This window comes from Theropithecus gelada, chromosome 3, assembly GCF_003255815.1.
Source record: "Theropithecus gelada isolate Dixy chromosome 3, Tgel_1.0, whole genome shotgun sequence".
NCBI lineage: Eukaryota > Metazoa > Chordata > Mammalia > Primates > Cercopithecidae > Theropithecus > Theropithecus gelada.
In genome coordinates this window covers 9270146-9338111 of record NC_037670.1, presented here as the reverse complement: position 1 = coordinate 9338111, position 67966 = coordinate 9270146, and the positions used below count along the sequence as shown (strand labels likewise).

At 54.3% G+C, this 67966-nt stretch overlaps 4 protein-coding genes across 6 annotated transcripts; 2 read left to right on the top strand and 2 right to left on the bottom strand.

Annotated features, from left to right (window-relative positions):
• Positions 1-7622: 7622 nt before the first annotated feature.
• Positions 7623-11866, top strand: VPS37D (VPS37D, ESCRT-I subunit). Its single transcript, XM_025380124.1, has 4 exons — positions 7623-7864; positions 9171-9342; positions 9765-9847; positions 10763-11866. The coding sequence occupies exons 1-4, from the start codon at positions 7727-7729 to the stop codon at positions 11123-11125; spliced, it is 756 nt and encodes a 251-aa protein (XP_025235909.1). The 5' UTR covers positions 7623-7726; the 3' UTR covers positions 11126-11866.
• Positions 11867-21618: 9752 nt separating this feature from the next.
• On the bottom strand, positions 21619-22800 carry DNAJC30 (DnaJ heat shock protein family (Hsp40) member C30). The gene has a single exon (XM_025380679.1). The coding sequence runs from the start codon at positions 22772-22774 to the stop codon at positions 22094-22096; it is 681 nt and encodes a 226-aa protein (XP_025236464.1). The 5' UTR covers positions 22775-22800; the 3' UTR covers positions 21619-22093.
• A 112-nt stretch (positions 22801-22912) lies between these two features.
• Positions 22913-37106, top strand: BUD23 (BUD23, rRNA methyltransferase and ribosome maturation factor). Its single transcript, XM_025380678.1, has 12 exons — positions 22913-23018; positions 23118-23155; positions 25622-25717; positions 25804-25886; positions 25986-26082; positions 29534-29630; positions 31215-31265; positions 31845-31930; positions 32136-32181; positions 32503-32561; positions 36503-36592; positions 36711-37106. The coding sequence occupies exons 1-12, from the start codon at positions 22971-22973 to the stop codon at positions 36763-36765; spliced, it is 846 nt and encodes a 281-aa protein (XP_025236463.1). The 5' UTR covers positions 22913-22970; the 3' UTR covers positions 36766-37106.
• A 996-nt stretch (positions 37107-38102) lies between these two features.
• On the bottom strand, positions 38103-58851 carry STX1A (syntaxin 1A). 3 transcript variants are annotated; one of them, XM_025380144.1, is made up of 10 exons: positions 58753-58851; positions 47468-47545; positions 47014-47113; positions 43987-44061; positions 43187-43260; positions 42986-43094; positions 42627-42700; positions 41712-41849; positions 39621-39731; positions 38103-39376 (listed from the first exon to the last, which is right to left on the bottom strand). In XM_025380144.1, exons 1-10 carry the CDS (start codon positions 58780-58782, stop codon positions 39299-39301), a joined length of 867 nt encoding a protein of 288 aa, XP_025235929.1. In that variant the 5' UTR covers positions 58783-58851; the 3' UTR covers positions 38103-39298. The 3 variants fall into 3 exon arrangements, with proteins under 3 accessions (XP_025235929.1, XP_025235930.1, XP_025235928.1); XM_025380145.1 differs by having other exon boundaries at positions 39621-39685; XM_025380143.1 differs by having other exon boundaries at positions 39296-39731.
• Positions 58852-67966: the final 9115 nt, after the last annotated feature.

Sequence of the window (67966 nt, the reverse complement as noted above, 5' to 3'; positions counted from 1 at the left end):
TCTTTCTTTCCTTCTTAGATGGAGTCTGACACTCTGTCACTCAGGCTGGAGTGCAGTGGCGCAATCTCGGCTCACTGCAACCTCCGCCTCTCGGGTTCAAGCAATTCTCCTGCCTCAGCCTCCCGAGTAGCTGGGATGACGGGCACGTGCCACCACACCTGGCTAATGTTTTGTATTTTTAGTAGAAACGGGGTTTCACCTTGTTAGTCAGGCTGGTCTTGAACTCTTGACCTCGTGATCCGCCCGCCTTGGCCTCCCAAAGTATTGGGATTACAGGCGTGAGCCACCACGCCTGGCCAATTTTGCCTGTTCCTAAGCTTTATGTAAACAGTAGTATAATGAATATATTTTTCTGCTGCTTCCCTTTTTCACTCAGTGTTGTTTGAGAGTCATTCAAATTCACATGCGTGGATGTGTTTTCTCATTTTTGTTGCTGTGTAGTATGAAGTACTCCACTGTATGAAGACACGCTGATGCCTTTGCCATTCTCCTATGGTTGGACATTTGGATTGTTTCCAGGTTTTGTGGTTACTACAAATAATACAGGCAGAGCGCGCTGGCTCACACCTGTAATTCCAGCACTGGGGGAGGCTGAGGTGAGCGGATCCCCTTAGGTCAGGAGTTGGAAACCAGCCTGGCCAACATGGGAAAACCCTGTCTCTACTAAAAATACAAAAATTAGCTGGGCGTGGTGGTGGGTGCCTGTAATCCCAGCTACTTAGAAGGCCGAGGCACGAGAATCGCTTGAACCCGGGAGGTGGAGGTTGTAATGAGCCAAGATCGTGCCACCACACACTCAGCCTGGGTGACAGAGCAAAACTCTGTCTCAAAAATAAAAGACAAATAATAATAATAATAATAATTCTTCCTGTCCCTGCCTCCTAGTCCAAGAGGGAAAGATTTTGTGGAAGTTCATATTAATTTCCTATAGCCACTGTAACAAATTCACACAAAATCAGCGGCTTTAGACAATTCAAATGTGTCATCTTATAGTTCTGGATGTCAGGAGCCCAAAATGGTTGTTTATTTGTTTTGAGACAGAGTCTCACTCTGCCGCCCAGGCTGGAGTGCAGTGGCGCAATCTCGGCTCACTGCAACCTCCACCTCCCGGGTTCAAGCCATTCTTGTGCCTCAGCCTTTTGAGTAGCTGGATTATGGGTGGGTGCCACCACACCCAGCTAATTTTTGTATTTTTAGTAGAGATGGAGTCTCACCACGTTGGCCAGGCTGGTCTCAAACTCCTAAGCTCAAGTGATCTGCCCGCCTCCGCCTCCCAAAGTGCTGGGATTACAGATGTGAACCACCATGCCCTGCCCCAAATGGGCTTTATTCGGCTAAAATCAAGGTGTCCTCCTGGAGTCCCCAAGGGCCGAGTCCATTCCCTTACCTTTTTCTGCTTCCAGAGGTTGCCTGCATTCCTTGGCTTATGGCTTCTTCCTTCATCTTCAAAGCCACCAAGGTAGTGTCTTCCAGTTTCTCTCTGACTCTGGCCCTCTGCTTCCACTATCAGATTTCCTTCTTGGATTCTGACCCTCCTTCCTCCCTCTTATAAGAACCCTTGTGATTACATTGGGTCCAACTTGGTGATCTAGGATGCTCACTGCATCTCAAGAATCTTGTTTTTTTTTTTTTTTTTTTTTTTTTTTGAGTCAGGGTCTTGCTCTGTTGCCCAGGCTGGAGTGCAGTGGTACTATCATAGCTCACGGTAGCATCTAACTCCTGAAACCAAGTGATCCTTCTGCCTCAGCCTCCTGAGTAGCTGGGACTACAGGCATGCACCACCATACCCGGCTACTTAAAAAAAATTTTGTTTGTAGAGATGGGGGTTTCACTATGTTGTCCAGGCTGGTCTTGAACTCTTGGGGTCAAGTGATCCTTCTGCCTTAGCCTCCCAAAGTGCTGGGATTACACGCGTGAGCCACCAAGCCTGGCCCACCTCAAGATTCTTTTTTTTTTTTTTTTTTTTTGAGACGGAGTCTTGCTCTGTCACCCAGGCTGGAGTGCAGTGGCACGATCTCGGCTCACTGCAAGCTCCCCCTCTTGGGTTCATGCCCTCCTCCTGCCTCAGCCTCCTGAGTAGCTGGGACTACAGGCGCCTGCCACCATGCCCAGCTATTTTGTTTTTTTTTGTATTTTTAGTAGAGATGGGGTTTCACCATGTTAGCCAGGATGGTCTCGATCTCCTGACCTCGTGATCCGCCTGCCTTGGCCTCCCAAAGTGCTGGGATTACAGGCGTGAGCCACCGTGACCAGGATTTTTTTTTTTTTTAATTTTAGAGATGGAGACTTGCTCTGTCGCCCAGGCTGGAGTGAGTGGTGCCATCTCGGCTCACTGAAGCTCTGCCTCCCAGGTTCAAGCGATTCTCCTGCCTCAGCCTCCCAACCATCTCAAAATTCTTTTTTTCTTTTCTTCTCCCCCTTTTTTTCTTTATTTCTTGAGATGGAGTTTCGCTTTTGTTGCCCAAGCTGGAGTGCAATGGCATGATCTCGGCTAGCTGCAACCTCCGCCTCCCAGGTTCAAGCGAGCCTCCTGCCTCAGCCTCCCAAGTAGCTGGGATTACAAGCATGCACCACCACGCCTGGGTAATTTTGTATTTTTAGTAGAGACGAGGTTTCTCCATGTTGGTCAGGTTGGTCTCAAACTCCCAACCTCAGGTGATCCGCCGGCTTCGGCCTCCCAAAGTGCTGGGATTATAGATGTGAGTCACCATGCCTGGCCAAGATTCTTAACTCAACTGCATTTGTAGAGTCCCTGTTGCCATGTAAGGTAACATATTTACAGGTTCCAGGGTTACCATGGGGACATCTTCTGGGACAAGGGGGAATTACTGGATCTACCACAGAGGGAAACAAATAAGTAGGTGTGACATGAGCATCTTTGAATTACCCAGTTGGTTAAAGTGTTCTCCAAACGGAACCAATTCTGTCTTCCACTAACATTACATAAGAGTTCCTGGTTCTCCCTTTCCTCACCAACACTTGATGTTACTGGACTTTTTAATTTGTGCCAACCTAACAGCTATGAAATGTCTGAGCTCTGAATTCTATGTGATCAAAAAGAGAAGGGTGGCCCATGGTATTGAACGTGAAAAAGCAGAGCCCTAGCAGTAAGAAGGTGGTTGGTAACCTTGGCTAGAGGGATGCACTTGAAATGATGGGAGGGAGTGAAATTAGACTGAGCCACAGATCAAGGGGGAGTGGTGAGAAAAATGGACAGAGGAAGTGCAGGGTGTAGAGGGTACTTTCAAAATGTTGGGTGGGGAGAGAAAGGGAAGTCTAAAGGCAGAAATTACTGGTAAAAGAGACAGAGAGAGAGAGAGAAAGAGAGAGAGAGACAGACAGACAGACATTCATTACTAGTGTAGTGGAACAAGGCATTTTTTTTTTTTTTTTTTTTAAGATGGACTCTTGCTCTGTCATCCAGGCTGAAATGTGATGGCACAGTCTTGGCTCACTGCAGCCTCCACCTGCTGAGTTCGAGCAATTCTCTTGCCTCAGCCTCCCAAGTAGCTGGGACTACAGGTGTGAGCCACCACGCCCAGCTAATTTTTGTAGTTTTAGTAGAGACAGTGTTTCACCATGTTGGCCAGGCTGGTCTTGAACTCCTGACCTCAGGTGATTCGCTTCCCTTTGGCCTCCCAAAGTGCTGAAATTATAGGCGTGAGCCACGGTGCCCCTCCCAAGGCATCTTAAAGGAGTGAAGGAGACAGGTGAAAGTGACACCCACAGCAAGGGTACCTGGGTTGGCTTTGGTATGAAGACAGGTTGCCCTTCCTGGAGGTAGTAGGGAAGGAAGGGCTCTGGACAGAGACAAAGAACATGCAGCCAGGCGTGGTGGCTCATACCTGTAATCCCAGCACTTTGGGAGACCATGGTGCGAGGATCACTTGAGTCCAGGAGTTCAAGACCAGCCTGGATAATATAGCAAGTTCATATTGCTACAAAAAAAAAATATATATATATATATATATTAGCTGGGCACAGTGGTGCAGGCCCGTAGTCCCAGCTACTGGGGAGGTTGAGGTGGGAGGATGCTTTGAGCCCAGGAGTTCGAGGCTACACTGAGCTATGAACGAGCCACTGCATTCTTGCCTGGACAACACAATGAGACTATGTCTCAAAAAAAAAAAAAAAAAAAAAAGCAAAGATGTGGCGACGGGAACTGCCAGGAGAGTTATCTGCTGAGGGGCAGGAGTGAGCTTGGGTGTCTGAGGAGTATGGGGAAGGTTTACAGGGGGAATTGTTGTGGGATATTGAGGCTGAACAAAGGGAGATCAGCGAGAAAGAGGGGGAAGCTGAGGTAGGAGCCTCCCGTTAGAGCTGAGGCTTGTAACACAAAGTGGGAGGGGCCGAGGGAGGGCTGGATAGAGGGAGTATCTAGGGGACCCCTGAACCCTTAGTGAACACAATGGGCCCTGAGGTGGCAGAGCAAACTGGGGAGCTCAGAAAGGCTTACCAGAGGACGTGACTTTTGAGCTGGGCTTCAAAGGTTCAATAGGAGTTCTGAAATTGAAGGAGAAAATAATGGAACCAAAGAGAAGTCCACAGGCAAGGTAAGGGCTGAAAGAAATGGTGAAGGGGGCCAGGCATGGTTGCTCACGCCTGTAATCCCAACACTTTGGGACACCGAGGTGGGTGGATCACTTGAGGTCAGGAGTTCAAGACCAACCTGGCCATCATGGTGAAAACCCCGTCTCTACTAAAAACACACACAAAAAGGCCGTGCGCGGTAGCTCAAGCCTATAATCCCAGCACTTTGGGAGGCCGAGGTGGGTGGATCACGAGGTCAGGAGATCGAGACCACCCTGGCTAACATGGTGAAACCCTGTCTCTACTAAAAATACGAAAAATTAGCCGGGCATGGTGGCAGGTGCCTGTAGTCCCAGCTACTCGGGAGGCTGAGGCAGGAGAATGGCGTGAACCTGGGAGGCAGAGCTTGTAGTGAGCTGAGATCGTGCCACTGTACTCCAGCCTGGGTGACAGAGTGAGACTCCGTCTCAAAAAAAAAAAAAATTACCCGGGCATGGTGGTGCATGCCTGTGATCCCAGCTACTCCGGAGGCTTAGACAGGAGAATTGTTTGAACCTGGGCGGCAGAGGTTGCAGTGAGCTGAGATCACGCCACTGACTCCAGCCTGGGTGACAGAGGGAGACTGTCTAAAAAGAAACAGTGAAGGGACTGTGTGAGTCCAGAGGAAAAGAAATAACCCCCTAGCCTGGGAAGGTGGAGAGGGTTTCCTGGAAGTGGTGATATTCCAGATGAGTCTTGAAGGGGAAAACCAATTTTAGTTATCATAAAAATGTAGAAATGTTTAAAAAAATATGTAGACTTTTATGGTCTGTCAACAAGCCTGTCCTGCCGTTTTCCCCAGACATTGGCACCATGCCTGCCCACCGTGCTATGGCTAGATGGAGACAGTCCTTGCTCAGCTCTTCCCGCCCCTATGCCTTGGCGTATGGATTTCTGTTTGCTTTCATTATTTTCTCCTTCAACTTCAGAACTCCTATTCAACCTCTGAAACCCAGCTCAAATGCCACCTCCTCTGGTAAGCCTTCCTAATCGCCCTTTGGACTTCTGTAGCAGTGTATTAAGGTGGAACAAGCTCAGTTGTCGTTTTTGTTTTTTGAGACGAGTCTCACTCTGTTTCCCAGGCTGGAGTGCAGTGGCAAAATCATAGGTCACTGCAGCCCCAACCTCCTGGGCTCAAGTGGTCTTCCAGCCTCAGCCTCCTGAGGAGCTGGGGCTACAGGCATGAGCCACCACGGCCAGCTAATTTATTTATTTTTTGGCAGAGACCGAGGTCTTACTATGTTGCCCAGACTGGGTCACTCATTGTCTCACTTAATTTCTGAGTGTCTATTTCCTGAAATGGGGACAATGGCTAAGCCTATTTGTAAAGACAAGGTACAGGACATATCGGGGATCACATGGGAATCACAAAGCTATCACGGGGTGACACCTGCCATTTGTCTTATACTAGAGTTATCTGAGTGGGAATGGGACTCTGTCTTAATCCATGAACTCCCTGAGGGCAGGGACAATGTCCCCACAGGGCCTAGCCCAGTGTTCAGCGCAGAGCAGCATCGTATGCTCTGTGGACACTGTACAAATGAGAAGAAATGGGACTGTATCATTTACCAGTAATGTGACTTTGGGGAGACGACATCATCTCTTTTTTTTCTTTTTTTTCTTTGAGACGGAGCATGGAGTCTCACTCGGTTGCCCAGGCTGGAGTGCAGTGGTGTGATCTCAGCTTACTGCAACCTCCGCCTCTCACCTTCAAGCGATTCTCCTGCCTCAGCCACCCGAGTAGCTGGAATTACAGGCGCCCGACACCATGCCTGGCTAATTTTTGTTGGTCAGGCTGGTCTCAAACTTCTGACCTCAAATGATCCACCCGCCTCGGACTCCTAAAGTGCTGCGATTACAGGCGTGAGCTGTAATCTGTGATGTTTCTGTATCTCTAAAATAACGCATAGTGGCTATTGACCTACTATGTGTATTCATTATAACATTGCTAGCCATATCACTATCCCTCAGCATTTAAATTTTATTTTTATAGAGATGGGGCCTTGCTGTCTTGCCCAGGCTGGTCTCAAAACTGAGCTCAAGCAATCTCCCACCTCTGCCTCCCGAGTAGCTAGGACTACAGACCCATGCCACCATGTCCGGATACTTTTTAAAAACATTTTAGTACTTTTTTTTTTTTTTTTTTTTTTTTTTGAGAGGGAGTCTGGCTCTGTCGCCCAGGCTGGAGTGCAGTGGCTGGATCTCAGCTCACTGCAAGCTCCGCCTCCCGGGTTTACGCCATTCTCCTGCCTCAGCCTCCCGAGTGGCTGGGACTACAGGCGCCCGCCACCTCGCCCGGCTAGTTTTTTTTGTATTTTTTAGTAGAGATGGGGTTTCACCGTGTTCGCCAGGATGGTCTTGATCTCCTGACCTCGTGATCCGCTCGTCTCGGCCTCCCAAAGTGCTGGGATTACAGGCTTGAGCCACCGCGCCCGGCCTTTAGTACTTTTTAAAACTGTTCTTTTCACTCTTTTGACAATTTTAAAAAATTTTTTTTTTTTTTTTAAATAGAGACGGGGATCTTGTTATGTTGCCCAGGCTGGTCTCAAACTCGTGGCCTCAAGCGATCCTCCCTTCTCGGTCTCCCAAATCGCTGGAATTCCAGGAGAGAGCCACCGCGCCCAGCCAGCAGTCAGCGCTCACCATCAAAAATCCCACTTTACAGAAGAGAAAACTGAGGCTTGGGGAGGGCTGCAAGGCAGGAGCTCCTGGCGCCCGGCCAAAGTCAGAAAATTGTTGTTGCCATCGGAGGGGAAAATGTGCACGGGATCTGCAAATTGTATCAGTCCGGGGTGGGAGAGTCCGTGCCTGGGGGCGTGGTGAGCCAGAGCCAGGTGCTGGGGCGCAGAGTAGGGCGGCTCAGATTCCGGGAGGGGCGGGGAGATCCGGCTGCGGGGAGATCCTGGGGTGCGGGAAACGCGGCCCGGCGTGGCGCGGCCGGGGCGGGGAGGGGTGCGGCCCGCCCCCTCCCTGCCCCACCCCCAGCCCCGGCGCCGCGGCTCCTTTAAGAGCGGGCGGGGCGCCCCCTGGCGGCGGAGCGGCGCGTGCGACCGGAGCCGGAGCGGATCCCGGAGCCGGAGCGGAGCGGAGCGGAGCCGGGGCGGAGCGGGCCGAGCGGGCCGAGCCAGCAGCCGAGCTGGGGGCGCGGGCGGGCGGCATGTACCGGGCCCGGGCGGCGCGGGCGGGGCCGGAGCCCGGCAGCCCGGGGCGCTTTGGGATCCTCAGCACCGGGCAGCTCCGGGACCTGCTTCAGGATGAGCCCAAGCTGGACCGGATCGTGCGGCTCAGCAGGAAGGTAGCGCGGGGGGCGCGGGCGGGGGTCGCGGGGGACGGGCAGCGGCCTGCAGGACCTGCCGCCCGAGCGAAGGGCCGCGCGGGCCGGGCCGCGGGGCCGCCCGTGGGCGCGGAGCTTGGCACGTACGAGTGGGCCCCGCGGAGCCCCCCCCCGGGGGAGGGGGCGCTTCGAGCTGGCCTGGGGCGGGTGGGGCGCCGGGGACCGGGGGGGGCACCTGTGCACCCCCGGGATGGCCGCGAGGCGTGTCCTACAGCGGATGCTCCGGGGAGGTGTGTTCCGGGGGGCTGTGTTGTGGGGGGCCCTGGCTCGCACACCCACGTTCTGTAAGGGCCAGAAAGAGAAGGCGCCTTCCACTGGGAGAACTAGGGGCCTGTTTGATACCTGGAGGGGCTGTTGGGGGGTCTACGCATTCTGGGGGCGCAAGAGGGGGCTTTGTGCCTGGCGCTGGGGAGGGGTGGTGGAAGCTGCCGTGTGTATTGCATAGGCCACCGTAAGAGAAAGTTGTATATTTCACGGGAGATAGGCCCGGGCTGGTTGTCTGTGGGGGCAGAAAGGGAAAGTGTGTGTTGAAAGCAGGCGGGCGAGGAGGGGCTTGTGCATCCCACAGGGGACAGATGGAGGGGAGTGCATTCTCCAGGGGCAGGGAGGGGAGGCTGGGCCCTGCTAGAGACAAGGAAAAAGCCGTCTCCAGGGCCAGGGGCTGCTGTAAGCCCGGAGCAGGGAGGAAAAGGGGGTGTGTATTCCTTGGGGTGTGAGGATTCCACTGGAGGCAGAGGAGGGGGTGGGAAGGGAAGAGAGGGTGACCCGAGGGGGTGCTGTGAGGGGACGGGGTGCAGACACCCCTCTGGAGAGGATGAGCAGGGGGTGGGAGTGTTTTCGGTGCAAACACCTGAGGAGGAAGCAGACAAAGGCCTGGAGTGAGAGGGAAGCTGTCCATGCATGGAAAATGGGGCAGAGGAGGGAGGGGCACTCCTCCGGGACCTGAGCAGACATATTAATTGAAAAATTAAAAATTAACTAACATTTGTAGAGGCCTTTATAGTTTTCCTCACTTAAGTCTCGCAACAACCCTTAAGGTGGATGTTTTTAACTCGATTTGTAAAAGAGGAAACTGAGGCCAGAGAGGGAGCTCAGGGCAGAGCCAGGTCTGGTCCTGGCCTGTCGCCGTCCCTTCACCTGTTGGGTTCGCCACCCTGAAGGCTGGGGCCTGACAGGTGCCTTTGGCCTGGCCCGCAGGCACGGTCACCCAGTAGGGTGGACAGGGCAGATCCCCGGAGCAGGCCTCTTAGCTCCTCTCTGCCCGCAGTTCCAGGGCCTGCAGCTGGAGCGTGAGGCCTGCCTGGCCTCCAACTACGCACTGGCCAAGGAGAACCTGGCCTTGCGGCCCCGCCTGGAGATGGGCCGAGCTGCCCTGGCCATCAAATACCAGGAGCTTCGCGAGGTGGCCGAGAACTGCGCTGACAAGCTGCAACGACTGGGTGAGGGCATGTCTGGGAGAACCACCTGGGGCTGGTGGGGGCAGCTGGCCATCCGGTGGGTTGGCCTTGGGAAGTGCCAGGCTCTGATGGATGAGACTTGGGCGGACCTGCTCCTGGCCTCCTGGGCAATAGAGTTGAAGTGAGAAGAAACTGGGAGGGTGGGGGGGGAGAGAGGGGACCCAATACCCAGGGTCCCCCTGAGGTGCTGTGGGGGACAAAGCCTCCCCTGTCTCTTTTGCACTAGGATGAGGGGCAGAACTTTGGTAGGGGCCGTATCCACAAAGCGGTCACATGGGCATGGTACAGATGAGGAAACTGAGGCTCTAGACCAGAGGAAAGGGGAATATAGAATCACATGGGGTCAACGGGAGAGTGCAAGCTTGGGGCCCTGGCCTGTCACTCTGTCCCTCTGTGGCCCTCAGAGGAGAGCATGCATCGCTGGAGTCCCCACTGCGCGCTGGGCTGGCTGCAGGCTGAGCTAGAAGAGGCGGAGCAGGAGGCAGAGGTGAGGGGAGGGGTGGCTGGGGGTGGGGGCCAAGAGGGAGATCCATTCTCCGCCACCCCCCAGCTCATTCTTACACCTCAGGCTGGGGAGCCCCTCCTCTGGGAAGCCCACCCTGAATGCCTGGCCCATAGGAGAGCCTAGCATTGCTGTCCGCGAGCACTGGACAGCCAGCAGGGCTCACTTTCCTACCTGTGAATTATTTTTTGGGCTCCCCTGTGACTGGGCCAGGGCAGCATGGATCTGGGGCTGCAGAGGAGCTGGGGCAGACTTTGTGCTGGGTTGGGAGTGTACCGCTCAGTGAGCTGAAGGTGGCGGGCCCCCGAAGGACATGTTAAGTCTATACTTCACATGTGTCCCTGCCTCTGCTCCTGCCTCATTGCTGACCCAGGTTTGGTGATGGCATCCTTATTTTTGAAGTTAGGGCTGGGCGCGGTGGCTCACGCCTGTAATCCCAGCACTTTGGGAGACTGAGGTAGGCGGATCACTTAAGGTCAGGAGTTCGAGACCAGCCTGAGCAACATGGCAAAACTCCGTCTCTACTAAAAATACAAAAAAAATTAGCTGGGGGTGGTGGTGCATGCCTGTCATCTCAGCTACTTAGGAGGCTGAGGCAGGAGAATTGCTTGAACCCGGGAGGCGGAGGTTGCAGTGAGCCTTGATCACACCACTGCACTCCGGCCTGGGCCACAGTGAGACTGTCTCAGGAAAAAAAAAAAAAAGAAGTAGTTAGGAGGACATTTGTCTGCAGTTCACTCAGCAAGTGGTCAGAGGCAGGCCCAGGCTAGAACGCAGGTGCCCTGTCCCCCAGCTGAGGGGTGGTCTCCATGGAGAGGGCCTCAGGGTGGGAAGGAGTAAGGACCAGTCTCCAGTCTGTGGTCGTGCCCCTCCCAAGTCCTCCCTTCCCTCCCGGCCCAGGAGCAGATGGAGCAGCTGCTGCTGGGGGAGCAAAGCCTGGAGGCCTTCCTGCCTGCCTTCCAGCGTGGCCGCGCCCTGGCCCACCTGAGGCGGACGCAGGCGGAGAAGCTGCAGGAGCTGCTGCGGCGTCGGGAGCGCTCTGCACAGCCGGCCCCCACCTCGGCTGCTGATCCCCCCAAATCCTTCCCGGCTGCAGCTGTCCTGCCCACTGGGGCCGCCCGGGGGCCACCAGCAGTACCCCGGAGCCTGCCCCCCTTGGACTCCCGCCCAGTACCCCCATTGAAGGGCTCCCCGGGGTGCCCCCTCGGCCCGGCGCCTCTGCTGAGCCCTCGGCCCTCGCAGCCAGAGCCCCCCCACCGGTAGGATCCAGGGTGTGGCCCCCCAGTGGGGGGGCCTAGACAAACTTGATGCGTGGCTCCTCCTCCTCCCCCACTGCCTGGGTGGGGGGAGGGGCAGGCCCCTCCCCCTGGCCTCAGGCAGGCCCTGGCCCTGGCCCTGGAGGCTGAGCTGGGGAGGAGGGCCCCCTGGAAGAGGCCAGAGACGGGGCTGGGGGTGGGTGAGCAGGGCTGTACGCCTCTGGCGCTGAAGACACCCTGCCTTTTTTGTTTCCCTGCCCTGGGGCCTCCAGGGTGATGGACCAGCCCCATGAAAGAACTTGACTCACCTACGGGGGGCCCGGGAAGATGCCTGGGTCCCCCAGGGGCCTTGCCAAGGGGACCTGTCGCACCCCACCACTCCACTGGGCTCGCACAACGCCAAGGCCGCCAGGAGTGTTTTACATCATGTCCTGAGCCTACCTTTCCCCCAAATTCTGGGGCCCACGGCCTAGAAGCCAAGTGGTCAGGCCTTGGCTGTGAGGACAGGGACACTGTGGCCCTGGGGCTACTACGTGTCCACACATGCTCCAGACCCTGGGGCAAGGTAGGCCAGGGGCTTCTGACCTGCGCAGGCGAGAGTTGGCCATCCCCAGGAAAGACCATTCTGTATTTTTCTGTCCCTGTCTCCTTAGAATGGAAGCTTTTTGAGGGCAGGTCCTTGTCTTTGTACGTTCTGTCCCCAGCCCCGCCTCTTAGGGGCCGTCAATAAATGTGATGATGAGGATGACGATGCTGCCAGACTCCTCTCTGCTGTTGCAGCCTCCACAGCTCAGCTCCTGTGCTTCCACTTCCTACTTTTGAGATGCTCTCCCCTCCTTTCTGCCCATGCAAAGCCCAGCTGTCCAGGTCCAACACCGCCGCTGCCTCTTCCATGAAGCCTTCTCTGATTACCAACCCGTGAGAGCCTTTCCTAAATCTTAACTTCCCAGCACTTCCGGTCAGAAGCGCTCACTGCTCCATCTTGGTTCTCCAATTGCCTCTCTTGTATGCACCTTCTTTTCCCTGGTTGCCCATAAGCCCGATTGGGATGGTACCTGGTCTTCTCTGGCCTGCCAAATGACGGTCCCCACGGAGTGATGGAGGGCATTTTGCAGGACTGATAGCATCTGTCCTCAGCCAGGGGGAACACTAGATGCCAGTTTGGCTGATGAGTGTGGGACAAGGAGATGGGATATACCCCGAGTCAGCTTAGGTCAAGTCCAATGAGATGCAGTTTGGCCGGGAGGCGTGGAAGTCTTGCAAACAAAAGGGGACAGTCACAGTGTTGTGTGAAGCCTACAAAGCTAATATGGTCTTGGTCCATGTTAATAAGGACATAACTATCTGGAAAGAGGGAGGTGTTGGGGTTGCTTTACTTTTCACTTAAGTTTTTTACTGGAAGACGAGCCCCTCCCCCCACCCACCCCAAAAGGCACCTTTGGAGAAATAAGGATGAGAAAGTACAGTCAGTGAGGTACAGTTGAGGGATCTGTTTGAAATGTGTGTGTGTGTGTGATGTTGAGCCTTTGAATCTCTAAAGGGTTAGGTCACCTAGAACCAGAGGTCAAAGCCAAGACCTTGTAATCGCCCACCTCAGCCTCCCAAAGTGCTGGGATTGCAGGCGTGAGCCACCGCGCCCAGCCCGAGGCTCTTAAATTAGGGATGAGGCCAGGTGCGGTGGCTCATGCCTGTAATCCCAGCACTTTGGGAGGCCAAGGCGAGTGGATCACCTGAAGTCAATAGTTCAAGATCAGCCTGGCCAACATGGCGAAAACTCATCTCTACCAAAAATAGAAAAATTTAGCCAGGCATGGTGGTAGGGACTTGTAATCCCAGCTACTCAGGAGGCTGAGGCAGGAGAATTGCTTGAACCCGGGAGGCAGAGGTTGCAGTGGGTCGACATCACGCCACTGCACTCCAGCCTGGGCGACAAAAGTGAAACTCCATCCCCCACCAAGAAAAAAAGTTAGGGGTGCTCTGTGAGATGGATGGTCCTCATCCCTGATGACATGGGGGCAGCAACTGCTTGATGGGCCTTTTAGAGATGTTGGCTGTCGCTAGAGGGATTGGGCTGTGGGGGCTTTAGAACCTCAGGCCTAGACACAGTGGCCCGCTAGTATGGGCACAGTTCAAGCACTGAGAGTACCCACTTCAGAACCTCCATCCCACCTTGGTCTTGGTTCTACTCTTTTCACTGCTGGCACTTCCGCTGCTGGAGGCCAAGGGACACCAGAACTGCTGAGTTCCTGCTGAGATGACCGAAGACTGAGCAGCCTTGGAAGACCTCTCCCCCGTGCTCTCCTCAGCACAGTCTGGGGCAGGCTGGGCCCCTTTTGCCCTGGCTTCCTGTTCCTGGTGCAAGCTTCCAGGGTGCAAAGCAGTCTATTCCCACGAAAAAGTACTCTTGCCCCATTTTTCTGAAAATGCATGGGCCTCTGCTGTTTTTTCATTTTTGTTTTTGAGATGGGGTTTTGCTCTTGTTGCCCAGGCTGGAGTGCAACGGAGTGATCTCAGCTCACCGCAACTTCCACCTCCCAGATTCAAGCCATTTTCTTGCCTCAGCCTCCCGAGGAGCTGGGATTACAGGCATGTGTCACCAAGCCCGGCTAATTTTGTATTTTTAGTAGAGACAGGGTTTCTCCATGTTGGTCAGGCTGGTCTTGAACTCCTGACCTCACGTGATCGGCCTGCCTTGGCCTCCCAAAGTGCTGGGATTACAGGCGTGAGCCACCGTGCCTGGCCTTTTTTTTTTTTTTTTTTTGGCTCTCCTTCATGATGGACATGGGGTAGAGTTTGCAACTGAAAGGGAAAAAGGGGCAAAGGTTGGGCAGGTCTGAGCCTTTCTCCACTATCATGAATTGGGGAGCAGCCTTTAGGAGGCAGCAGCTACCAGGTTGAGGCTCCCATCCCCAGGGCAGGTAAGAAGCAGAGAAAGTTGAGACATGGACAAGAGAGGGACTAGGAAGAAGTGTTACCATGGGAACCAGATGGGGTCCTTCAGAAGGCCTCCCACACACCTCGTCTTGCACAGAGCTGATTCTGCTTTAGAGGGGCTGGCAGTGAGACCCCTCTGTGTTCAGCTTCAGCCTGAAAATGATCGCAGGCAGGTGAGGATGGACACTACCAGAGTGGAGTGGGCCCAGTTCTGGGTGGCCATGGAAAGGCTTCCAGTTGGGTGGTTTGAAAAATCAACCCCTTTTGCTTGAAGGTACATGGAATGTTCTGGAAGGTTCTGGAAGGTATAGCACTCTGGGCCCTTCCTTTTGCCTAAAACCTTCTGGAACTTGCTGCTTCCAGATTCTGGGGGTCCCAGGAATGTCCCTGGCTGTGATCTTCTGTGAGAGAGAACAAACTTGAGGGTCTGCATCAGGGGGCTCATGAGAAAGGTCCTACCTATTAGATACCACCTTGCTTTTACAAAACAAAAACAAAGACGTCTCCAAATAAAACTCCCACCCCTTTTAATAAAAACAGAGCTCCCTGTTCCTCAGGAAAGTCTATTATGTATACCTCCTTGTTTGGGAATCACTAGCTTCTGCATTTTTCTAACCTTCCCCCTCTTGTTTTCCAAATATGAAACATAGTAACATTAAATGTGCTTTTCCTTTTTCCTAACCAATCAAGGCTCACTGAGCTAAGCAGGCTCCAACCAGTGTGGGCTCAAACCTTCACCACTGAATCATGTAGTCCCTGCAAAGCCATGGCTAAGAGCTTGCCCCTGACCTCCCAGGCTAGAGAATCGGATGGTTTCTAAGAGACCCAGCTGGACTTGCTGCAGGTTTATCTCAGCGTATACAAGGATTTTACACAAAAAACGGAGGGAACTGGTGTTACTGTACCAAAGGGCCTCTGGTCATGTCTAAGCTTATCATTGCTGTAGACCTCTCCAGAGATTCTCCTTGTCCCACAATGAAAATAAGATTTCACTTAACCTCCCTGCATAAAGTGCAGGCTCTTTGCAGCAACATATGATACAGGAATTTGCAAACTGAAATGCCTACAGGGGCCAGGAAGGTAACACAGAGGGGCAAAGCAGTCCCTTTCCAGGAAGAAACACTCCTGCCCCTATTCTTCTGAAAAATGTATGGTCCCTCTTTACTTTTTTGCTTTCCCTCTTGATGGACGCAGGGTATAGAAATGTTTTTCTGCTATGGGAAAAACGGTGCAAGTGTGTAGATAAAAGGCCTTTTACACTTCACCCCTATTGGTGGAAGTGCAGCAAACTGGGGCGTGATGTCTCATCTAAATGGACAAAATTTGTTGTCTTTCTTTTGAGACAGGGTCTTACTCTGTCACCTAGGCTGGAGTGCAGTGATGTGATCATAACTTACTTGCAATCTCGACCTCCCAGGCTCAAGCCATCCTCCCACCCCAGCTTCCCAAGTAACTGGGACTACAGGTGAGCGCCACCATGCCTGGCTAATTTTTGTATTTTTTTGTCGAGATGGGGTTTTGCCATGCTGCCCGGGCTGGTCCCGAACTCCTGGGCTCAAGGGATCCGCCCACCTTGGCCTCCCAAAGTGCTGGGATTATAGGCGTGAGCCACTGTGCCTGACCTAAAAGGGGAAATGCTACTGAGCTTCTCCTACAGTGCTAATGCAGGTATGTGAACTGCATGGTGGCAGATTTTCTCATTTTTTGAGAGATTAGAAATCTGTTTTTATGGGGACGGTGGCTCATGCCTATAATCCCAGCAGTTTCGAAGGCCGAGGAGGGTGGATCACTTGAGGTCAGGAGTTCGAGACCAACCTGGCCAACATGGCGAAACCGTCTACTAAAAATACAAAAATTAACCAGGCGTAGTGGCACGTGCCTGCAGTCCCAGCTACTTGGGAGGTTGAGGCAGGAGAATCATTTGAACCCAGGAGGTGGAGGTTGCAGTGAGCTGAGATTGCACCACTGCACTCCAGCCTGGGCGACAGAGTGAGACTCCGCCTCAAAAAAAAAAAAGAAAGAAAAAAAAAGAAATCTGTTCTTATGCCCAAGTTTTGAATGTTGGGTAAAGTTGTTTTAGGACACTGTGCCAGCCAAATACTGTCTGCAAAGTGGCTGTGGCCTGTGAACCCCAAATCCCAGTCTGCTCTTCGTACTCCTCTAACAGGCCTTTCCTGCCATTTTTTTTTCTGAGATGGAGTCTCACTCTGTCACCCAGGCTGGAGTGCAGTGTCATGATCTTGGCACACTGCAACCTCCGCCTCCTGGGTTTAAGCTATCCTCCCACCTTGGCCTCCTGAGTAGCTAGGATTACGGGTGTGTGCCACCATGCCTGCCTAATTTTTTTTTTTTTTTGAGGTGGAGTCTCGCTCTGTCACCAGGCTGGAGTGCGGTGGCGCAATCTTCGCTCACTGCAACCTCCATTTCCCAGGTTCAAAAGATTCTCCTGCCTCAGCTTCCTGAGTAGCTGAGACTACAGGTACACACCACCATGCCCAGCTAATGTTTTGTATTTTTAGTAGAGACGGGGTTTCACCATGTTGGCCAGGATGGTCTTTATCTCTTGACTTCGTGATCCACCCACCTTGGCCTCCCAAAGTGCTGGGATTACTGGCGTGAGCCACTGCGTCCAGCCAATGTTTTACATTTTTGTTTGAGATGGAATCTTGCTCTGTTCCCCAGGCTAAAGTGCAGTGGCGCGATCTCAGCTCACTATGACTTCCTCCTCCCAGGTTCAAGCGATTCTCCCGCCTCAGCCTCCCGAGTAGCTGGGATTACAGGCACCCGCCATCATGCTTGGCTAATTTTTATTTTTATTTATTTTTTTTTTTTTTGAGACGGAGTCTCGCTCTGCCGCCCAGGCTGGAGTGCAGTGGCCGGATCTCAGCTCACTGCAAGCTCCGCCTCCCGGGTTCGCGCCATTCTCCTGCCTCAGCCTCCCGAGTAGCTGGGACTACAGGCGCCCGCCACTGCGCCCAGCTAGTTTTTTGTATTTTTTAGTAGAGACGGGGTTTCACCGTGTTAGCCAGGATGGTCTCGATCTCCTGACCTCGTGATCCGCCCGTCTCGGCCTCCCAAAGTGCTGGGATTACAGGCTTGAGCCACCGCGCCCGGCCTAATTTTTATATTTTTATAGAGACGGGGTTTCACCATATTGGCCACTCTGGTCTTGAACTCCTGACCTCAAGTGATCCACCCACCTCGGCCTCCTAAAGTGCTGGGATTACAGGCGTGAGCCACCACACCCAGCTATTTTTTTGTGTGTTCATAGCAGAGACAGGGTTTCACCATGTTGGCCAAGCTGGTGTTGAACTCCTGACCTCAAGTGATCTGCCTGCCTTGGCCTCCCAACGTGCTGGGATTACAGGCAAGAGCCACTGTGCCAGACCCTGAAACACCTTCTTTTGTCTAAATTGGCTGTCCCCTCTCAGGGCTAAGGATGTGAATGTTGAAGGGACAAAGGCAGGATGCGAGAGTCAACCCACCACAAGACTACTGACAGGACCCTAGCCTTAAGAGGCACTGGTGAGGTGGCTAGATCCGTAGCGCGGCTGTGACCTCAGGACAGATGGTGAGAGATGAGCTCTCTGCATGCACTGAGCATGTCTGGCATACGCAAGGTCTTGAGATCCAGGCTCAGTTCTCACCATGGTTTGCAAACGTTAACAGAGGGACACTCAGCTGCTTTGCACAAAACCACGACGGCTGCAAGCTGGACCTGAGAGCTGAGCTGCTAAGGGAAGGCAAGGTGGGTGTTCTCCCATGATTTTGTTTTTCTTTTTCTTTTTTTTTTTTTTGAGGCGGAGTTTCGCTCTTGTTGCCCAGGCTGGAGTACAATGGCACGATCTTGGCTCGCCGTAACTTCTGCTTCCCAGGTTCAAGTGATTCTCCTGCCTCAGACTCCCGAGTAGCTGGGATTACAGGCATGCGCCACCATGCCCGGGTAATTTTGTATTTTTTTAAAGTAGAGACGGGGGTTTCTCCATGTTAGTCAGGCTGGTCTCGAACTCCTGACCTCAGGTGATCTGCCCACCTTGGCCTCCCGAAGTGCTGGGATTACAGAGGTCAGCCACTGAGCCTGGCCTGTTTTTCTTTTTAGAGATGGGGTCTTGCTGTGTTGCCCAGGCTGGAGTGCAGCAGCTATTCATACACGAGATCTTTACACACTACAGTCTTGGACTCCTGGACTCAAGCGATCCTCCTGCCTCAGCCTCCCAAGTAACTGGGACCACAGGTGCACACCATTGTGCCTGGCTTTCCCTCATGATCTTCCCCATGGGCAGGTGGCAGTGTGTGACTTCATCATGGTGCTGAGGAACTGAGAGGAGGCAAAGGCCAGGATAGGGCCAGCTTTTCTAGTGCACTGAATTCGAGTGTGAACTGAGGTAGCACCACCACTTACCAGCCGTCCCTCTCTTGGCCTGTTTGCACGGGGTCTGGCGACCTTCCAGGAAGCCCAACTGTTTGAAACACAGACCTCTTCCATTTCCAAAAAAGCGAGTGCTGGTGGCCACTCCGAGTCAATTGTGATCCAGTAGGACAGCTCTGTGGCCTGAGGTAAGCTACTCCCAATCAACTTGGCTCATAGAGAAGTGCACTCAATGAATGAAATGCCGGAACCTCAGAAGGAAGAAGGAGAAACCCTACTTCCTCGACACTGGTATCTGTAAAGGCCCATCTCACCCAGCAATAAATAAAGGGCAACAGAGGAGAAAGAGCAGTTTGGCTCAGAAGAAATAAAGTCCCAGTCAAGCCCAAAGACGACACCACAATTGCCTAGACATGTGCGCCTTTGGTTCCTGTCTTGTGGCCTGCCTCCCCATTTAGGAACCATGCCTGCTGCTCACTTGGCCTCGTGCCATACTTGTACCCCCTCCCCACCGCACTGAGCACAGCCTGGGCCAGGCTGGGCCCCTTTACCCTACTCCCGCATCCTAGGTCCAAACTTCTAGGGAGTTTTGCTTGTTTGTGAAAAACAAAGAAAAAGGACTAAGGCTGGGCATGACTGAGCCATCCTCCACAACCAGGAATTACGGAATAGCCCCTAGAAGGCAGGGGCTAAGGTCATGGCCGATTTCAGCCTCCGCTTGCCAGGTAGCAGCAGAGAAAGACTGAAGCCAATCCGAGTGGGTGGGGGAGAAATGTGACCATGGAAACCTTTTGGGGGTCCTTCAAAAAGCCTCCCACACATTCCCCTTTCCATGAAGAGCACAGGCTGCTTCAGGGCAGGCAGGGAGTGGGGCTCCTCAGAGGTTAGCTCTGGCCTACAAAACCCTGAGGCGTAAAGGGATGGGCATTATGGACTGGGCCTTGTTCTGGACCAGGGGAGAGGCTTAGGGTTGGATGATGGTTTTTATACAATACTTTGCTTAGAGTTTCATGGAATGTCCCAGAAGTTTACCTTAGTCTGGACCCACCCCTAGTCTGAACCTTCTGGACCTTTCTATGTACCCTAGGTTCTGGGGCTCACAGGGAACGTTCTTGGCTGGGATCCTGACTGAGAAAACAAACTTCAGAGGTGGAGCTCAAGGAGCCCATGCTATTAGACCACTAGTGCTTTACAAACCAACATCAAAACAAGGCCACCTGTTTCGCTAGAAGAAAAAGCCCCTGCCCTACTGTTTCCATTGTGCCTGCTTTATTGGTTGAGAAGCACTAGTTTCAGAACATTTTGCTAAACTCCACTTGGTGCAGTTTGTTTTTCCAAAAAAAAGTCTCTGTCCTGTTTTCCAAATATGAAACATAGTAACAATATATGTTCTTTTAAAAAGTACATATCCCCTCCCCCCAAGTCCAGGCTCACTGAGCCAAACCGGTCTGAACCAGATTGGGCTCAAATCTTTTTTTTTTTTTTTTTTTTTTGAGATAGGGTCTGGCGTTGTCGCCCAGGCTGGAATGCAGTGGCAGGATCGCAGCTCACCGCAACCACAGCCTCCCAGGCTCAAGCCACCCTCCCACTTTAGCCCCCTGAGCACCTGGGACTACAGGCACTTGCCACACCCGGCTAATTTTCGTGATTTTTGTAGAGGTGGGGTTTTGCTGTGCTGCCCAGGCTGGTCTCCAACTCCTGAGGTCAAGCGATCCACCCGCCTCAGCCTCCCAAAGTGTTGTGCCAGGCCCCAGATCTTCACTATTGCATCATATCGTCGCTGCAAAGCCCTGACTAGGAGCATACCCCAACCTCCAAGGCAAGAGATAATCGAATGGTTTTCCTTTTTTTTTTTTCCTTTTCCGGATAGAGATTGGCACAATGATGGAATGGTTTTCAAGAGGCCAAGTAGGACCAGCTGTGGGTTTATCCCATTCTACCTGAGGATTTTACACAATATATTGAGTGCAGGAATTGCATGCAATTATTGCACTCAGTAATATACCAAACCACTCCTAGCTTTGTTTAGACCCTAGACTTGGGCCCTCATCCTTCTCATAGACCTCTTGCGAGGATTTTCCCCTTTTACAGATTTACACTCAGTCCGGTGCATAAACACTTGAGCACCTACATCTCACAGCCAACTCAGTGCCGACATCCAGTGACTCACAGTTAAGAGAGCTACAGCAGCAGCTCTGACCAAAGTGATGACCAACTACTTAACATGAATTAGAAACAGCGGAAAAAACAACACACCTTTAGCTAGCTCTGCGTTGAGAACCAAGTCTCCACCTTAAACACCAAGCCCCCGTCCCTCAGTAGTCCTGTGTACTCCCAAAGCCCCAAAGTTTACTGCAGCCTCAAGCAGCCTCGTCTAAAAAATTAAGGGCCTGTGATAAGCATTGCAGGTTAAACAGGAACAGGGACTCAAGTGCAGAGTTTGTCACTCTGTTTCTGGGAGGGGAGGGGCTGCACAGTGCGCAATGGGGCTGGTAAAGGGAGAGCCAGGTGACAGCCACACTGTCCCAAGGATGAACCTGGCCCTGCTAGCATCATGCTGTAATCCCTATGGATTAGAACTATGGCTAATAGGCCGGGCGCGGTGGCTCATGCCTGCAATCCCAGCACCCTGGGAGGCTGGGCGGGTAGACAGCCTGAGGTCAGCAGTTCGAGACCAGTCTGGCCAAGATGGTGAAACCCGTATCTACTAAAAATAACAAAAAACTAACCAGGTGTGGTGGCGGGAGCCTGTAATCCCAGCTACACAGTCAGGAGGCTGAGGCAGGACAATCGCTTGAACCTGGGAGGTGGAGGTTGCAGTGAGCTAAGATCGAACCACTTCACTCTAGCCTAGGCAACAGAGCGCAAGACTCCACCTCAGAAACAAAACAAAACAAAACAAACCCCAAAAACTATGGATAATAAAGCATGACAGACCTTAAGATGCCAAATGATTTTCTCCTCTGCTGTCATGCCCACAGAGTAACTTCTCCAAGGTCACACATTAAATACGGGCACAGGAACACTCATTCCTTATGCTCAATGACTTTGTTTTCTCACTCCCACATGCTATCAACAGAAGGGGGAGTGCCCCAGGGGCCTGACCTTAGCTGAAGGAATGGCAGGCTCTCCACTGATCCCATTCTTAACCTGGACCAGGTCTCACCTGCGGCTTGGGGAACTCACAGAAAGACAAGTTTCGTATAACCCCGGACCTTTTCTTTTGGCAGCCAACAATTGGTCACATTGCACATTTCAAGGTTACAGAGGAGGCCCACCGTACACACGCGGGGCAAGAGCAGATAAATCTTGCTCGGAGCTTTACAATAAAGCTACAGCGAGTGTTCCAGAAGTTGACTACATCTGGAAGCAGGAAGACAAACTCTGGAAGAAGTACCCTAGAGACTCCAGGAACCCCTTAACTCCTGGGCTTTCGGGACACTTCAGCGTGGGGCCTTTTTCTTAAACGTCGAGAGACCTCCTTTTCTGGACCATAGTGGAGGGATGTGCAGGTCATCGGCTAAGCTGGGCGGGTCGGGGAGGGCAGGGGGAGTACAGTTCCTTCGGATCTCAGCAGAGGTTAGACTATCAATGGCCAAGGGTTCAGAGGCAGGAAAAAAGGCCGTTTTTGGGGGGTTGGCTGGGGACACTCCCCTTCCCTCCTCTCTCCGATTAAATATAAAAGCCGATGATGATGAAGATTGAGAAGACGAGGAAAATGGCAGCCACGTCTCGGGTCTCCTCCCAGCGGAGGCCTTTCAGGGACGCATTCTCCTGCCTTTTGCGAAGGGCCTCCCGCCGGGCCCTCAGGCGCCGTTCCCGCTCCAGTTGTTCCCCGTAGTGGGCCTGGTAGAAGGCGTCAAAGTTGAACATCGTGCCGTTGGCGCCGGGGGCGGCCCGAGAACCGTAGTAGGTCCGAGAAGTGGGCGGCGGGGGACGCGGCGAGCCGGGGTCGGGTGCGGGCGTCCTGGAGGGCCGGACGCCGGGTCCGCGCAGGTCCTCGTCGCTGAGGAGGCCGCGATCATACTTACGACGGAGGGTGGCACTGCCCAGCACCACGTAGGCCTGGGAGATGCGCGTGAAGCGCTCGGCAGCCTCCGCGCTCCCAGAGTTGCGGTCCGGGTGGTAGAGAAAGCACTGACGGTAGTAAGCCGCCTTGATTTGGGCCTGCGTGGCTGTGGAGGGGACGCCGAGCAGATCATAGAGCGCCGTGCGCGAGTACGAGCAGTCGCCCTGAGAATAAGTCCTCGCTCCCAGGCCCAGGCCGGGTGTAGAATTTAGTGGAAAGCCACGGGCTTGCAGCAACCTCCACGGTAACAGCCGCGACCACCATCCCGTGCGCATGGCTGCCATCTTGAATTGATTAGGCGGGCGGTGCAAGAGAAACTGGCCAATGAGAGGCGCCGGTTGGTCGCTCTGTAGCCAATCATGTAATGGGGGCGGGCGAGGAGGGGTGGAGCATGCGTATTACCAAGCGGTCGCCGGGCTGATGACATAAAAACCGGGTTCCGGGAACCGCCAGTCGCAGGCGTGCTGCTGAGGCGTGAGTATGGCGTCTCGCGGCCGGCGTCCGGAGCACGGTGGACCACCGGAGCTGGTAAGTTCCGGGGCCCGCGGACACCCCTCTTCCCACTTCTACGGCCGCCGCGTCTGAATTTCTCCACTACCTGCCATTTCTTTTTCTTTTTTTTTGCAGTTTTATGATGAGAAAGAAGCCCGGAAATACGTTCGCAAGTGAGGGGAGCCCGAGTACTGCGCGGTGTCCGGGGGTCGGGAAGCGGCAAGTTGTCCCGGTTGCTGGCGTTGCCCGGAAAGCTCGTGGAATTTGGGGGTGCGGGGAGGGAAGGACCCGGGTGGGTGCCTTTTCTGTTTCTGGTAAATCAACTTTGCCGATCTCTCTGGGCCTCGGTATCTCAGCGTTGAGGTAGGGGTGATCGCGCTTGCTTTTCCGTGGGTGGTTTTTAAAGTCGAGTGTGACAACTTGTCGTAAGCATGTGGTAAAAGAGGCGCTGGGCGGTGGGTACGGGCGAGGGGTCAGTCTTGGTCGGGGGAAGGAAGTAATTGGTGTCCGTAGGATGCTTATCGTGGCGCCTTGTTTGCCAATAAATGTTCGCGACAGCCGTTGGTGTGTTATTGTCTGAATTTCATAGAGGGTGGTTTGTACGAACTACAGAGTTGTGGCCAGGTGGGGATGGCTCACGCCTGTAATCTCAGCAGTCCCAGCGCTTTGGGAGGCTGAGGTGGGAGGATCGCTTGAGCTTGAGAGTTCGAGACCAGCCTGGGCAACGTCGCGAGTCCCCGTCTCTCCCCAGAAATAAAAAAATTAGGCGGGCGTGGTGGCTCCCCTCGGCCTCTCCAGTAGCTGGGACCACAGGCGCGCGCGGTGGCGTATTTTTTTAAATTTTTTGTAGCGACGGGGTCTCGCCGTGTTGCCCAACGTGGTCCAATCCCAGGGCTCAAGTGATCCTCCCGCCTTTGTCTCCTGAACTGTTGGGATTGCAGGCATGAGCCACCGCACCTCGTCTTTAAAAAAAAAAAAAGAAAAAAAAAAGAGATGGGGGCGGAGGCGGGCGCAGTGGCTCACGCCTGTAATCCCAACACTTTGGGAGGCCGAGGCGGGCGGATCACCTGAGGTCAGGAGTTCGAGACCAGCCTGGCCAACATGGCGAAACCCCAGCTCTACTAAAAACACAAAATTAGTCGGGCGCGATGGCGGACTTCTGTAATCCCAGCTAGTCGAGAGGCTGAGGCAGGAGAATTCGCTCGAAACCGGGACGGGGAGGTTGCAGTGAGCCGGCATCACGGCACTGCACTCCAGCCTGGGCGACAGAGAAAGACTTTGTCTCAAAAAAAAAAAAAAAAAAAAGGTATTTTGTGATTTTTCCATGCTTTTTCACTGAGAGACTAGCCCTATTTAAGTAAATAGCTATTGGCTGGGCGTGGGGTCTCACGCCAGTAATCCCAGCCCTTTGGGAGGCCGAGGCGGATGGATGACCTGAGGTAGGGAATTCCGAGACCAACCTGGCCAACGTGGTGAAATCCCGTCTCTACTGAAAATACAAAAATTAGCCAGCCTATGGGAGGCTGAGGCAGGAGTATCTCTTGAACCTGAGAGGTAGAGGTTGCAGTGAGCTGCAATCGCACCACTGTACTCCAGCCTTGGCGACAGAGTGAGACCCTGACTCAGTCAATCAATAAATAGCTATTGGATACCGTTTCTTTTTTTACGGACAGGGTCTGTCTGTTGCCCAGGCAGGAGTACCATGGTATGATCCCTGCCGACTGCAGCTTCAGGCCATCCTCCCCAGTAGCCGGAACTAGAGGCACTCGCCACCACGCTGGCTGAAATAGCTTGATACTTTTGTGTGTGTGTGAGACAGGGTCTCATTCTGTCGCCCAGGCTGAAGTGCTGCAGTGGCTGCAACCTCGCCTCCCGGGTAGTTGGGAACTACAGGCGCACCACTTCACGCCCGGCTAGTTTGTGTAATTTTTTTGTGTAGAGGGGGTTTTGCTGCGTTGCCCAAGGATCTGGTAAATTGCTCACGGGATCCGTCCGCCTTGACCTGCCAAAGTACTGGGATTATAGGCGTGAGCCACCAGGCCCGGTCCTTACTGCTGACTTTTTATGTCGATTATATGTTGAAGTGGTACTTTGAACATATTGGGTTAAAGAAAATACGTTATCAAATGTATGGGGTTAAAAATATGACTCCAGTTTCTTTCACCAGTTTTTTTTTGGCTATTGGAAGGCCATACGTGGCTCATGTTGTGTTTCTCATGGACTGTGCTACTGTAGGTTTTTGTGCATTATTGATCCTTCTAGATGAGAGAAACTATGGAGAATAATTCTTGCAGAAAATGTTTTCAACAAATGCTAGAGCAGCCCAGCCTAATAGAGTTGCAGATCCCAATGGTTGTTTATTATTAGGAAAGTGATTTGTTTTTTACACATCTGCTTGGCAGCTGGTACAGTGATAATTTGTTACCACAAAATAACATGGTCCTGAATTAGATGGAATTTGGGGGTCACTTTTAAATAGTTGAATTTGTTGATCCCAACTTAGAAGGGGTCAGAAAAGAGTACCTTGGGATGATTGATCCTTTTTTTTTTTAACTTGGCTTTTTTTTTTTAATTTGGTCTGGGGGAGGTATTCACCCAGAACTCCTTTACCATGTCCACTTGTGTTTCTGCCTTCCCAGCTCACGGATGATTGATATCCAGACCAGGATGGCTGGGCGAGCACTGGAGCTTCTTTATCTGCCAGAGAATAAGCCCTGTTACCTGCTGGATATTGGGTGAGATTCTGGGGCCTGGTTCAGAATGTCTAAGGTGGTGAAGTACTTTTGCAAACTGACCGTGAGTCTGTGATTGTGTCTTCCAGCTGTGGCACTGGGCTGAGTGGAAGTTATCTCTCAGATGAAGGGCACTATTGGGTGGGCCTGGATATCAGCCCTGCCATGCTGGGTAAGTATGTCCTGTCTGGCACCAGGGTGGATTACCCTGATGGGTGTGGAGAAGCCACAGGTATTGTCTCTTTCTCTGATTGCCTTTTCTCTAACGTAGATGAGGCCGTGGACCGAGAGATAGAGGGAGACCTACTGCTGGGGGATATGGGCCAGGGCATCCCATTCAAGCCGGGCACATTTGACGGTTGCATCAGGTGAGGGTCTTCACTTCCTGCTTTTATTTATTTAGAGACAGGGTCTCAGTCTGTCATTTAGGCTCTAGTGCAGTGTCTGTGATTACGGCTTACACTGCAGCCTCCACCTCCTGGGTTCAGGTGATCTGCCCACCTCAGCCTCCTGAGTAGCTGGGACTACAGGCCCATGCCACCATACGTAGCTAATTTTTTTTTTTTTCTGTTGAGACGGAGTCTTGCTCTGTCACCAGGCTGGAGTGCAGTGGTGTGATCTGGGCTCACTGCAACCTCTGCCTCCCAGGCTCAAGTGATTCTCCTGTCTCAGCCTCCCAAGTAGCTGGGATTACAGGAGCATGCCACCACACCCAGCTAATTTTCGTATTTTTAATGGAGACAGGGTTTCACCATGTTGGCTGGGATGGTTTCAATCTCCTGACCTCGTGATCCACCCGCCTTGGCCTCTCAAAGTGCTGGGATTACAGGTGTGAGCCACCGCAATCAGCTTACTTTTTTTTTGTATTTGTTGTAGAGATGCCATGTTGCCCAGGTGATCCACCCACTTGGGCCTCCCAAAATGCTGGAAATTACAGGTGTGAGCCACCCCGGCCACTTCCTGCTTTTAGTCCTGCAGGCCAGTGCTTCCCAAACCTGGCTGTGCAGCAGTCACGCAGATATTTACAAATACACATCCCATGGGATTTTCAGATTTACAAGGTTAGAATAAGGCCTAAGAGTGTATTTTTCTGGATTCTAAAACTTTTCAGTCTGGCCAACACAGTGAAACCCAGTCTCTACTAAAAAGCCAGGCACGGTGGTGGGCACCTGTAGTCCCAGCTAGCTACTCAGGAGGCTGAGACAGGAGAATTGCTTGAACCTGGGAGGCAGAGGTTGCAGTGAGTCAAGACCACACCACTGCACTTCCAGCCTGGGCGACAGAGCAAGACTTCATCTCAAAAGTAAAACTTGTCTACTATTGTGATTATTTTGCATTGCCGGGTTCAGGCACCACTGGTACGGATTCTATGTTGGCTTTGTGTGTCTGGTGGGGGAGGGGAGGTGGTCTTTTAGCCTCTAGCAGCCATTTAGCAGATATCTTGTGGGCCCCAACAGCCATCTTTATTTGCCAACAAATAACTCTGATGGAGAGTGGCGGGGCTTGCTCTAATCTCTTCAGTGCTCCAGAGTCCTTTCTCTGTAATCAGGGTTGGATTAAACATCGGCATAGCACTTTGATAACAGATCTTAGAGCGTTAAAATTGATTACGTTTTCCTTAGGCTGCTGCAATCAGTTCTGTGTAGTTTTTGGTGCAGTGTGAGAGTGAAGGTAAGAAAATAGGGGCGACCTCCTTTGGTTACCCTAGGTTGAGTGGTGGGGATGTGAAGTGGGGAGCCAGGTGAGAGGTAAAAATTTGGATTAGAAGATTTTCCTTTTACATCTTGGAACAAGACCCAGAGGGGTTGGGGAATAATTTCAAGGGTAGCAGATGCTTTTTGGTAATGGTCAGGTGAGGTGTTCTAAGCTGTGAAAAGCCGAAGGCCAGCAGTATGGTCTGTATGTTTCGGAAGGGGGGTGGTCAGTTTTGTCTGTCTTGGGGGAGAGGTGAGGTGGTATAGCACACTTTTTTTTTTGGAGATGGAGTCTCACTCTATTGCCCAGGCTGGAGTGCAATGGCACGATCTCAGCTCACTGCAACCTCCGCCTCCCGGGTTCAAGCAATTCTCCTGCCTCAGCCTCCTGAGTAGCTGGGATTACAGGCGCTCACCACTATGCTCGGCTGATTTTGTATTTTCGTGGAGACAGGGTTTCATCATGTTGGCCAGGCTGGTACTGAACTCCTGACTTTGTGATCCCCCTGCCTCAGCCTCCCAAAGTGCTGGGATTACAGGTGTGAGCCACCGTGCACGGCCCAGACTTTCTTTTGTAAACATTTGCTACATGTAAGACATACAAGTTGCTGTGGAGTACGGGGAAATGAAACAGTCTCTGTGTTTAATACTCTCCACGGTTTATTAGGTGCTTTAGGACTTGGACCAGGCAACTGAATATAAGGCCGTGAGTGGTGTGTGCCCTAGAGAGTCGTGGGGCTGCCAGAGCACAGGAAAGCCTTAGGTGGAGGGGCTGCGCCTTGAAGGCTGGGAGGAATTTGGATAGTCAAGGAGAGGGTTTCCGAGTGAGGGAACAGTGGACAGAGGCACTGACGCTAGTGGGAAAAGGGTCTGAGATGAGAGTGATGAATGAGAGATTCCACAGAAGATGGCGTTGTGTGTGGTTGGTTCCTAGAAGGCACTTAAGTATGTCCTAAGAAGTTTGGGCTTGATGGATGATGGGGAGTTGGCAGGTGACGGGATCAGATGTGTGTTTAAGGAAGGTGATTTTCAGATGGAAGAGGAGGGGGAGTTAGGTGGAAACATTTGAGCTGGTAGCGCTGAGTATTGGTGGGGGGACGTGAAAGTTGGGAGAGGCAGTGGGAGTGGAGGTAGGGCTCTGCATGTGTGTGTACAGCAGAGGGAGGGGAAGGGCAGGAAGGAAGACATAGTGACTGCTTGAGGGTTTTTTTAGTTTATTTTTTGAGATGGAGGCTTGCTCTGTTGCCCAGGCTGGAGTGCAGTGGTGCAATCTCAGCTTATTGCAAACTCCGCCTCCTGGGTTCAAGTGATTCTTCTGCCTCAGCCTCCTGAGTAGCTGGGATTACAAGCACATGCCACCACGCCGAGCTAATTTTTGTATTTTTAGTAGCAACCGGGTTTCACCGTATTGGTCTGGCTGGCCTCAAACTCCTGACTTCAGGTGATCCACCTGCCTCAGTCTCCCAAAATAGTGGGATTACAAGTGTGAGCCACCGTGCTCGGCCGCTTGAGGTTTTAAATCTGGGGGTTGTGAAAACATTTAACAGGTAGAGTGGAAGGGAGTGATTTAAGAGGAAGGGTGATGGGGTGGCTGTGTGTGTGTGAATAGTCTAAAGCCTGTTTCCTTGGATTGGAGGAAGGGAACAAGGAGAGGGGTGTGTGGGCAGACAGTCTTGACATGGAGGAATTCTCAAGTTGAGATGCAGATAGAAACAAGGTTGAGGAAAGGTTTCTGGGACTGACTGAGGGACATGAATGCTGTCCTTCTGTATGTCCTATTTTCCCAGTGTTGTAGAATCATGACCTGCAGTGGACCTGCACTTTTTTCTTTGTCTTTAAATTTTTAAACTTTAAAATACTTTTGAGTAGAGATGGGGTCTTGCTATGTTGTCCAGGCTGGTTTTGAACTCCTGGCCTCAGGCAATTTTGTCTTGGCCTCAGAAAATGCTGGGATTACAGGGCGTGAGCCACTGTACGTGACCTGAACCTGCACTTTCTAAGAAGGGAAGCTGTGGGAGGAGGGGTTTCTCTTGGAGATCCAAGACGGATGATGTCGAGAAGCTTGAAGCGGTGAGGGGAGCAATGTGGATTGCTCCCTTGCCTGACTAGGTCCGTTCCTTTTTAGCATTTCTGCTGTGCAGTGGCTGTGTAATGCTAACAAGAAGTCTGAAAACCCTGCCAAGCGCCTGTACTGCTTTTTTGCTTCTCTTTTTTCTGTTCTCGTGAGTATAAGATCTTCTCCCCATCTGGGTTAGCTGCCTGTCCCTCCGTAGCCCTGCAGGTAGAGTGAGGAAATTGAGGTGTCCCATGATGGGAACGCTACTCATATGGGACCGCAGGACCTTACTGTGGTTGCTTCTGTCCAGGTTCTCAGCCTAAAGAAGTTCAAGCTCAGTGGACTGATATACGCTAATCAAACCCAGAAGTCACTGATGGCAAAATTGGAGACCAATTTAGTAACTTGTAATAGGGCCTATTTCTGTTGATTGGTATTCCTATGTCTATTACTCTGAGTTTTAATGAGAAGTTGGTTTGGGGATCAGAAGTTGGTTTGGTGGCATGGACTGAGCAGAGTGAGGACAAGAGATGTGTTGAGACCATCCAGAGGGGTACCTTCCAAAGTGCCCACATGCTTCTGACTCCTCACTTCTCCCTCCACCTAATTCTGATCCTTTTCCTCGGATGGGGAACAGGATAGTTATTTACCGCAGAGAGAGCCTGTATTAGCTTTATCTTGCCTTTTTAACTAATGATGTTAATTTCAGTTGTTCACTAGGATTAGATGATAGTCTGAGATTTTAAGTCCTAAAAAGGAGTTCTTTTTAAATCTTACTTGTTTTTTGAGACAGACTTTTGCTCTGTTGCCTGGGATGGAGTGCAGTGGTATGATGGTAGCTCACTGCGCCCTCGAAATCTTGGTCTCAGCTTCTCAAGTAGCTTGGGCTACAGGCACACACCACCATGCCAGGCTAATTTTTTACTTTCTTTCTTTTTAGAGATGGTGTCTAGCTATGTTGCCCAGGCTGGTGTTAAACTCCTGGCTTCAAGCAATCCTCCTGCATCAGCCTCCCAAAGTGATGGAATTATAGGTGTAAGCCACTGTGCCAGCTTAAAAATGAGTCCGTTTTGAAGGATCTGAGTGGTTTTTGCCTCCTTAGCCTGGTCCAGCCCACCCCTAGTTTTCCTGGGGTGGACTGCTCCTGCCGATGGCTGGCCACTGGTCTTTGATGGAGTGGACCGCTCCTGCCGACGGCTGGCCGCTGGTCTTTCATGGAGTGGACTCCTCCTGCCGATCTGGCCACTGGTCTTTTCTGGGTTGGACTGCCCCTGCCGATCTGGCCACTGGTCTTGTGTGTCACATGAGTTTTCCTCCTGGCGTACTGGCTTAATTTTGTAGTTCCGAGGGCCTTTATGTTTCCTCTTCTCCCTGCTGGAAGGCTCTTCCCCTCTACGTTTAAACAGCCAGCTCCTCACTCCATTCAAATCTCTGCTCAAGTGTCCATCTGAAACAGACCTTTTGGAACCGAAAGTAAACTGAACCGAAAGGAAACTGTCACTTTGTCCAATTCCTCTTTTTGGAACAAAGGAAAAATTGCTACTGTGAATGAGTTGCCTCCCCTACTAAAATGTGAGCTCCAAAGTTCAGGTTGATCTCTTGTTCATGACTATCCCCAGCCCTAACAGAGATGCCTCATCCATCCATAATGGAAACTCAGGAAATACTCGGTGAATGAAGGAAGGGAGGGTGTCCAGGCCCTAAGCTGATGCGGTCATTTGTAAGACAGTGATGTTCCTGTTTCTTTCAGGTCCGGGGATCCCGAGCTGTCCTGCAGCTATACCCTGAGAACTCAGAGCAGGTGAGTCCCTTGGCTACTGGGTGTGCAGGGGAGCGGGGAGACTCAACAGGTAAGCTGTCCTGGGGAAGCGACAAAGAACCTTATGCAGATTGGCAGGAAAAGGAGAAAACACGCACCTTAGTGTGGCCCCTGATGGCACATTTGATGACGTGATCTCCTAAGGGGGTGGCATTTGCGGAGGTGGGGTGGGATGTCTTCCCTTGGCAGATGTGACATGGTATTATAGATAAGATGATACGACTAATTTCCATAACCAAATAAGTGAATGCCATTTAGGAATGGGGAGAGGGCACCGACAGTTGTCTGTTGTGTGATGTATAATTAAGGAATGGCGGAGCAGGATGTAGATGTTGAAAGATAAATGAAGAGCTGTCCCTGACTAATAACATGAATGAGTCTGGCTTCCAATTGTGGCCATCTCCTTCCTAAACTTGAGTGGAAAGCTGGGTCCCTGCGCTGGAAAGTGAGAATGAGGGGAGTAGCTTTGTTCCGTAATTCTCCTGAGCGAGGTGTGGGCCATGCCTGCACTTTTCTCTACGTGGCTTACAGCGACGTAGAGAATTGCCTTTCTTTCTTCAGTTGGAGCTGATCACAACCCAGGCCACAAAGGCGGGCTTCTCCGGTGGCATGGTGGTGGACTACCCTAACAGTGCCAAAGCAAAAAAGTGAGCGCTGGGGGCTGGTGTGCTGCCTGGGCTGCAGGAGGGAGGGTAGTGGCATAGCCCTTTCAGGCCACTCAGTGGTGCAGAGGAGTGTTGGGGTGTGGGTCACCAGGGTCCAGGCAGGCGGGGTGGGGAGACGGGGTGGCGAGAACTTGTCTCCCTATGGGGTTTCTCCACCCAGTTCTCACGTTGCACTTTCTCCTTTCAGATTCTACCTCTGCTTGTTTTCTGGGCCTTCGACCTTTATACCAGAGGTGAGGGACACTGGGTTTGCCAGCAGGCCTGTGTCTTGACTTCCAGGCAGTGGGGCTCAGCCTGCAGAGCCTGCTGGGAGAACACTGGTGGGGAAGCAGGGCCCAGCCCCAGAGTGCAGAGCCTGGAGTGTTCACGTCCTCTGGAATCCGGAGGCAGAGACCTCTGCTCTTCAGGTCCCAGAAAGGCATGTCGGTTCCTTCTCGTGGGACTGGACCTTGTCCCTGTTGGAAGGGCTCAGGCCTGGGTGTCCGGGCTTCTGGAGTGGGGCAGATGGGTTGAGAACTCTTCAGGGTGACCTAAGTGCACTTTGGTTCCTGCAGGGGCTGAGTGAAAATCAGGATGAAGATGAACCCAGGGAGTCTGTGTTCACCAATGAGAGGTAAAGCAACTGCTGAACCCTGCCCCGGCTGCAGCGGGGGCTGCCACATTTGTTAGACATGGACTTTCTGCCCTCACCCAAGCCTCTCAGGTCACTTGCAGCAGGGACACCAAGGTGGTGGTAGAAACACCAGGCCCCGTTTGGACTGTGCCTGTTTGGGGCTAGGAGTTTGGGGTCCTAGATGTCTGCGGGCAGCCATGCAGCTTGGAGCTCCCTTTGTGAGCCCACACGTACCCCTTCCTCTTGCCACGCCTGGCAGGCTGTCTCCTTCCTTCCTGATGCTGCCCTCCACCTGCATCCGGGACCCTCTCCCTTGGGTGCCGTGGCTCCCCCTTCCCTCCTGCATGCTTGTCTTGACTCTCCTGGGTGACTCCGGTCAGCACACAGGCATGCTGCACAAGTTCTCCTTTTCTAGAAAAGTTCCTCCCTTAGTTAACCCCATAACAACTGCTAGCCGCCCCATTGATCTGCTTGCCTTCATAGCAGAACTCACACCTGCCTCTTTCTTCTTCCCTCCTGCCATTCTCTCATTCCACTTCTCAGGCTGACAATTCTGTCTTACCAAAAATCGTTCTTGTCGAGGCCACCACCAGTTTCTGTCGAGCCACGTCTGGTCACTTTTGACCTTTTTTCTTGTCCTGCCTGCTCAGTAGGGTCGGAGGCAGCAGCACGCTCCCTCCTTGACACTTCCTTCACTTGGCCTTCCACCCATCGTCATGGTTTCCTCAGCCTTCCTGGCTGCTCCTCAGTCCACTGTTGCTTCCTCCTCGAGTCCCGGGCCCAGCCTGGATTGGATCCCTTCTCTATCTGTGGTGTGTAAATGCCAGCCAGAAGTTCCTGACTCCTAAATGTGTATCTTCATTCTCTGCCACCTGGGGTTTCCCAGTGCCTCCTCAGTGTCCATACCTGGACTTTACACGGGTATCAAACAGAACAGCTCTTGGTTTTCATCCCCTAAGCGTTCTTTTTTTTTTTTTTTTTTTTTTTTGAGACGGAGTCTCGCTCTGTAGCCCAGGCTGGAGTGCAGTGGCCGGATCTCAGCTCACTGCAAGCTCCGCCTCCCGGGTTTACGCCATTCTCCTGCCTCAGCCTTCCCGAGTAGCTGGGACTACAAGCGCCCGCCACCGCGCCCGGCTAGTTTTTTTTTTTTGTATTTTTTAGTAGAGACGGGGTTTCACCGTGTTCGCCAGGATGGTCTCGATCTCCTGACCTCGTGATCCGCCCGTCTCGGCCTCCCAAAGTGCTGGGATTACAGGCTTGAGCCACCGCGCCCGGCCTTCTTTTTTCTTTTTTTTGAGACAGGGTCTTGCTCTCTTACCCAGGCTAGGGTGCAGTGGTGAAATCTTAGCTCACTGCAGCCTCAAACTCCTGGGCTCAAATGATCCTCCTGCCTCAGCCTCCCAAGTAGCTGAGACTATAAGTGCATGCCACCATGCCTGGTTAATTTTTAAAGTTTTTGGTAGAGATGGGGTCTTGCCATGTTGTGCAGGCTGGTCTTGAACTCCTGGCCTCAAGCGAGCCCCCTGTCTCAGCCTCCCAAAGTTCTGGGATGACTGATGTGAGCCACCATGCCTGGCCATCCTCCATTTTTTTTTTTTTTTTGAGATGAGGTCTCACTCTGTCATCCGGGCTGGAGTGCTGTGGCTCGATCTCAACTCACTGCAACCTCCGCCTCCCGGGTTCAAGCAATTCTCCTGCCTCAGCCTCCCGAGTAGCTGGGATTGCAGGGGCCCACCATTACGCCCAGCTAATTTTTTGTATTTTTGGTAGAGAGGGGGTTTCGCCATGTTGGCCAGGCTGGTCTTGAACTCCTGACCTCGTGATTTGCCTGCCTTGGCCTCCCAAAGTGCTGGGATTACAGGCGTGAACTACTGTGCCCAGCCTCATCCTCCATTCTTTGCCATTCTTGATTATTCCTGTCTCCCCACATTTCACATCCCGTCAGCCTGTCATTGAGCCCTGCTGTCCGTCCCTCAGTGTGTATCCCCGTGCTGGCCCTCCCTGCTTCCAACAGTCTAATCCAGCAGAGCCTAATCCAGCACTACGCCTAGCCTGGATTGCTGAAACAGCTGACTATCTTGTCTCCCTGCCTTTGCAGTCTTTGCTTCTTGCAGATTATTTTCTGCATAGCAGCAAGACTGGTCTTTTTCTCTTTTTCTAAAATGTAAGTTGTATCTTGACATTACTCTTTCAGTGTCTTCCTTGCAGTTCCGCTCCCCGCTCGGATTGATTTTCCTTAACACCCTTCGCTGCTCTAAGTCATACATACCAGTTGACTTGGTTACTCTTTGTATCTCCAGCTAGAATGAAAACTTGCTGAGGACTGGTATTGTATCCCTGACGTTGACAATAGTGTCTTGTTAGTAAAAAGTGCTCAGTATTTTTCTGAATGAATAGTTGATGATAAGGTAGTGAAGAGGGAGGTTATTTCTGAGTTCCAGTTGACATGAGGGAAAGGTCTTAAGACCTTTAAGACATTTAAGAGGAAAAATGAGCCCCAAATGCACGTGTGGGGAAGGCCCACAGCTGGGCACAGCCAGGCATGTTCCTTGCGTCCACCATAGGTTTATGCTGCCTGACCCCTTGGGTCTTTGCTCATTTCCCTTAGCTTCCCTAGTTCATTCCCCATGGGCAGCTGGGGCCCTTCTGGATGACCTCTTCTCTCAGGGGTCCATCTTGTGCTCCCAGGGTGCACTCCCATCTCCTTCCTCACAGGGGAGGTACACATTGCCTCATCTACTCCATGCATCTTAGGATCCCTTTTGTCCTCACACTGGGGTCTTCAGACGACATGTCCTGAAAGTAAACACGGGTAAGCTGAATGACGTGAGCATCCATTCCTCAGCTATCTGAAAAGTGGGGGTAGTGCCACCCATCTTGGCAGTGTGTTCAGGGTGCCCAGCACATACCTTGCCATCCCTCGTTCTGTAGGCTCACACTTTCAGTTCCTCAGATGAGGTAGAGAGCAGGGAAGGGCTTCTGTTACTGTCACCTCAGTCTAATCACATTCAGGACACCTGTTTATTTTAAATAAATAGGTGAATTAAGAAGTCTTTTAAGCCTTTACCTAATCAGTCTCCAGGCTCTCTTTTTGGCCTGTTCTTTCTTTCCTCCTGGCCTCCTCCCTCCCACGCCTCTCGTGCCTCCTGCAGGGCTGGACCCCCACTTCTCTTGGGACCTGTGCTTTGGGGCACTCCCTGTCTTCACCTCCTCCCTTTAGCTCCCTTGATGACTTTCCCCCTTGCTGCTTCTCCCATGGCCCACCCGTTGGCCCCTCTTTGCCACTCTGCCCTTGCTTTGTACTCCTTGTAGAACCTTGAGATGATGACTCCTGTGTCCCCAGTCCTGCTCTGCAACTGCTCCTGCTTTGTGCTGGCCCATCAGGCTCAGGCACCCAAATGGCAGCTCCTTGGCTTGCCCTGTCTCTGGTTTCTACGGATGGTCACAGGGGTGTTCGGGGTTACCCCAGCCCTCTTTCCTTCTTCCTTCATGCCCCTCAGTCCTTCCTTTTCAGCCTCTCCTTTCCATCCCTGTTTTCCTGCCCCCGAGCTGTGGACCCTAAGCTCCTGCCGTGAACTGTCCACTGTGCTCTTGAAGTTCAGGTGATGATGTGTCACTGCATTGGTAGAAAGCGGCCTGCTTACTGCTGCTTAGCTGCTTCCCAAAGAGGGAACAGACTGCTTGCTGGCGTTGAGATCTCCATGCCTGGCCCAGCCCTCTCCTCTCCCCACCCAACAACCTCTGTGGCCCGGGTGGATGTTATTGGGAAGGAGGGTGTCCAGAGTGGGGACTTGTGTTGTAGGGAAGGTGGAGCATTTGAGGGAAGGGGCATCTGAGGCCACCAGATTCAGAGGTAAGCTTGCCATGGATTCAAGTGGGGGCCAGCTGGGCAGCCCCATCCATCAGCCATCCATCAGCTCATTGCTGTGTCTCCACCACAGGGTCCCATTCAGGATGTCGCGGCGGGGAATGGTGAGGAAGAGCCGGGCATGGGTGCTGGAGAAGAAGGAGCGGCACAGGCGCCAGGGCAGGTGAGTGCCAGCCTGGGAGCTGGCAGGGTGGGTGGGGGGTGGATGCCTGTTGCCACTAAGAGCTCCAGGGCTGCTTTGATCTTTTTTTCTGAGACTGTCCTATTCCTTTTTTGCACAGGGAAGTCAGACCTGACACCCAGTACACCGGCCGCAAGCGCAAGCCCCGCTTCTAAGTCACCACGCAGTTCTGGACAGGCACTTGCCTCTGTACTTTTCTATATTGTTCAGCTGACAAAGTAGTATTTTAGAAAAGTTCTAAAGTTCTGAAAATGTTTTCTGCAGTAAAAAAAAAAAAAAAAAAAAAGTACTCTGGGCCGGGCGTGGTGGCTCACACCTGTAATCCCAGCACCTTGGTTGGGAGGCTGAGGCGGGAGGATCATTTGAGGCCAGGAGTTTAAGACGTGCCTAGGCAACATAATGAGACTTCGTTTCTAGAGGGGGGAGAAAAAAGCTCTTGAGCATCTTATTTTGTTTAAAAGCAAGAAATAAAAATTCCTTTTGTGGAGCTCTGGCATCTCCCAGCTCTGTGATTCTCACCAAACTACGGTTCCTCCTGGTGGGCTACTGCTTAACTCCCCAGGCAGGAATCAGGTTTAAAAAAACTTAACGTGCATGAAAGCATTCTTTCCATTTGCAAGGAACAGAGTCCAGAGTCCTTTAATTTGGGGCTCATACATAACTATACCATAATCACAGCAAGCGAAGTTGGGAAGAGGGCCTGGATGAAATGTGTTTGTGGTGCCTGCTGGCCAGTCTCTGGCTTCCCTTCCTGTGAAGGCCTTGCCAGTCCAGTGGCCCCGGCCTGAACTGTGGCACTGAGCTGCTGCACGGTCAGCTGCCGACCAGCCCAGCGCTCAGATGTCTTGGGCCGATCTCTCGGCCGTCACTGGTGGTGGGAAAGGGCGGGTCCACTGCTCTGGGGCGGTGTGGGGTTGCCCGGCAGGCTGTGATAGGAGAGGAGGTGGAATGGTTTGCCTGAGCCTTGTGCATGTGGGAAGAGGCAAGATCCTGGGCATTGCACTACAGAGCTGGATCAGGTGTTCAGCAGCTTAAGACATTAGGCAGTTGGTGCAGGGGCCCGAGGGGCCGGGTGTCTGGGAGAGGGGTGAGGCTTGGGGCCTGAGGATCCAAGCCCTGCAGTGGGGTCTCCTGCAGGTATCAGATTCCAGGCCTCGAGTGTGGCCTCTGGGCCTGTTATCAGGGAGTAAGGCCTGGATGTTTTCCACTGTATGGCGGGAGACAGGTCTGAGGAAGTTGAAGGTCCAGGGTGGGGTTGAGGCTGAGTTGGGATCCTCGCCTCTGAGCCCTTCCTCTTAGTGCCACATCTGTTCATCCTCAAGTTCTAAGACTGCGACACTACAGATGGCAAGAAGTCTAGAGCAGCCAGGCCAGGCACAACCTGTGGTCCCAGCTCGGTGGGAGGCTGAGGTGGGAGGCCAGCTTGGGCAACAGCGAGGACCCTCCTAAGGTTTTCCCCCAGGAGACCTGGGGAAGAAACCTAGAACAGAGGCCTGGTACAGATACAAATGTTTATTCTACATAAAAATTTCACAAAATGGGCAGCTGGTTGTACCAAGACCTTTGGTGAAGGGGTTGGGGGGAATCGCTGTTCAAGAAGGCAACACGGACGGTTACAGTCACTGGGCAGGAGTAAAGCCGAGGGAGGGTGGGGCACACGGACACGGCCCCATCCCCTGCTGCATGCACTCGCATGCATCTCCCTGCCTGTCCACGAGGGAGGGGGTGCTGGGGCGGGGGCACATTTCCCATGAGAAGCCCCAAGGTGGTGAGGAGGACGAGGTAGCCCTCCCTGGCTGGCTGCCGAATACTGCATCCGGGACACCTGACACCCACGTGGCACGTCGATGGGGGATGGCAAGGGCAGGATGAGACTGCAGGCCTGAAATGACATCTGACTTCCCAGAGCGCAAGACAGCAGGGGCCACCATCCCAAACATGCAACGCTGGCTCGAGGGCCTGACAGCAGCCTGCTCTGCCTCCCTGGCTGCTGGGGTGGCTGGAGATGGGGCACCAACCAGCCCCTTCCAGAGGGACACCTGGGGTCAGGCCCAGCCCAAGGGGTTGCTCCTGGGGCTGGAGGAATGTCGGAAGGGAAGCTGAGGCCCAGGACCCGATGGACTTTGCCCCTAGGCAGGGGAGGGAGCCTGGAGCCATGGCAGCCTGAGTCTCCCTGGCAGTGATCAGCGATTGAGGCTCAGAGCTGGGCTGTCCCTCACGGCCACCTCTCCCCTAACCTGAAAAGCAGCACCATGTGGCCAGCTGGTCCCCACCCCTCAGGGCTCTGCTTGTGGGGACAGCTGGAGAGGCCAGAGGACAGGGCAGGTCAGTTGGAGGCAAGGTTAGGGTCCCCAGGGAAGAGGAGAACCCGGTCCCACCGAGTTACTGAAGGCAAGGATGGCCTGTGTCACCCTGGTGGCCCTGCCTGGGTCTGCCCCTCGCTGCACACACTGCGTCCCGCCCCGCTGGCTGCCTCCCTCTGCCTCTTCCATACAGACGCACACAGAGATCATGCACACGACACGGGGCGGGGACGGAGGGCCCATGGCAGAGAAGGGAGCATGGGGGCCAGGAGGGAGGGTGCTCTGAGCCAGAGGCGGGGGTTGGGAGGGCAGCCCAGCCAAGTAGCAGCAGCCAGGGCCTCCTCAGAGTGGCCCACCCGGAGTGGAGTGGCAGTTTGGGTGGCTTCTAGGCGAAGATGCCCCCAACAGTGGAGGCGATGACGATGCCCAGGATCACACAGCAGATGATGATCATGATTTTCTTCTGTGTGGGGAGCGGGCAGGAGAGGCCTCAGACAGTGGTGGTGTCAGGTGGGGTGGGACTACGGCGAAGGCTGAGGGCTGGACAGTCGCCGGGGATCCAAGCAGGGGAAGGTGATGGCCTCGAGGGGGCTGTCATGGGGAGCTCCCGAGAGCAGGGAGAGAGGTGAGATGGGGAGGGATGTGGGATGGTTGGGGGTCCCTAATGGGTGCTGGGGCATGGGCTTGGGCAGAGCTGGGCTACTGACCCGGCGCGCCTTGCTCTGGTACTTGACGGCTTTCTTGGTGTCAGACACGGCCCTCTCCACGTAGTCTACCGCGTGTTCCACGTTGTACTCGATCCTGTCAATCATCTCCCCCTGTGGGGCGGGGGTCACCCGAGCTCCAGAGGGCCCCCTCCTCAGGGTTGGGTTGGGGCTCAGGGCAGGACTTCAGGAAAACACCCTGAGGCCAGAGAGAAAAAGGGGGCATGAGGAGGATGGGGTACAGCTTCTCATCTGGCCCAGGCACCCTGGGCGGGCTGTTAGAGGGCCAGGCAGGCCCCCCAAGGCAGCTCCCACGTCTCCCCGCAGAGCAGCAATCCTGGGGGTAGAGCTGGCCATGCAGTCTCAGCTGAGGGTTAGGGACCATGCAGAGAACAGTCAGAGAGGTGGCAGTGTCAGGCAGAGGAAGGTGGGAGCAGAAGTGGGTGTGCTAGAGTCTGGGCCTGCCCTGGCCATAGCTCCTGAGGTGGCCATGGGTGAGCCTCCCCACACCCCATCCTCAGGCATGACGGCTCCATCCAGCTCTGTCTGCTGTCTGGGGTCTTCAGTCTTTTAAGAACTTGAGGTCAGGAGTTTGAGACCATCCTGGCCAACATGGTGAAACCCTGACTCTACTAAAAATACAAAAATTAGCTAGGCATGATGGTACGCATCCATAGTTTCAGCTACTCGGGAGGCTGAGGCAGGAGAATCAGTTGAATTTGGGAGGCAGGTTGCAGTGAGCCGAAATCCCATCACTGCACTCCAGCCTGGCGACAGAGCCAGACTCTCTCTCAAACAAAAACAAAAAACAAAACAAAAAAAACCCTGCCCAGCCCCACAGCCCTCTTGAGTCCTGTGATCTGGTCCCATGATACCCCAGAGGCCAATCTGACCATGACACTGCCCCACAAGACTCCTAGGGCGTGTCTCCCTCTCCAAGTCCATCCGTTGCCTTCACTGGCATCCACGTCACTGTGGTCTGTTTCTCACCAGATGGTGGCAGCAGCAGCCTCCTGACGGCCTCCCTGCTTCCTAACCAAGGTCACGTCACTCCCATACTTAAAACATTCCAACCTGGCTGGGTGCTGTGGCTCACATCTATGATCCCAGCACTTTGGGAGGCTGAGGTGGGAGGATCACTTGAGCCCAGGAGTTCCGAGACCAGCCTGGGCAACACAGCAAGATCCCATCTTTTGCTAAAACAAAAAACAAACAACCCAAACCCCCTCCAATCTAGAAGAGACTGCAAATTCCTCAGCACACTGCCTGCCAAGGCCCCGTCCACCTCGTCTCCAGCTTCATCTCAGTTCCGACCACTCCTTGTGCCCCAGCACCATGGACCTCCTTTTTCTGTTCCTGAAATAAGTCTGGGTCTTGCTGGGCTTGGGACCTTAGTGTTGCTGGGGCCAGCTCTTCATCTTCCCCTGTGAAGTCTTCACAGCTGGCTCCTTTTCACCGTTTTCTGGCATCAGTTCAAATGCCCCTTCCTGAGAGGCCCTCCTTGACCACTCACTCAAACAAAGGCAGCCGCCCCGTCGTGGGCACAGTGTTACTCCGAGTGTAACTTTGGAACCATAGTGGCTGCGGCACCACCCTTGAGCTTGTCAGACAGGTATCTTCCCAGCCTTCCCTCACCTGCCAGACTCTGGGACAGGGATCTGGAAACTTATAAGTCCTCCAGGTGACTCATTCAAGTTTGAGCCCCACTGAAGAACCTCCCATTTGTTCTTTGGCAGCCCTTTTGCCCAAATGCTATTCACTCCAGGAAGCAGGTCCCTCAGCTGTCCTGGTCACTGGGGAAATGCATGGCCCACAGTGGCCCCATGAGGAAACAGTAGGGGAATGAGAGATGACGGGGTATAGGGGGTGGGGCCATGCAGGGCCTGGGGTCCTTGAAGGTCAAGCAGAGCCATGCAGAGGACAGGGACCTTCAGGTGGGCAGGGTCCTGGCGGCAGTTTCAAGAGCGGGTGATTGGTTACCTGAGAACTTGGGGTCTCCCCGGCAGGGCAGCGTGTCGGGCAGAAAGGGTGAGGTTAGTGCAGCCCTGGGTGCTGGTGTGGGCTGGAGTGGAGGGCAGGGGGCCCGGCGCTCACCTGGCTCTCCACGAGCATGGCCATGTCCATGAACATGTCGTGCAGCTCACGGATGCTGTTCTCCAGCTTGATGATCTCGCTGTGCCGCGTCTCAATTTCGCTCAGAGCCTGCTTCGAGATGCTGGAGTCCATGATGATCTGGGGGTGGGAGCAGGGGGCTGGGACCCAGAGGCTTGCTGAGGGGCAGGGCAGAGGGCCGACAGGGAGGGCGTGTGGGGTGGGCAGAGCTGCTCCGGAAGGGGACCCGAGGCTTCCTCCCCAGCCACAGCCCTGCCCGCCTTGCTACCTGACTCTGCCACCTGCTAGCTGTTATGTAATTTCTCTGCGACCCAATCTCCTACCTGTAACCTGCGGCTAGTGACACTCTCCACCTGTGCTGGCCACAGAGCGAGTGCTCAGTGACAGTCCTTACCACCAGCGTTTTGCAGAGCCTAAGTTGACTGCCCCGTGGACCCAGGCCTGGAACCGCCTTTCTCCCGTCCCTTCCCCCCACACTGAATGTGACTGCTCCCCCGCTCTCTCCTGGAACTCATAACCCCAAGCCTGCCTCGAACACCTATGTGCCACCTCCTTCAGGGAGCACCCCTGCCCGGCTTCACGTGAACACGGAGATGGCCAAATGTCCTCCAGGAGGGGAAAAGGGCCCACGGATAAGAGGAGAAGCCCCTGGCGGCCGGCGAAAGGAAGTGGGTCCAATTGGGAGGCATCAGGAGACAGGGGTCTTGAGTCCACCTTTGCCACAGACATTTATGTGACCTCAGCCTTGTGTTTTCCCCTCTCTGGGACTCCTCCTGCCTTAAAACCTGCCTTACAAGGGGTCTGTGTCCACATACTGTCCAGACCCTGCACTAGGGGTCATGAACGTGGGGAACATGGTGAGGGGATCATGGCAGGAGGGGTGGGGCCCACACTCACCCCAGAGGCAAAGATGGCGGGGTTCCCACTCTCCAGCATGTCCTCCAGCTCCTCACTGGTCGTGGTCCTGCCGGCTGCAAGCGAGTGGGGTCACACTGAGCCCAGCCCTCTCCGGGGAGTTCAGCAGCAGCATCGGGCCCCGCCCCCTACAGTCCCAGGCCCGGGCTCCCCCCAGCCCCGAGATCAGCAGCAGCCTCAGGCCCCCGCCTCTCCAGCCCCTAACTCAGCGGCTGCCTCGGGCCCCGCCCCTCGGGCCCCTAACTAAGCAGCAGCCTCGGGCCCCGCCCCTCCACGCCTCGCCCACTCCAGGTCCCGCCCCCAGCTCACTGAGGCAGCCCCAGGCCCCGCCCCCAGCTCACTGATCTCCAGCTGCCTCTGGATACGGCCCTTGCAGCGCTCGCGGTAGTCGGACTGCGTGGCGTTGTACTCCGACATGACCTCCACAAACTTTCTGGACAGCGTGGAGTGCTGGGGGCCCGAGATGCAGGTGCAGGGATCAGGCCCCGCGGGGACCGACCCAGAGTCTCAGGTGCCCGCCCACCCTAGACTCCCGACCGCACCTGTGTCTTCCGGATCCTCAGGTCAGCAGAGGAGCGGTTCAGGCCTTCCTCTTGCTCGATGGACTGCTCGATGCCTGGGGGCACAGGTGGGTGCTGAGTCAAAACCAGCCCCCTTTACCCCCGCCCCCGACCCGCACATCCTGCATCTGTTCGCCTCCCCACATCTCCTAGGGTATGTGTGTGGCCTGTGGCTGGTGGGGTCAGTGCCAGGCACTGATGGAGGAGGGGCCTACAGAGGCCCTTCCAGCTGTGACGCTGTGTGGTGTGTGCACGTGTGTAAATGCACACCCACTCCAAGCTCTGAGTGTGTGTGAGGTCTGGCAGCTCCGGCCACTCTGTGCCTGGGTACCGCTCCCTTTCTGCTCAGAGAGGCTGTGTACGAGGGGCCGTGCCCACAGCGGGGAGAGCCAGGGGGCCCCTGCTGCAGGGCATGTGGCCCCGAGGCCTTGGCACTCACGGGGTGTACGTGTCCGTTCACCCAGCATACAGGGCTTCTGCATGAGACCAGGAAGTGCTGGCCACTTCTTTAACCCTCTTTAGCAGAGGTGAGGGGCAGTGCCCGTCCAGAGTGGAGCCCTCCCTCGACAAAGCCTCGGGCGGGTGTGTCCCCAGGCCCAATCCAGAGCCTGGCACCAACGGGCCTTGCCAAGTAGCTGTTGAGTGAATGGGCACATGACGCCACCCTCAGAAAGGAAAGCAAGATCCGGCGCACCCCCTCAGGGTGAGCAAAACCCCATGGGCTCCCCAGAGGAAGCAGGCCTAGAATGCCCCCCACCCACCCCCAGACAAGCCTGACTCACTCTTTAACTTGGAACGAACTTTGTTTGCTGTCTTCTTTATGTCGGACATGAGTTCTTCCAGCTCCTCCTTCGTCTCTGGGGAGGTAGAAAGGGTGGGGGCGGCCCCCTAGGCTCTGCCGGGGACTGATGTGCAGACTCAGCCTCCAGCACAGGGGGCCCAATGGGGGCTCTGGGTAGATCCCGGTTCTCCCCTGCTCCCCTGGCTAAGGCTCTGCCTGCCCCCTCCCTAATTCTGGGCCAGGGATGCACCAGCTGCAGCCTCACCCCCTCTTGTGCTGTCTTCAGAGGAGCCTCCCTTCCTCCTTTGCCGGCGCCCCCACCCCCTGGAGATAACAGATGGGTCTAAATTTAAGGCAGAAATAATTGTGGAGCAGCTGGCGATGCTGGAGTTGGCACCGGGAACAGTGACTTGATGCTTGCTGGAGTTGAAGTTGGGGGGGGGGGGTGCGGTGCGGGCTCACCTGGTGTTACCTGGTGGCTCAGGAGGGTAGGCAGCCAGCCAGGGAGCTGACAGGGGACCATCCTGCACTCCCTGAGTCGCAGGCTCAAACACTCTGGGTGGGGCAGACCTTGCCGTTCCCACAAAGCTGCGCCTCCCGGGGTGCTAAGTGCCCGGTGGGTGGAAGGGGGCAAGGGGTGGATGGCCTGGGTGGGCGCTGATGTGGGCCCTGAGGTCCAAAGAGGTGGGCATAGTCGGCCCTGGCTGTGGCAGGTAGCTGGGGCCCTGGTGAAATTGGAGGAGGGTGGTGGCATAGTGTTTTGTGACCCTTGTTCCAACTAGAACCATCTCCCTAAAGCTGGCAGAGGTCATGGGGGTGCCCAGCTTGCCCCCCTGCCTGAGAGGAGCTGGCTGGAAAAGTGGGGCATGACAGCTGCCTCCCCTGGGGGTGCTCCTGGCAACACCCCAGTCTCAGAACACCCCCAGGACTCCGCCCCAGGAGAAGCTGGGACTGAGCTCCGGCTGTCACCTTCCCACCCGCCCCTCTGCTTGCCTCTGGGGCTGGGGTTTGTCCTAGAGGGGACAGAGAGGGGTATCGAGAGTGGCTATTAGGAAGGCCCCAGATGGGGTCACCTCCCAAGTGGAATGCGGTGGGGTGGAGCGGGGAAGTGGGGGTTCCGAGGCGCGGAGGAGGGCGCCTCATCCGTAGGAACAAAGGAAAAGTCGGTTACCAGCTGCTCTGACGTCTCAGCCTCTTTTGCTCAGACCCAAAATAGCCCAGGCCGGATGGCAGCCCCCAGAGGAGGCAGAGCCCGCCTTGCCCAGGAGAGCCCCCCACTCACTGCCATCTTTCCTCGAGACTTCCCCTTAACTCTGTACCGCCTGTGCCCTAGAACCCCCAACGTGAGCCCCCTCCCCTTAGCGAGAGCCTGGGACTGCTCAGCTCACGGGTGGTGACTCAGAACAAGTCCCTATGATTGTGCATGACACCGCAGCAGGAGACGGTGCAGGAGGTGGCCTGCACGACCCAAGGTGTGGAGGAGACAGCTCTGCTGCCCCACGCCCGCCCCACCTGCCAGCAGCGACAGGCCCGCTCCCCTGCTCTTCAGAGCCCTCCGTCCCACCCCACAGTCAGCCACCTCCTGACCCTGAGCAGGAACAGCCCACACAGGGACACACGGTGACCCAGATACCTCTGGGCGCAGAGACATCCGTCTCATGCTGCCATCTAACAAATCTCTAGGGCGAGGAGCGCAGCGTGGTGAGCCCTGGGTGTCCCTCTCTCCTCCTGCCCTTCCTGAGGCAGTCCACCCTGCTCCCATCTGACCCATTTTGCCTTCCGAGGGCGGGGCACTGGCTTAGTTGGTATGGCATTGACCTGGGTTCATGCACAATTTGGGGCTGTGGAAAGATTTACTCTGGGTTCTTGAAGATGCCAGTGGGCTTGGGGGTGAGGGGTCCCAGATCGGGAGGCCGTGCTGGAGGCGAGAAGAAAATCTGACCTCGGGCACCTGCGTGGCCAGGGCCTGCCTCCCTCAAACACCTGATGGCTGCATCCCTGGGACTCAGGGTGAGCCCCCCTCCAGGGAAGGGCACCTATGCCATCAGCCTGGCACCTCTCAGTGTAGTAACCAACATCTCAACAGGAACGTGAGGACTGGGTTGGGGGAATCTGTCTGGGGCCGGAGCGCAAGCCTGACACACAGGCTCCCAGTGCGGAGGGAGAGGGCTGACTTCCTAGAGCCCTGAGAATGCCCGCCCCGGGGTGCCACGTGGCCAGGTGCCAGGGCTGCCAGCTCCTTCCGGAAGCTCTGCCTGCTTGGCCAGCTTGCCCTCCCACAGCGCTGACGCCTCAGAGCTGCCATCTGCTCCCCTGGGAGGCGAGGGGCGGGGCGGGGCTGGACTGAGAGGCCTTCCTATAGATCACAGACAGCTCCCTCCTTCCCTCCTTCCTTCCCTCGCTCCCAAAAGCCCAGGGCTGCAGCCAGCCCAGTTGCCTTAAAAAAAAGCCAGTTCGGCTGGGCGCAGTGGCTCATGCCTGTAATCCCAGCACTTTGGGAGAAGAAGCAGGCGGATCACGAGGTCAGGAGATCAAGACCGTCTTGGCCAACATGGTGAAACCCCATCTCTACTAAAAATACAAAAATTAGCCGGGTGTGGTGGTGGGCACCTGTAATCCCAGCTACTTGGGAGGCTGAGGCAGGGGAATCGCTTGAACCCAGGAGGCAGAGGTTGCAGTGAGCTGAGATCATGCCACTGCACTCCAGCCTGGTGACAGAATAAGACTCTGTCTCAAAAAAAAAAGCCAGTTTACCTGAGAAGGGTGGGGCCGATCGCCTCTCCCATCACCCAGGTCTTCGGGGAGACCTGGTCTGGCTGGCCTGGGACGCTGGGTTCTGACCCCCCAATTCCAGGCCGGGGACAACTGCATTTCCTAAGGCTTCTCCTGATACTCTCCTGACCCTGGCCCAGGCACTCCTACACTCACCAGCCATGAAGGCTGTTGAGGTCCTGTGAGGCCTCCCTGGCAGCAGCCCCTCCCGGAGGCCTGTGGGGCCTGAAACCTGTCCCCCACCCCATATACTCACTCTCATCGGGGTTGGGGGAGGCCAGGATGGCACTGTGCTTCCGCTTCACCTCCTCCACGTTCTCTGCGATCTTGTCAATGAAGCCTCGAATCTCCTCCACCTGCGGACCAAAGCCGGGTGATCAAGAGGAGGAAATCGGGGGAGAACGCTTCTGGGGCCCAGGCATGGCCCAGAGTAGGGCTGCGGTCAGGGCTCAGGGGGAGGACGGGCCAGGCTCCGGGTGCTGGGGTGCAGTGGGGGTGCGTCCTTCCGACCCGGATGGGGAAGAGTGCGATCCCACATTTAGCTCCGCTCTGCGCTTCCATTTATCACCCACAAAACGGTTCCTTCATTGGCACCCTGGAGCTGCTGAGCCAGGTGCAGGTGTGAAAGATCCCTGAACCTGGCTCAGAGGTGAGAGTGGCCCCCCGAGGTCTGCTAGTGTGCGGGAAGGGTGGGGTGTGCTGGCTCCCACCTGTTCAAAGAACTCATCCATGAAGCGGTCTCGGTCCACGGTGACAGTGACATCATCATCATCATCGCTGTCCTTGGCCTGTGTGAGGTTGTGCACACATGAACAGACGTATGTACAGGACCTACCTCTACACACACAGGTGCCCAGGGTGCAGCGCCAGGGCCCCACCCCTCCCCCTCTCCCTGGGGGCCTCTGGGCAGGGACAAGAACAGGCCTGGCTGTACCCTCCGCTCCCAGCCACAGTAAGATCTGGCAGACCGCTGGGGACCCGGCACAGAGACAGGGACCTTGCCTGGCACACTGGTGTCAAGGCCAAGTCTCAGCCTCCAGGCCAGGGACTTCCTCCCTTGCCTATCTGCCTGCCCCCTCCCTGCAGCTGGGGAGGCAAGCGAGCCTGGGGCCAGCCGCTCTGTCTGGGCCCTCTGGGCCCCTAGGCCCCTGGGACAGCTGCCTGGAAAGTGCATTCTCTACTCTTTTGGCCCTGTGGTTTACACACACACACACACACACACACACACACACACATTTTTAGAGTTGAGGTCTTGCTGTGTCACCTAGGCTAGAGTGCAGTGGTGCAATCACAGCTCACTGCAGCCTTGAACACCTGGGCTCAAGCAATCCTCCCACCTCAGCCTCCCGAGTAGCTGGAATTATAGGTGTGTACAACCACGCCTGGCCCCAGTGGTTTTAATTCAGGTGGAGCCCAGAGGCCCCAAGCTCCCTTTTCAGAGTGGGCCCTGCAAGGGTAGACCTGCCCGCTCTGTCCCAGGCCTGGGCACCACTAAACCCCAGCCCCGACGAGGGATGGATCATATCTCTTAGGAATCTCCTGTCAGTCTTTTTATTCTTTTTCTTTTCTTTTTTTTTTTTTTTTTGAGACAGAGTCTTGCTCTGTCGCCCAGGCTGGAGTGCAGTGGTGCCACCTCGGCTCACTGTGAGCTCCATCTCCCAGGTTCATGCCATTCTCCTGCCTCAGCCTCCCGAGTAGCTGGAACTACAGGCACCCGCCACCACGCCTGGCTAATTTTTTGTATTTTTAGTAGAGAAGACGTTTCACCGTGTTAGCGAGGATGGTCTTGATCTGCTGACCTCTTGATCTGCCTGCCTCAGCCTCCTAAAGTGCTGGGATTACAGGCGTGAGCCACCGCGCCCAGTTCCTGTCAGTCTTTTTTTAAAAACAGTTTTTTACATTTAATTTTTATTTTTGAAGAGACAGGGTCCACTTGCCCAGGCTGGTCTTGAACTCCTGGCCTCAAGCAATCCTCCTGCTTTAGCCTTCCAAAGCACTGGGATTGTAGGTGTGAGCCACTGCACTTGGCCTCCCTGTCAGTCTTGACATTGGACCTTGGTCTGCCTCCTTCCAGTCCCAGACCTAAGCCCAGCAGGCATGGGAGGCAGTCATGTTGCCACTTGGCTCGGGTCCTGCCTTAGGCTTCAGCCACAGGTGCAGGCCCCACCCCACTGCCCCAGGAGCAGCTGTACAAAAGCCGCCCCCATCATGAGGTAGGGGTAATTATACTTCTGACTTCTCGGCATGCCGGGCACAATCATTACTGTCTACCTCACACCATGAGTCGGCCAGGGTCAGCCCACCCTGCTGGCAAGGCCAGGTCTCTCTCTGCAGCCAAGGCAAGGATATCCGGGATAGCCACCCTGGGGCAGGGACTGAGGTCTCTCAGCCTGGGGCTCAGGGCTTGTTCCCACCTCTTTTTTTTTTTTTTGATAGTCTTGCTCTGTCACCCAGGCTGGAGTGCAGTGTCACGACCTTGGCTCACTGCAACCTCCACCTCCTGGGTTCAAGCAATTCTTCTGCCTCAGCCTCCCGAGTAGCTAGGATTACAGGTGCCTGCCACCATGCCCAGCTAATTTTTGTATTTTTAGTAGAGAACGGGGTTTCACTATGTTGGCCAGGCTGGTCTCGAACTCCTGACCTCAGGTGATTCACCCACCTTGGCCTCCCAAAGTGCTGGGATTACAGGCATGAGCCACCGCATCTGGTCTTGTTCCCACCTCATTTCTGAGTGCCTCATGGGAGCGGCCACTGCCTGGCTCGGCCCACCTCGGTGCTGTCTCGTCAGGATGGAGGCAGGCAGAGGTTGAGGGGCTGAGAGAGCTGAGGGGACTCATCAGGCTGGGCCTTGACCTCTCTGGCTCTGTTTACTCTTCTGTGAAATGGGGACAGTGACACCTGGCTGCATGGAGGGAGGGCTGAGAAAGAGTGGGGAAGCAGGGCATGTATGTTTGTTTGATGAATGGATTGATTGATTGATTGATTGATTGAGACAGGGTCTCTCTCTGTCACCCAGGCTGGAGTGCAGTGGCATAAACATAACTCACTGCAGCTTCGACCTCCTGGGCTCAGGAGATCCTTTCACCTCAGCCTCCCAAGCTGCTGGGACTGCAGATGCAAGCCACCACACCCAGCTAAGTTTTTGATTTTTTTTTTTTTTTTTTTTTTTGTAGAGACAGGGTCCAACTATGTTGCCCAGTCTGGTCTCGAACTCTTGGGCTCAAGTGGTCTTCCCACCTAGGCCTCCCAAAGTGCTGGGAGTACAGGTGTGAGCCACCGCGCCCGGCCTGGGCATGTTCTGTGAGGGGCTGTGCCCCTGGGGCTCACAGCTCCCATGACCTCATCAAAGTGGGGACTCATCGGGAGAGGGGGTAGTTAGGAGCTTTGATAGAGGCGGCTCAGAGGGGCCTCCTCTCTTTAAGATATCACACCACCTCCCTAGCAGCTAAAATAAATCCTCGTTCCCACTCCCCACCGAGTGCCTCAGCTGTCACCAGGTGGCACCCCCTCCCCTACCAAGCTCCCTACAAACACAGAAAATCCAGGAGCCGTTTTCACGCTTCTAGACCGTGACAGGCCTAGGAGTTGAGTCAGAGGAGCCCTCCCTAGGGAAACTGAGGCAGAGCGCTGCCAGGAGGAGCCCAGTTCCTCTTCCTAGGCAGGCTGCCAGGTTGGGAAGTGGCCCCAGGAGCTTCTGCCATCCAGCGTCCTGCCCTCTCAGCCCTGGTGCTCAGAGGATCAGGGTAGATGACAAACAGTGGATGGAGAATGATCCAGCTCCCTTTCCATGGCCAGAGACAAGCGGCACTACCAGCCCCACCGAACCCGTCCTGCACTCAGAGACCCCGGCCCCTGTCTGGTGCCTCTCTTGACCTCAGCTTGCCCATCTGTGTTATGGGGGCAGATTGTCTCCAGGCATCCGGCCAGCTCTGACCTGCTATCTTCCCCAAAGGCTGAAGGCTGGACCAGGAAGCTTCTCTAACAGAAGGGCTGGCAAGGGAGATGCTCACATCCTCCTCTGGACCCTCCGTCTATGAGGGTGGGGTTGGGGAAAGGGAGACCAGGACCAGGCTCTGAGGGGGGCACCCCGGTCAAGTCTACCCTGGAGGTGGCATTGAGATTAGTCCCAAAGCCAGTCGGAGGGTTGAGGGCCTGACCGCTGAGGCATGGTCAAACCAGCCGCGGCTCGGAGCAAAACTAGAGGGGGTGGGCCAAGGGGGCCTTTCCTCCCCACATCCTCCTACTTCATTCTTGGGAATTTTCACCCCTAGCTCTGCTCTTTATCCCGCTGCCCTCACCTGGGATCAGACCCCACTCCACCACACCTACAACCGGTTCCTGGCCCTACAATCCACCCTCTGCCCCAGGCTTCCCCCAGGCACATCCCTCTGCCCGGGATGCTGATTCCATGAAGGTGACATTCCCCTCTTCCTCGATGCCACCTCCTTCCACAAGCCTCCCTGTCCCCCCAGATCAGTATCTCGCATCTCGTTCTTCCACACACCATTCACATTCCTATTGGAGCCATGAGTGACTCTCAGGCCCTAAGGGACCTGAAAAGTCCCCCTAGCTTCAGCTTCCAGCCTCAGCTTGCATACCTCCTGTGACGGTGAGCTCACTAGCTTCCCCAAACAGCTCTACCCATCTCAGGCAGCCCTAACTGTTAGAGTCCTTCTCTTTCCTATGGTTTGGTTCCAGGCCATAAAGAACCTGTGGGTGCTCTCCCTGGGGTGCCCCTGCTATAGATCTGAAGGTGGCATCCACATCCTCCCTAGATTTTTCTTCTCAAGTATTCCTTCCCTTTCAGATCCTTTCCAGGGACCCCAAATTACAGCCCCTGCCCAAGACTTGTTCCACTGTGCCTCTGTCTCCTGTCGTACAGCACACAAACTGAATCTGCTGCTGACTGTGGTCTGGGCAATGCTAAAGATCTGGCCCATCCCCTCCCTCTTTCTATATGATCTACCTCTATTAATACAGCCAGCGATCAGATAAGTGATCAGGTAGCGGTTCCTGTCAAGAAAAGCCCCAAGCCCTTCCCAACTACTGTCTGTGGAGTGGATTTGGGGTTCGAGTAAAGGACCTTTTTCCTGTTTCTTCATTTGTTCCGATGCTTATTTCAGTTTGTGGGATTCTGATGGCTCCTGACTCTGTTGCCCCCTGCATCCTCATCCACATCCAAGCCAGAGCCTGGTGGCAACATTCTAGAGATGTCCTCCAAATTAACTCTGGCATGTAATCGGTTCTCATTGGACATGGAATAAACTGATAAGGACGCGGGATGGCAGAGCCCTATTGCCATCCTCACCTCCTCTGTTTCCCAGCCCAGACACGCTCTTGACCAAAATGTAACTAGGTGATGTGGCTATCCTGGCATGCCGTCTTCCTGGTGTCTTGGGCTGGCCAGGGTGACCACTGTATATATAAAGCGGCCAGGCATGATGGCTCACACGTAATCTCAGCAGTTTGGGAGGCCGAGATGGAAGGATTACTTGAGTCCAGGAGTTTGAGACCAGCCAGGGCAACATAGCGAGACCCCATCTCTACCAAAAAATACAAAAAGTAGCTGGGCGTGGTGCCATGCATCTGTAATCACAACTACTCAGGAGGCTGAGGTGGGAGGACTGCTTGAGCCCTGGAGGTCGAGGTTGCAGTGAGCTATGATTGTGCCATTGCACTCCAGCCTAGGTGACAGAGCAAGACCCTGTCTTAAAAAAAAAAAAAAAAGCGGACACCCAGATTTCTGTGGAATAATTAGGGCCCAGCTCCCTTGGGGATCTACCAATGTGTTCTGAGCATCAGTTACAGCTCTGGAGAGGGGGCTGGATTGGAGTTGGGGACTTGGAACCCTCCGCTGTGCAGGTGGCAGCTGGAACTGTGGGGCACAAACGCAAAGGCCCAAGTGTCTTACAGACGGATGTGCCCAGATATCATACGGGCACCTTGCCTGCCTCCTGGCCAAGACCAGGCTCCACCTGTTTTGCCAGAGTCGCCTCCTCTGAACTGCCTAGCGCAGAACCCCAAGGTGCTCCAGGGCCCCCAAGCTGGAAACCTAGGACATCTGCCATCTTCCTCCTCTTCTCCCATCCAACCAACATCCAATTTGTCCTGGCACTTTTTTTTTTCTTATTTATTATTATTATTTTTGACACAAAATCTCTCTCTGTTGCCCAGGCTGCAATGCAGTAGCGCAGTCTCGGCTCACTGCAACCTCCGCCTCCCAGGTTCAAGCAATTCTCCTGCCTCAGCCTCCCAAGTAGCTGGGATTACAGGCGCCCGCACCACACCCACTTAGTTTTTGTATTTTTTTTTTTTTTTTTTGAGACGGAGTCTCGCTCTGTCATCCAGGCTGGAGTGTGGTGGCCGGATCTCAGCTCACTGCAAGCTCCGCCTCCCGGGTTCACGCCATTCTCCTGCCTCAGCCTCCCGAGTAGCTGGGACTACAGGCGCCCGCCACCTCGCCCGGCTAGTTTTTTTTTTTGTATTTTTTAGTAGAGACGGGGTTTCACCGTGTTAGCCAGGATGGTCTCGATCTCCTGACCTCGTGATCCGCCCGTCTCGGCCTCCCAAAGTGCTGGGATTACAGGCTTGAGCCACTGCGCTCGGCCAGTTTTTGTATTTTTAGTAGAGATGGGGTTTCACTATGTTGGCCAGGCTGGTCTTGAATTCCTAACCTCAGGTGATCCGCCTCCCTCGGCCTCCCAAAGTGCTAGGATTACAGGCATGAGCCACCGCGCCCAGCCCTTTTTTTTTTTTTTGAGACAGGATCTCGCTTTGTTGTCCACACTGGAGTGTAGTGGAAAGATCATAGCTCACTGCAACCTTGATCTCCCAGGCTCAAGCAATCCTTCAGCCTCAGCCTCCAGAGTAGCTGGGACTACAGGTGTCTGCCACCACACCTGGCTAATTTTAAATTTTTGTAGAGATGGTTGTCTCACTGTGTTGCTCAGGCTGGTCTCGAACTCCTGAGCTCAAGCCGTCTTCCCGCCTCAGCCACCCAAGTAGTTGGTACTACAGGTGTGAGCCCCCAAGCCCAGCTAACATCCTAGTGTTTTTTTGTTCTGCATTCAGCAGTTCTCAAAGCTGGGTGAGCACCAGAATCCTTTGAGGGGATTTAAGAAAAAGAAAAAACAAAAACAAACAAACAAAAAACAGCTTCCAGGGATCTATCCCAAAGAGACTGAATCAAAATGTATAGGGGTAGCCGGTTGCAGTGGCTCACGCCTGTAATCCCAGCACTCTGGAAGGCCAAGGTGGGTGGATCACCTGAGGTCAGGAGTTCAAGACCAGACTGGTTAACATGGCAAAACCCCATCTCTACTAAAAATACAAAAATTAGCCGGGTGTGGTGGTGCATGCCTGTAATCCCAGTTACTCAGGAGGGTGAGGCAGGAGAATCACTTGAACCTGGGAGGTGGAGGTTGCAGTGAGCTGAGATCGTGCCACTGCACTCCAGCTTGGGCAACAGAGCGAGACTCTGTCTCAACAACAACAACAACAAAATTGGCCAGGTGCAGTGGCTTACACCTGTAATCCCAGCACTTTGGGAGGCCAAGGCGGGCAGATCAGGAGGTCAAGAGATCAAGGCCATCCTGGCCAACATGGCGAAACCCCGTCTCTACTAAAAATACAAAAATTAGCCGGGCATGGTGGCGCACACTTGTAGTCTCAGCTACTCAGGAAGCTGAGGCAGGAGAATCACTTGAACCTGGGAGGTGGAGGCTGCAGTGAGCTGAGATCGCACCACTGCACTCCAGCCTGCCGACAGTGTGAGACTCCGTCTCAAACAAACAAAAAAACAGCAACAAAAAAATCACCACCTCCAACCAGAAAGGCTGGGAAGGAGTGCTTCCTTACCTCCCTACCATGGAGACTGCTAGGAAGACCAGAACTTGCTGGAACCACGGGGAGCTAGATGCCCTGAGCTTCCCCGGCAGAGGCGGGGCAGCCCTGGTGGTCTCTCCTAGCAGAGACTCCAGGATTCCAGGACACCCTCCTGGATGCAACAGTCTGACTCCTCCAAGAGGCGCAGAGGCCAGGCAGCCTCCAGGCCTATCCCAGGGGAGTCATCAGGCCGGCGAGGTTGATTCATCACTGCTGAGCACAGTGGCTGTTGTCTGCCTCAAGCGCTATTTTTTTCCCTTCTTCTTTTAAATGACTAATCAAAGTCAATATCACTAGTGCAGAGAGGCCCGGAGCTGAGTCAGGGGTGTGCGAGAGGCCAAGCTGGGTCTCCAGGAAAGACGGCTGTGCAATCTGAGTCTCCTCACCCTGTCCCCAGCCTCCAGGTCTGTGTACACCAGCTCCCCGCCCTGCAGAGTCTGCCCCTTCACAGGGCCCCAGAGCGGCTCAGGGAGGCAGCTTCAGGCCATGGAAGGGGCCAGGCTCTGCCCCCACAGGCTGTGTGGCCTCAGATAAACACCTGGTCCTTTCTGGACCTGTTTTCTGACCTGTAAGATAGGAGGTTGAACTACATGGTCCCAGGAAGCCGTTCCATCTGCACCCCAGATGAAAGTGTACCCAAATGCATCGTTCATGCTGGGAAACCCCTGGGAGGTAATGGAGGAAGGACCGGGGGAGCCCTGTCTGACTCCTGTTCTTACACCCTCATGCCTGCCACTCTGCAAGGCAGGTAACACTGGCTCCATTCTGCAGATGAGGAAGTGAGCAGAGGGAGATTAAGGATGAACCTGCCCGGTGTTGCCTCCCAACCGCCAGACTCTTCCCAGCAACGAGAGAGAGAAAGGGAACTGGTGGGCAAAGCAGGGCCCTGGGCCTCCCCATCCAGGCCTGCCTGGTGAATTGGGCCCTCATGGGCTGCTCCAGTGAGTTGGGCCCCGGTCTAGACCTCAAGGCAACTCAGGGGGCCCCAGACACCAGCTGTCAGGACCACCTGCTATTCTCTCCTGGTTGGGCATTCCAACCTCTCTGCCTTCACTAAGCTGTCCCCTCCTTTGGATCACCATCTCTCCTCCTGTTCAAATCCAGCTCCTGCTCCTGGGCTATCCCAGGGTCTCTTCTTCTAGGAAGCCTTCCAGGATTGTACTGCTCCAACTCTCCCTCCTTGCTACGTCCTCAGCCTCCTGCAACAGGTCCCATGTGTCTGTCCCACATGACCTGGTACATAGACAAACACCGTTCTGGGCCCAGGGAGGGACAGGTCGGCTCTGCAAAGTCCCCAGGAAGAAAATCAGGGAGTCTCTGAGTTGAGGGGAGGAGGCAGCTACAGCCCAAGTAGGGCTCCCTGGGGATGCCCTAACCCAAAAGTCTCTCCCTGGCTGTGTGATCCTGGCCCTGTCTTCGGTCTCTCTTTGCCACCTGTAACCTGCAAATGACCTTTCTGATCTCTGCAACAGCATTGAGGCCTCCTGGCTAGTCCCCAGTGACCCCCTTCACTCCCCGTCTGCAGAGGGAGAGGTGGGAGCTAGAGAAGGCTGGAGAAGGCTGGAGAAGGCTGGAGAAGGCTGGAGAAGGCTGGAGGGCTGGGCCGGGCCTGCAGAGTGAGGAAACACGCCAGCTCCTTCCCCAAGTGTGACTTTTATAAATAAGCTCCCTTCGCCTCCTTCCAAATGTGGTGGCGTTGGGTGGGGGAGAAGGAGAAAGAAGAGGGAGGAGGAGGAGGAAGAGGGAGGGAGGGAGGGCTGGGAGCGGTGCATAGCCGCTGTCCCCAGCACCATCTCTGTTCAGCCCAGCCCAGCCGGCCCCAGTCCAGCCCAGTCCAGCTCAGCCAGTGCTGGCCTCTTCCTTCCTGGGGATTCTGGGCTGAACATTCTGACTCTTGGGGTTTCAGGTCTCCTACAAATGCGGAGCTGGAGTCAGGAGACCTGTGGTCCCGCCTCTTGCCTGGAGAAACTAAATTCTAGGCTTTCCCATCCCCACTTCACAGATGGGAACCTCAGGTCCAGAGGGAAAGCAGCCCTGTGGGAATGGCGGCCCCACAAAGACTGACTGTCTCATCCCACCCCGTGTGGGCTCCTGCCAGCCGTCCTCCTGTCTGCTAGAAAGCCCTCCCTGGGCAGGGCCACCCAGCAATGGGTACAGCCTCCCCAGGCTCTGAATGCCTTGTGTGGGGAGGGTGGGGGCGTCTGGAGCGGAAGCCTCAGACCATTCAAACCAAAGCCTGGCTTCACCATCTAATCAGGGGGCGCGGAGATAGTAACAGAGACAGACATCAGAGCAAAAAGATCTGGGTTCAAAGGCTTCACAACCCCAGCTCCACTGGCTGTCCCCCAGTGCCAGCCAGGCCTGAGTCTATTTTCAGGGATGAGGCAAAGCCCTTTTCTACCACCCCTCCCTCTAGCAGGCAAGCCGCATCTCCTTTGTGCCTCAGTTTCCCCTTCAGCTAGGGGGATGAAGGCTGACATGCTAGAGGCTGTTATCCTATGTAAGGGCCCATGGTTCCCCTGACCACTTGGTTCCCACACATACCCTCGCGTAACCTACCAGGCACCCAAACATCAGCAAATTACACCACACAGTCATCCATCACCAGGAAAACACTCATTCTGACTCAACGGAGCTCAGGAAACTTGAGGGCAACCACAGGGGCCGCGGGGGAAGTGTTTAGAGTCCATATGCGACTTGAGGGACCATCTTCTTCCTTTGAAACCTCATGGGGTTTACCCCAGGGGCCGGGCGCTGGGCCAGGAATAGCAGGTCTGGAGGCAAAGTGTAGGCTGTGGTACCAGAGCAAGTCAGGGAGATGAAAGCAGGAGAGCCCAGGTCCCGGTTCCAGGATGCCCAGGAGGCAACCATGACATAATGGGGCAGACAGGCTCCAACTCAGGGAGTCTCTGGGTCGAGGAGACAAGCCGTGGGGTCAAACACCCAAAGGACACTTGACATTTTCCACAGGAGGGGACCTCAGGGTTCTAGTTCCTAGCTGAGGGCACAGGGTTGGGGTGGGGTTGGGGAGGCTCCCGGGGATCAGCAGGCAGGGCTGCCAGCCAGGTGGCCAGCCAGGGGACCAGATGACCAGATGAGACTCAATCTAGTCTTGAGCCTTGATCCCCCCCGCCCCACGGGACACACCCAGGAAGGCTTCATTTCCGTCACTGTCCTCCACTCCCGGTCACCATTCTCCTGGGCTCCTCATTCCTAAGGGCAGAGGCCAGGGGAAGGGGACCCACGCAGGCTGCCGGGGTCTCTGGGCTGGGAGAGGGTGGGCTCTGACTCAGAACATTTGTGCATCCTCCTACTTCCCTCAAACCCCGCCCCAAGAGCCACACCCCAGGGGTTTCTGAGATACAGGTGGAAAAATAGATTCAAGTCTCAAGGAACCCTGAAGGGTCTGAAACGCCAGCCAGGGCTGCCCGGAAGCCCGAAGGTGGACAGGTGGACCGGGGGCGGGTGTGATCGCCCCCCATCCCCAGACCTGGGGCGGGCAGTGGATCCCTACCGCGACCTAGCGGAGGGGGAGCCACAGGTGATGGGAGCCACAGGTGACCAGGGTGGCATGAGGAGGCCGCCCCCACCCGACGGCCAGGTTTCCGCAGCGCGCCCCGCAGCGGGGGCCCCGCTCAGGGGACCGGCCCCGGCCCACCGCGGTCCCCTCGTCTGTCTACACCAAGGGGGTTCCCACCGCTGTCCCCTCGTCTGTCTACACCGAGAGGGGACGAGAGGTCAGAGATGAGGGACAGTGGGGGGGCCAGAGACAGGGCCTGCTCTGCGGGAGGGGGAAGAGGTCCCGCCACCGAAACCCCATCATACCCTCTGAACCCCCCAAATCAAGGCGGCCCCGAAAAGTTTATCCAGGACCCCGGACTCCAGCCGACCGTCCACTTGTCAGCGCGGCCGAGCTCACGCGAGCCCGTGACCCCGAGTGGGTCCGAGGGGCGGAACCCGGAGGGGGGTCAGGGTCCCCGGCTCGCCCCGCTCCCTCCAGCCGCGGCTGGGGGCGCAGGAGTGGCCGCCCTCCTGGCCGCGGGAGCCGGGCTGGGAGTATTCGGCGCGTTGGCGCGGGCGGCGGGCGGCCGCGCGCGGGGGCCGGACTCACCGTGCGGAGCTCCTGGGTTCGGTCCTTCATGCTCCCGGGAGTGGCAGCGGCGCCGGCTGCAGCCGTGTGAGCCCCGCATGCGCGACGGCCGCCCCGCGGCTGCGCAGCACCAGCCCGGCCCCGCCCCGGCCCCCGGGACCCCGGCTCCGCCCCACCCCGCCCGGGCCCCGCCCATACCCCGCCCCGACCCCGCCCCACCCCACAAGAGCAGCCCCGTGGGGGTCGAAGCCCTGGGGTCTCCTCCTGGACGTTCCGCACGGGTGATCGCTCCCGGGCATGGGTCCCCAGAGACCCTGCTGCCTCCTCTGCCCCAGCTCCGTCTCATTTTTTATTATTTTTTGAGACAGGGTCTCGCTCTGTCGCCCAGGCTGGAGTGCAGTGGTGCAACCATAGCTCACGGCAGCCTTGAGCTCCTGGGCTCAGGCAGTCCTCCCGCCTCAGCCTCCTGGGTGGTTGGGACTACAGTTGCTCGCCACTACTCCTGAATAATTTTCAAATATTTGGTAGAGACAGAGTCTTGCTGTGTTACCCAGGCTGGTCTCGAACTTCTGGCCTCAAGTGTTCCTCCCTCCTCTCAAAGCTCTGAGATTGTAGGCGTGAGCCACCGTGCCCGGCTTCCAGCCTCTTCCCTACTTAGCTGCTCAACATTCCTGTCCCAGAATCTGGTCCTCATCCCCAGATCTCTTCACTTCCCCAGAATTTGCTGGAGGTTGTAACTCCCTCCTTCATTTCATTCCCTTGGGACCTCCTGCACTCCTTTCTGTTCCCCAGCCAAAAACCTCCCGGAGAGTTCCAGCCTGGGAGCCTCCACCCTTCCCCCTTGCTCCCATCATCCAGTTGGGACTCAGGCACTGGCTCCTTCTTTCTCTAGGATTTCTCAGTTCGCAGCTCTGATGCTGTGTGACCCACCCCTTTTTCCTGCAGGATGCAGGAACTCCTCTATTTTATTTATTTATTTATTTATTTATTTATGAAATGGAGTTTTGCTCTTGTTGCCCAGGCTGGAGTGCAGTGGCGCGATCTCGGCTCACTGCAACCTCCGCCTCCTGAGTTCAAGTGATTCTCTTGCTTCAGCCTCCCAAGTAGCTGGGATTACAGGTGCCTGCCACCACGCCTGGCTAATTTTTTGTAGTTTTAGTAGAGATGGGGTTTTGCCATGTTGGGTAGGCTGGTCTTGAACTCCTGACCTTGTGATCCGCCTGCCTCGGCCTTCCAAAGTGCTGGGATTACAGGCGTGAGCCACCACACCCAGCCTAATTTTTTTTTTTTTTTTGAGATGGAGTCTCTCTCTGTTGCCCAGGCTGGAGTGCAGTGGCACAATCTTGGCTCACTGCAACCTCCGCCTCCCGGGTTCAAGCAATTCTCCTGCCTCAGCCTCCCGAGTAGCTGAGATTACAGGCACCCGCCACCACACCTGACTAATTTTTTTGTATTTTTGGTAGAGACGGGATTTCACCATGTTGGCCAGGCTGGTTTCAAGCTCCTGACCTCGATCTGCCCGCCTCAGCCTCCCAGAGTGCTGGGATTACAGGTGTGAGCCATTGTACCCAGTCAGGAACTCCTCTATCTTTGGGAAAGAGATGTGAATTTTAGCTCCCTCTCCTTCTCCTTTCCCTGCATCCCCAGTCCTGACCTCTGGCTCTAGGCCTGAGGTTGTATTTTCTCTTTTTTCCTTTTTGTAGAGACGGGTTCTCCTCGTGTTGCCCAGGCTGGTCTCGAAGTCCTGGCCTCAAGCGGTCCTCCTGGCTTGGCCTTCCAAAGCACTGGGATTGTGCTTGGCCAAGGTAGGTTCTATTTTCTGTCTAGAAGCCTGGGGCCTGGCTTCCTCTAGGACTCATGGGAAAACCTGTGGAGGAGTGGGAGTAGGGGGGCCAGTCAACAGCAGATGTTCTTTTGAAGGTCCCTGCCAGCATCTTGTTGCAACAGTGGTCTCGCACACACCCCCATAAGCCCGCTGTGCCCTCTACCACCCCCAGCTGTCGCTTCTGTGGCCCACACCCTCTTGACCCTAAGCCAAGCACACCCCTTCCCTTACCCAGGACTGCCAAAGCATTGGAGCTCTGGAGCCAATCCAGCCCCCTGCTGCCCAGTGTGTCTGGGCCTGGCACCTCTCCCAGACTATGGGCACAGGTTAGCTGGCTGCCAGGCAAGCTAGGGACACTGTTCCAGCTTTCCCTTCTTCCCTGGAAAATCTGGCCCAAGACGGTCAGATGTGGCCTGGCAGGGGGGACAGCCACACCCCCTTCCAGTTGTCCCGGCTTCAACTTTGGGTGCCCCACAGAATGGGCATTGATGGGGTCCCATTTGACATAGGAAAAGCAAGGATGTAAGTGCTAGAGGAACTTGCCCAGAGATGACAAGTGACAGGGGAGGCTGCCTGACCCCTGGTCTAGCCTGCAGGGTGAGTCAGTGGGGTGGATCACACGTATGTCCCCGGAGCCCAGTGTCTGGCCCCGTGGGGAGAGGGCAGGAGAGGGAGGCTCAGCTCCTGCCCTCTGAGAGCCCTGGTGTCACACCAAGCATCACTCATTGAGATGCATATTAAATAGTAGCATGAAAAATGAATAAAGAAATAAATGTGGCCAGGCACAGTGGCTCATGCCCATAATCCAGCAGTTCGGGAGGCCAAGGATGGAGGATTGCTTGAGGCCAGGAGTTTAAGACCAGCCTGGGCAACACAGCGAGACTTTATCTCTAAAAAAAAAAAAAGAACCTATGCCTTTCACTTCACTCTCTTTTGTTTGTTTGTTTGTTTGTTTGTTTGTTTGTTTTTGAGGCTGAGTCTCATTCTCTCACCCAGGCTGCAGTGCAGTGGTGCAATCTAGGCCCACTGCAACCTCCACTTCCCATGTTCAACTGATTTTCCTGCCTCAGCTTCTTGAGCAGCTGGGATTACAGGCACCCGCCACTACTCCCGGCTAATTTTTGTATTTGTAGTAGAGATGGAGCTTCACCATGTTGGTCAGGCTGGTCTTGAACTCCTGACCTCAAATGATCCACCTGCCTCGGCCTCCCAAAGTGCTGGGATTAAGGTGTAAGCCCCTGTGCCCGGCTTTTTTTTTTATTTTTATTTTTGAGATGGGGTCTCACTCTGTTGTCCAGGCTGGAGTCCATGGCACAATCTCAGTTCGCTGCAACCTCCGCCTCCCAGGTTCAAGCTAACCTCCCTCCTCAGCCTCCTGAGTAGCTGCGACTACAGGCATGAGCCACCACTACTGTCTAATCTCTGTATTTTGGTAGAGATGGGGTTTCGTCATATTGCCCAGGCTGGTCTCGAACTCCTGGACTCAAGCGATCTACCCGCTTCCCAATGTGCTGGGATTACAGGCATGAGACACTGCACCTGGCCTTGCCCTTCACTTTAAACTCTGCTTTTCTGCTAAGTATTTTCCTCATTTAATCATTCATTCATTCATCAAACATTAAATGGGAAACCGTGCTCTGGGGCCACTGTTCTGCACTCAAGACGTTCCCACTGCAGTTGGGGAGACAGACATGGTTTTAGCAGGTTAGGGAACCAGAGTGGCTTCCCAGAGGTGGTGATATTCGAACAGGTTCTTGCAGTGGGATTGCAGCAGGGAGTGGACAAAGGAACGACGCTGGGGCAGGGGTGGGGGTGGGGAGCTCTCAAAATGGAGCACTCTACTGGGAGCCCCTCAGGAGCCTGCTGTGGCACTCTGGTGGGAATGGGTAGACATAGGTGGGGGATGAGCCCAAGGAAGGAGGAGGCCTTGGATGCTAAACTATTGTGCAGACAAGGGAAGCCCACTGAGGGCCAGATTATCATTCCTTTATTTATTTATTTAGAGACTGAGTTTCACTCTTGTCGCCCAGGCTGGAGTAAAATGGCACAATCTTGGGCCACGGCAACTTCCACCTCCCGGGTTCAAGCAATTCTCCTGCCTCAGCCTCCCAGATAGCTGGGATTACAGGCATGAGCCACCACATCCGGCTAATTTTTTTGTATTTTTAGTAGAGATGGGGTTTCTCTATGTTGTCCAGGCTGGTCTCGAACTCCTAACCTCAGGTGATCCACCCACCTCAGCCTCCCAAAGTGCTGGGATTATAGGCATGAGCTACCATGCCCAGCCTTCATTCCTTTATTTAAAAAGTATTTATTAGGCTGAGTGTGGTGGTGGCTCATGCCAGTAATCCCAGCACTTTGGGAGGCTGAGGCAGGACGATTGCTTGAGGTTGGAAGTTCAAGATCAACCTGGGCAACACAGGGAGACCCCCGTCTCTAGAGAAAAATCTTTTTCTGAAAATTAGCTGAGCATGGTGGTGTGCACCTCTACTCTCAGCTACTTAGGAGGCTGAGGTGGGAGGATTGCTTGAGCCCAGGAGTTTGAGCCTTCAGTGAGCCACGATTGTGTTGCTCTACACCAGCCTGAACAAGAGAGTGAGGCCCTGTCCAAAAATATATAAAAATAAAAAGTATTTATTGAGCACCTACCATGTGCCCACTATTCTAGATGTTGGGAATATGGCAGAAAACAAGATGGACAAGCCCTTGCCGCCATGGAGTCTGTGGTCTAGTAAAGATGCCAAACACACAAATAAATAACATATATAATGGTGATGATACGCTACAAGGAAGATCAAGGAAAGACAGAGTAGGAACTACTTACTGGGTTTGAGGGAGGAATTCCAGTTTTGATACAGTTCAAGTTTTTTCTTCTTCTTCTTTTTTTTTTTTTTTTTTTTTGAGACGGAGTCTCGCTCTGTCACCCAGGCTGGAGTGCAGTGGCCGGATCTCAGCTCACTGCAAGCTCCGCCTCCCGGGTTCACGCCATTCTCCGGCCTCAGCCTCCCAAGTAGCTGGGACTACAGGCGCCCGCCACCTCGCCCGGCTAGTTTTTTTGTATTTAATAGAGACGGGGTTTCACCGTGTTAGCCAGGATGGTCTCGATCTCCTGACCTCGTGATCCGCCCGTCTCGGCCTCCCAAAGTGCTGGGATTACAGGCTAGAGCCACCGCGCCCGGCCTTCTTCTTCTTTTTTTTTAAGACAGGGTCTTGCTGTGTTGCCCAGTCTGGAGTGCAGTGGCATGATCATGGCTCACTGCAGCCTGGAACTCCTGGGGTCAAGTGATCCTCTTGCCTCAGCCTCCCAAGTAGCTGGGATTACAGGTGTACCCTACCACACCTGGTTAATTTTTGTATTTTTTGCAGAGATGGGGTCTTGATATGTTCCCAGGTTGGTCTTGAATGCCTGCACTCAAGTGATCCACCTGCCTCAGCCCCCTGAGTAGTTGAGACTCCAGGTGAGCGCTGCTGCGCCCAGCTCCAATTCTAGATGATTTGGTCAGGGAGGTCCTTGCTGAGAAGGTGGTATTTGAGTAAATCTCTGAAGGACGTGAGAGAGTGAGTCATGTAGGTATCTGGGGAAGAGACTTCTGGGCAGAGGGAATAGCAAGTGCAACAACCATGAGGAGGAAGCCTGCCTGGCATGAATGAGAAACAGCAAGGAGGTGAGGAGGCCTGGAGTAGAGGAGGAAAGAGCATGCGCTCGAAGGAAGTGAGGCCAGGCTGGGCACAGTGGCTCACACCTGTAATCCCAGCACTTTGGGAGGCCTTGGTGGATGGACAGGAGTCCAAGTTCCAGACCGGCAACATGGTAAAACCCCGTCTCTACTAAAAATACAAAAACTAGCCAGGCGTGATGGTGTGTGTCTGTAATTCCAGCTACTCGGGAGGCTGAGTAGGAGAATCGCTTGAACCCAGGAGGTGGAGATTGCAGTGAGCCGAGATCCTGCCACTGCACTCCAGCCTGGTGACAGCGAGACTCCGTCTTAAAAAAAAAAAAAAAAAAAGAATGCTGGGGAGATGGCTTACACCTGTAATCCCAACACTTTGGGAGGCTAAGGTGGGTGGATCACTTGAGGTCAGGAGTTCAAGATCAGCTTGGCCAACATGGTGAAACCCCAAAACAAGCCGGGTGTGGTGGCAGGTTCCTGTACTCCCAGCTACTTGGGGGGCCGAGGCAGGAGAATCGCTTGAACCCGGGAGGTGGAGGTTGCACTAAGTCAAAATTACGCCACTGCACTCCAGCCTGGGCGACACAGCGAGACTCCGTCTCAAAACAAACAAACAAACAAACAAACAAGCAAACAAACAAACAAAGCATGCACAGGGCAAAGGCTGGGCATTTGGGAACTCCCAGAGCTCCTGGGCACAGCTTGGTGTTTCCATCCCATAGGCTGGAAGGGTTGGGATGAGCCCAGGCCCACTGCAATCCTGACATTGAGCGCTGCTGCCACCTGCTGGGCAGGGCCGGTATTGCCTTGCCTTGCCTTGTACCTGTGTAGGGTGGTTGGCATGAAGACAGTCACCACCTGTCCTCCAGAAGCTCCGGGGCTGGTAGGAGAGGCACAGTGACAGTGACAGGACAACGATGAGGAGGCCCAGGGGCTGCTGGGGTCCGGAGGAGGAAGAGAAGGAAGCTTTTGTAGGATTCAGGAACAGACTTGTTCCTGGAGCCTGGTTGTGGGGGCTGGGGAATGGGAAGGGCAGCTGACCCAGGCTGCATGGCTGTGTGTGTGTGTGTGTGTGTGTGTGTGTGTATCTGTGTATCTGTGTATGTCTGTGTATCTGTGTGTGTGTATGTGTGTGTCTGTGTGTATCTGTGTATGTGTGTGTGTCTGTGTGTGTGTGTGTTCTGTTTGCGTGTCTGTGTGTGTGTCTGTTTTGTGTGTGTGTGTGTGTGTGTGTAGTTGAGATTCTCTTCTTGTTGCTTTATTGGGTCTGGCAGGCTTATTCCCCTTTTCTCCTCTCCTGGGAAGCTGGCCCTGGTCCATTTTGTTTTTCTTTTTGTAATTTAATTTTTAAAAATTGCAGGGTGAAAAGAAAGAAAGAAAGAGAGAGAGAGAGAAGGAAGGAAAGAAGGAAGGTAGGAAGGAAGGAAGGAAGGAAGGAAAAAAAATAAAAGTACAGGGTCTTGCTTTGTTGCCCAGGCTTATCTCGAACTCCTGGGCTCAAGCCATCCCCCCGCCTCAGCCTCTCAAAGGGCGTTTGGTGCCCTAACCTGTGCTTTATACAAAGCACCGGCCATGGTGTGAGGCGCCTGCCTCCTTTAACCCTTACTATGACTCTGTTAGGGGGGCCCTCTACTAGCTCCATTTCACAGATGAGGACATTGAGGCATACAAAGTCATAAGGCTTGGGTGGCAGTGCTTAAATTGCCAGGCCCTGCCAATCCCTGGTGTTTTGATCACCATGCCCAGCCCCCCAGCCCACCTGGTAGCTCTCTCTCCCCATCCCAGTTCACCATTAGCTGGGAACCATCTCCTGGCTCAACCCCAGGCCTGGGCTCAGCCATCATGTGGGAGCAGGATGTGGGCGGCCAGGGAAGGAGTCCTGGTGCTTAGTGTGTGACATTTGCATAGTGCTTTGGGATGAAATTTACTATATGCCTGAATGTAAATTCCTTTCCTCTTTCTCTCAATGAGATTAAAAAAATTTTGTCCCAAATTCTAATTTAAACTTTTAGAGATACAGATGAATAATCAACTCCCTTATAGTATTTAGTTAAATAGTTAAAATTTAGACTTTAAAAATCCCATATTTTGTTTATTTATTTATTTATTTATTTTGAGATGAAGTCTCGCTCTTGTCACCCAGGTTGGAGTGCAATGGCACAATTTCGGCTCACTGCAACTTCCGCCTCCCGGGTTCAAGCGATTCTCCTGCCTCAGCCTCCTGAGTAACTGGGAGTACAGGCATGTGCCACCACGCCTAATTTTGTATTTTTTTAGTAGAGACGGGGTTTCTCCATGTTGGTCAGGCTGGTCTCGAACTCCCGACCTCAGGTGATCTGCCTGCCTCGGCCTCCCAAAGTGCTGGGATTACAGGCGTGAGCCACTGCGCCCAACGTTATTTTAATTTCTTTTTTTTTTTTTTTATGGTGTCTTGCTCTGTCTCCCAGGCTGGAGTGCGGTGGCACGATCTTGGCTCACTGCAACCTCTGCCTCCCAGGTTCAAGTGACCCTCTCACCTCAGCCTCCAGAGTACCTGGTATAACAGCTGTGCACTGCTGTGCCCGGCTAATTTTTTGTATTTTTAGTAGAGACAGAGTTTCACCATGTTGGTCAGGCAGATCTCAAACTCCTGACCTCAAGTGATCTGCCCACCTCGGCCTCCCGAAGTGCTGGGATTACAAGCATGAGCCACCACACCTGGCCTAAAATCTTATATTTTAAAGAATAATTTTATTTAGAAACATTGCTTTTCCACTCTTGTGGTTTCTGAAAGTTTATGCAAACTCTTTATTCGCATTTCTGCCTCCCATGGTCATTGTCATTGTTATGTGTCATCCCCTAGTGCCTCTTTCAAGTTCCCTAGTTTCCTCAAACACATCATCTTCGCTTTTGCTTGGAAACACAGCACTTTTTTATTTTTCTTTTTTATTTTTATTTTTTTTTCGAGACGGAGTCTCGCTCTGTGGCCCAGGCTGGAGTGCAGTGGCGCAATCTCGGCTCACTGCAAGCTCCGCCCCCGGGTTCCCACCATTCTCCTGCCTCAGTCACCCCAGCAGCTGGGATTACAGGCGCCCGCCACTATGCCTGGCTAAGTTTTTGTATTTTTAGTAGAGACGGGGTTTCACCGTGTTAGCCAGGATGGTCTCAATCTCCTGACCTCGTGATCCGCCCGCCTCAGCCTCCCAAAGTGCTGGGATGACAGGCGTGAGCCACCGCGCCCAGCCTATTTTGCTGTTTTTAATGTTTTGCTAACTCATACCTGTGGAACACAGCACTTTCTGAGCCTATTAATGATGCTGTCACTGAAAATATCACTCTGAGTCATGAGAGTGATTAGGTTGGTCGTTTTTCATCTAAATGGTAGGTGATTATTTGTGATCTCCTTAGGGTAACCACAGAATTATGTAAAATAGCAACTGGGCTGGCTGCAGTGGCTCACACCTGTAATCCCAGAACTTTGGGAGGCCAAGGCGGGTGGATCACTTGAGGTCAGGAGTTCAAGACCAGCCTGGCCAACGTGGTGAAACTGTGTCTCTACCAAAAATACAAAAAATTAGCCAGGTGTGGTGGTGGGCGCCTGTAGTCCCAGTTACTTCGGAGGCTGAGGCGGGAGAATCCCTTGAACCCGGGAGGTGGAGGTTGCAGTGAGCCGAGATCAAACCACCGCACACCAACCTGGGAAACACAGTAAGATTCAGTCTCAAAAATAAAACAAAACAAAACAAAATAAAATAAAATA

Excerpts from the sequence above, each read along its gene's own strand:
- VPS37D (XM_025380124.1), top strand. The coding sequence starts at position 7,727 with ATGTACCGGGCCCGGGCGGCGCGGGCGGGGCCGGAGCCCGGCAGCCCG. Across the intron at positions 7,865-9,170 it reads TCGTGCGGCTCAGCAGGAAG|TTCCAGGGCCTGCAGCTGGA; the intron begins GTAGCGCGGGGG and ends CTCTGCCCGCAG. Across the intron at positions 9,343-9,764 it reads TGACAAGCTGCAACGACTGG|AGGAGAGCATGCATCGCTGG; the intron begins GTGAGGGCATGT and ends TGTGGCCCTCAG.
- DNAJC30 (XM_025380679.1), bottom strand. The coding sequence starts at position 22,774 with ATGGCAGCCATGCGCACGGGATGGTGGTCGCGGCTGTTACCGTGGAGG.
- BUD23 (XM_025380678.1), top strand. The coding sequence starts at position 22,971 with ATGGCGTCTCGCGGCCGGCGTCCGGAGCACGGTGGACCACCGGAGCTG. Across the intron at positions 23,156-25,621 it reads GCCCGGAAATACGTTCGCAA|CTCACGGATGATTGATATCC; the intron begins GTGAGGGGAGCC and ends CTGCCTTCCCAG. Across the intron at positions 32,182-32,502 it reads CTTCGACCTTTATACCAGAG|GGGCTGAGTGAAAATCAGGA; the intron begins GTGAGGGACACT and ends TGGTTCCTGCAG.
- STX1A (XM_025380143.1), bottom strand. The coding sequence starts at position 58,782 with ATGAAGGACCGAACCCAGGAGCTCCGCACG. Across the intron at positions 47,546-58,752 it reads GAACCCAGGAGCTCCGCACG|GCCAAGGACAGCGATGATGA; the intron begins GTGAGTCCGGCC and ends AACCTCACACAG. Across the intron at positions 47,114-47,467 it reads TGGATGAGTTCTTTGAACAG|GTGGAGGAGATTCGAGGCTT; the intron begins GTGGGAGCCAGC and ends TTTGGTCCGCAG.